Source organism: Phaenicophaeus curvirostris, chromosome 3 (genome assembly GCF_032191515.1).
Source record: "Phaenicophaeus curvirostris isolate KB17595 chromosome 3, BPBGC_Pcur_1.0, whole genome shotgun sequence".
NCBI lineage: Eukaryota > Metazoa > Chordata > Aves > Cuculiformes > Cuculidae > Phaenicophaeus > Phaenicophaeus curvirostris.
Genome location: NC_091394.1, coordinates 80973912 through 81046000, shown reverse-complemented (window position 1 = coordinate 81046000; position 72089 = coordinate 80973912). Strand labels below are relative to the sequence as shown.

At 38.8% G+C, this 72089-nt stretch overlaps 1 protein-coding gene across 1 annotated transcript; it reads left to right on the top strand.

Annotated features, from left to right (window-relative positions):
• Positions 1-49377: 49377 nt before the first annotated feature.
• KCNV1 (potassium voltage-gated channel modifier subfamily V member 1) lies at positions 49378-60008 on the top strand. Its single transcript, XM_069853136.1, has 3 exons — positions 49378-49946; positions 51720-52246; positions 58436-60008. The coding sequence occupies exons 1-3, from the start codon at positions 49465-49467 to the stop codon at positions 58945-58947; spliced, it is 1521 nt and encodes a 506-aa protein (XP_069709237.1). The 5' UTR covers positions 49378-49464; the 3' UTR covers positions 58948-60008.
• The last annotated feature ends 12081 nt before the right edge of the window (positions 60009-72089 follow it).

Sequence of the window (72089 nt, the reverse complement as noted above, 5' to 3'; positions counted from 1 at the left end):
AGTCAAACTCTTCAGTGATGGGTGTTGCAGAGCTTGTAGGTGCATTCAGGGCCTGACACCATTTCCTAGAATATGTGTCATAAGAGAAAGAAAAATTCAGCATGTAACAGTAGTCAGAAAACAGGTTGCAATATATTTTTGAAGTCTGAAAGACTTAAAAAACTGTACCTTTGAAATCATCTCTCTGATGTTTCACATATTGCCCTAATGAGGTTGCCCCCTAGATTGCTTCAATGAAATTGTGATACAATCATTAATATTCATAGGTGACATACAGTGAACACTTCAATAAATCACTTTTCTCCCTCTCTGCTCTGCCTGCCTAAGGACAGGCAGCCATCACCACTTTTTGGAGTACACTGCAAGTCAGACTGCCCTATGAGCAGTCTGCGTACATAGAAGTAGCTGTAACAAGCCAGCTAGATGTTCCTTCATGGGTGAAGTCAAGGAATATTAGAGCTTGTAATTCGGAGCTGCAAAGCACCTTGCAGCTGTCTTCATTCCAGGACAATCTTACATAATGATCAATTTTATGAGATGTTATTTTACATCACAATTATACTGAAAGGAGGATGGCCCTCTAATATCTTTGACTGAATGTAATTGTTCAAGTAAGATATGTAGAATCTACAACACAGCTGTAATGGCCAGAATGTTCTGCAGGGCACCCTTGACAAACAAAGCACTCAAAAATTTGAATTAAACTATTTCTGTGACCTAAATACCAAATCATGAGAGTGCCAAGTTACATTGCTGTATTCTCCCACATTTCCATAATGGAAAAGTGCAAAGAAAGGAAATGCGTCAGATCAGGCTCTCCTGACAGAGACTCAAACAAGTACGATGGACTAAACTCAGCAGTTTTAAAACTGATAGTAAGAAAACTGGAAACATACTCTAGGGAAATCCAATTTATTCTCATAGACATGACAAATTTAGGCTGAAGAGTTCTGTTAATGGAGGATAGCTACTTAAAAGTAGAAATCACTTAATTCCCATGAGGGGTAAAAAACACAATAAAAACTGCCTTTAGAAAAGAAAAGTCTAAGGAAGTACAGAATAAAATAGATCAGCTTAGAGTTATTTAAGAACACAGAGAATGTTGCAAGACTCTTTAGAAGCTAGTTCTTTCCAAAATTATATGTTGTACAGTTAAAATTTCCTTCTAAATTATTTAGGAAATGAGAGTGAGCTATCTCACCCTGCTGCAAAACCAAAAACTATCACTGATAGAAAAACAAAAGGACTCTTATCTGTAATAAGTTTCATTTTTCACAAGAAAATAGTCCTAAAAGCCAGAATTGTGGGCTTTGAAAATTCTTTTCCACTTAACCACCATACATACATCTTTCTCTAACCAGAGCGAAAAGAGAAACAATTCCACTCCTAGTTCAGGAAAATTTATCTTTAAAGTTATGGTCACAATGTTTCCAATAAAGTTAAGCCCCCCACCTTTTAAAGTGGAGGTTGCAGTTCAACCACTGAAAAGAGAAAAATTGAACATGAAAACAACTATCATTGCAAAGTGTTTTGAAGTATTCCAATGAAAACTGGTGATTATTTGATATAACAATATGCCTACAGTAAAACACTGTTTGCATGTCCGTAGAAATTAGTTTTCCCAGTTTCTGTACTGCTGCCTAGCCTACAGAAATGCACACTCCAGTAATTTGTGGCATATAGGTAGCCCTAAGGACACAACAAAAATTGTGAACAGAATACACATGAAGCAACTTAAATTTTTGCCATTTCCCTGACATACTGCCTCAGATTAAATCTATTCTAAAACTTACTTCTAACACAATTTTTTAAATATTTCTAAATAAAGCAGAGAGTTATAGAAAGGAGTTTCAATAGAGTTTCAATTTTTCAATACAAATTGTATTACAAATGTATTGTGCATTTTGGAGACTAAGTATTTTGTCGCCTATAAGTTTCTTCAGTGAACTCTGTATAAAAATATCCAACTCTTGGATAAATCTCAGATGTCTGTTCCTCAAGAAGAAGTGTGTTTTTGACTTTATGGAAATTTATTCTATGCTATTTCAAGGCTTCATGCTTATCAAGGGTACAAATGCAATTCTGCCACTCACATGGTAGGGGCCAACTGGGAAAAAAAACCTGACTCTAGGCATAGGCAAAACAGTTATGTAATTAAGTACAAGTCTGGAAGAAGTAATAAAATTATTTAATTGCCTTTTTTTTCTGCCAGAAGTGTTTTTCACTTGCCATTGCTGTAGTCAGAAAACAAAAGGAAGTCAGGGAGCACAGGATGGCAGCTAATGTGGGATGAGGTGATCTTTTATCAGCAGGGGAAGACACTATCTGTGTTCTCCTAATAGTATCAGCATACTGTCTGCAACAAGCTTATCTCCCTAAAGCCATCTTCTATTGATTATCCGAACGATCTTAAGTTTCATTACCTGTGATGGAACTGACAACACAGGGTCAGCTTGTTCCTCTGTGCTATAGCATTGCAAAACTCAGGTTTGCTTGTAACACTGAGGGCGTTTGATATGGTCCTGGAGGAAAACAGAGAAACAAAGCATCCATGTAATTTCAGCATCATTGTGCTAGGATATAGTGTCACCTGAGATGCCTCAGATTCAAGAAAACACAGACATATTGTCTTAAGCTTCAGACGTTCAGCACACGCATTAAATTAAATGCAAGTGTACCTGTGGCATTCATTAGGAGCACAAGCTTATTTCAAAAGCATTTCTATTTGAAAGTCCTTGTTACAAGACTAAACTTAAACACCTAAACCAAATAATCAAGTGCTGAAAATATTCACTACATTACTTTCTCATTTTAAGCATGAAGTCAGCTTCAAAAGGCACTTTATCAGCATTTTTGAAAGTCTGACTGTATATTTAAAGTATGCATGAAGGTGCTTACTCTTAGTTATCTGTCTACTTAAATGTTCGACTTAGAAAGAGAGAACAAGGCAGCTCCACATGTGTTTCCACCAGGGCCATAGGATGAGACACCAGAGCAGGTTTTTTTGGGAGTCCAAGCCCCCTTATCACCTTATGCAGCACATGTTGTATGCACACCTTTCATTCTTGTGCTGCTTCACTTCTTCCTGATGGTCTTCAACACATCTTGCCCTCTAATACCACATCTTCCCACAGTCTCATAGTCTTTTTGCTCCTGGCATTCCAATCAGAGCCTCAGTATTTGGTTACCTCCCTCACAGTTACTTCCGTTCCCCTCAATCTATAGCCTTATTGAACCCTGGTATTTTTTACTACCTAGTTTTTGAACTATTAGGTCACAAACCCAGACAATGAGGACTATTAGTCCATAAACCCAGATATAGCTAGTCCTATGATAATCCTAATCCATTTGTCCCTCCAGCCAATATATACATTAATCTAGAAAAGTTACATGAAAGACTTTTATCACACACAAAAATCTTCAAAATAATTTTGGTCAGAAGTATAAAGCATTGGTCACTCTTCTCATAGTAAACTCAATGCAAAAAACTACTTAAAGTTGTTCAATCTCTATGATAAAGTCATGGTAAGAATATTTTTTTTAGTTTTGAATAATCTTCCAGTGTACTTCTTCATGGTTCACTAACAAAACTAACAGAAAAACACAATATGAGTACCTTGCAGAATGCCCAACCTCCAACCCTACACCCTTAGCAAAGAGATACAGAAAATGAGGGGTCAGAGAAATTTCAAGAAATTATTCAAAACACAGACAGGAGCAGACCAGTTACCAATAAATGTGGGCAGTTTCTAACACTGATGATCATGAAAAAACAGTTAATCATCATTGTTTTAATAACTGCATTTTCTGCATTAGAGTATTATAGTTTCATTCATTCAAATGTTTTCCCTTGCCTAGATAAAACTATAATTGCTTCAAGATTTCTTGCCAGGTTATGTTTTTACTGGTGATTTTACTTGTTGTTGATGTCTTTCAGATTGTCAGAGTTGTAACTCAGAAGTCAAAACACAGTAGCAGAAACTGAATTCAGTATTTAAGGTGATATTTTACTAGTTTTCCCACTTCTTACACATCGGCTCTCCTATTAATACTTACTATTTTTTGCAAGACCATAGCAAAGCTGATTCATATTTAGCTGGCATTTCAATGTAAACCCTCACAGCTGCTATCTCACCATCTATTTCTCCTTCGTAAACTGAAAGTAAAAATAAAGTGGTAATTTCATCCTTCCTCTGAGCCAATCTATGCTACACAGCCTGTTTGTGGCATTGCAGAATCACGGATTACAATCCACTTACTCTCTACTTCATATATACATATACAGGGCTGTAATTAAAATTACAGTTTCATACTCTAGACATTTTCCTCCAGCATAGAATACTGGACCTACTGCCAGTTTTGGACACTGAAGTAGATAGGTAGGATGTAGGTGTGACCAAGTATGAAAAGTCTGGCAATCCTTCAAGCCTTCTTCAGGACAACTGAGCACATAGCTTTAGACAAGCAATAAAAATTAAGTATGATGGGACATTATATCAAAATATGTTTGCCTTATCTTTGACAGTCTGTCTACTTACAGTCTTCTTCATGGACTCAACAAATCCCACAGTCATTATCTTCTATTGAGTTTTTATTAAATATTTGTATTCTACAGTATGTGTAAAACTAGTTGTGTGGATAAGAATCTCAACATACATTAGAAGAACAAGCAAAGTAAGGAAACAAATCCATCCATGTTTCCCTGGTGAATAATATGAGTGAAAGAAAAAGCAACAGAAAAGACAGAGCAGTTTGGAAATACCTGGAGCTAAGTATAACTAAAATCTCCCTGGGATGCCTAATTCATAGAATATTCTACATAGACATTTCATATTTGGGTTCATCTCTGAACTGCCCTTTGAGAAACCTGTTTGTCAGATAGCTCACTGGGGAAGCTAAGCAGAAGCAGGAGTTCAGCATTGTGAATACCCGATGAGAAAGGAGCGATCAGAGTGACAAGCTGCTGTCAGCAATACAGGTGCCAAACCATTCTCAATCCTCTCTTAAATATCACTGGGTGCTTGTCTGAACTATGAACACAATCTTAACAGGCTAAACTGAACGAATAAGATCCCCCTGAATATTTAAGCCATGTAACATCAGAATCAAATGGGACACTGTAATTTTCCTGTAGCATGTACAAAATACAGATGCCAAAGGCCAAACTTTCACAATAAGTGTACACTTCAGAGCTCACCTTTATGTACATTTAATTGAACACTACTGCATGGTTAAATAATAGAATAGAATCATGGAATGGTTTGGGTTGGAAGGGACCTTAAAGATCATCTAGTTTCGATACTCCTGCCATGGGCAGGGACACGTCCAACTCAGCGTCAGGCAGAACTTGGTGAAGCCATGTTGGCTGCCATTAATCACTTCCATGTCCTCCATGTACTTTAGCAGGTCTTCTAGGAGGATCTGTTCCATGATCTTCCCCAGCACAGAGGTGAGGCTGACAGGTCAGTAGTTCCCAGGGTCATCTTTTCTACCCTATTTAAAATGGGCACAATGTTGTCTTTCTTCTAATCACTGGGGTCTTCTGACTGCCATGACCTTTCAAATATCATGGAGAGTGTCTTGGCAACCATATCAGTCAATTCCCTCAGGACTCTGGAATGCATCTCATCAGGTCGCAAAAAAATAAATAAAATTATTATTTTATCATGCATTGCCTGTGCAGTTCCCTCTTGCTCTTCAGTTTGACCACCAGGTCTCAACTCAGCTACACTGGTCTCTTCCCTTCCCTGTCTGATTTCCTGCATCCAGAGGCTGAGCTTTCTTGAACTTAAGGAAAGCATCCTTAAATATTTGTCAGCTCTGTTCTGCTACCTTATCCCTGAAGACTGTTTCCCATGGGGTCCTATTGATTAACTCCTTGAAGAGCTAGAAATCTGCTTTCCTTAAATGTAGGGTCCTGATAATACTCCTTTCCTCTGCCATATACCTCAGGACCTTGAACTCCACCAGTGCATGATCACTGCAGCCCAGGCTATCTCTGATCTTTATGTCACTGATGAGCTCACTTGCACTGGTGACCATCAGGTCCAGCACTGCATCCCCTTGGGTAGGGGTGTCTATTACCTGGGTTAAGAAATTACCTTCAATGCACTCTAGGAATCTCCTGGGTTGCCTAAATCTTCCTGTGCTACTTTTCTAGTGGGTTTCAGGGTGGTTGATGTCCCCTAGTAGGACAAGAGCTTGCAGATACTGTCTACACTGCTTCATGCAGCCTAAGAAGACATTTACAGTCCCAAGTGGTGAATGCCTGTTTCACTATGCAACAGTACATGAGGCCTGATAAATAATGCATCAATCAAGATCATGTCTGTGTTCTGGACACTTCAGCCAACTTGCATCTTTCTAAACTGGATCCTGTACCTGAGAACAAGCTTTATTTTTCTAAATATATCTGTCTTTCACATTGCCAAGACTCCCTCTAACTTCAGAAGTTCCTTGAAGGCAAATTCCAAATATGTGAGATTAATGGATCACAATTTCTTCTCTCTGAGAAAGAATTCTACCTTGTGTCACTTTAATATCAGTTGAGGTGAAATTTACATAGACTTCCCTGCCCCTAGATAAAAAGGGTAGAGGAAGTTATTGGCACTAGCTTAAATTATTAAGAACACCACGGAAAAAGAAAAAGGTTGAGTTAACTTGTGTGCGTGTATGTAACACGCAAGGTACAAGTGGCTTGTGAAACACAGCCACATAACTACCATTTTTTGATCAGTCTTTTCATACTTAATGTTCTTTATTATAGAGTTTGCACTTAAATCACATTCACTATCATCTCATGATGATGCACTCAGAAGAATAAACCCATTATTGAAGTTCTAATGTCACCCATTTGGCACGTATTTGTTATGAATGGAATTCATATAAAATTGCAGACAGGTAAAAATTCTGTGAAACATTAAGGGAATAAATAATGGGAAGAAGGGAGAGTGAGAAGGAAGTAGCAAATGTTTTCAATCAAACCATTATGAAATTGCTATACTGTGAGAGGCATGCTAATTTTAAAAAAAAAGGGGGAAAGCCTTAAAGAAAAGCATAGATCGACATTCTTTCTCTTCTTCTAAATACATGAATATTTTCTTTTACGAACTGAATGAACAAGGTGCACTTAAATCAATATTATTCTGACAAGAACTACAGAACACATCGATTTCTAAAGGTATTTATCAGTAGAAGTAGCTGCAAAAATCTTTTGAGACTACTGCCCAGACTATTTTATGCAAAATACCACTGTCTAGACTGCTTCATGCAGCCTAGGAAGACATTTAGTCCCAAGAGGTGAATGCCGGTTTCACTAACTATGCAACAGTATGTTAGGCATGATCCCCTTCAGGCTGCTGCTTTAGAGAATGAATCTGAGCTTGTTTAAGTTATACTGTTGGTAATAGTCTCGTGGAAATGAATAGAGTGGCAAGGAGTCTATTTAATCATAGCTTAGCATTAGACCAGGCCTAGTTTTTGCTGCTAGGATGAAAGGTGCCCACAAAACAAAGATAAAAGTACTGAGCTTTCTTGGCACGTGTACTGAGTTTTGTCTAAGAAGAAGAAAGGCATGATTCTGCATTGTTTCCACATTCTAGAAATACAGCGTAAAAAAGAAATGGTGGCTATGACAAAAAAATGCTTCACCAAGACAAAGCAGAGGACAGTTTCCTTCTTTCATCACCAAAAAAAGTCATTATACACTTGGGCCAGCCTTACTGTGGTCCATTTTCACCTAGAGCATAGGGGTTTGAATGAGATCTCCTCTGCGTAGGTAGACTGGAGATGTCTGAGTTCATCTGCTCTGCCTTCTGCCACACAAGAGTTGGCCTCTTTCACTTTCAGAGATTAATATCCCAGCTGTGTTGAGGTATGTGGGGAGTCCAGAGACCATACTCTAATGGTCACTGTCTCCCTTCCTGTGCAGGGCGGATCCTGGTCCGTCTGGAGATCATTGCTCTTACTGCATGCACAGACCTCAGCGTAGGACTCTATGCGAAAATCCACAGATGATAAATTAAACAAACTCAGTCAAATAGGAACACATAAGACAAAAGGAACAAAAGACCATAATAATTGTACACAATAGTGGAGATTTCAGTAAAACAGGGATGAAAGACCCTTCCACAAATCATCTGGTCCATCCCTCCAACCTGAGGCAGAAGCAGCTGTATGTATGTAACGCTGGGCAGACATTTGTCTGAACTATTCCTCAACCTCATCAATATGACAATTGCACAGATACTTCAGGTCTTGGCGCTCCATCACACTTATTGTCAGAGACATTTTCTTAATATCTCATCTGAATCCTCATTGCTACAGAGCTGATAATTCCTCCTTATTCTTCCACAGCAGAGAAGCAGACATGGAAAAGAGTTTTCTTATCTTCTTTGCCTGTTTCTATGGTTTTTTGTCCAACCCTTCTCAATCTTCTCAAGACCAGAAATTACAATTTGAGTTATTTCTCATCCTGAATACTTTCCATGTGATCACTTTCGTATAGTGATGTTTCATAGGTTCACAGATGCACAAGACCCAGAAATATCTAAGAATTCCATTTGATACCTTACCAATGCTGAGTAAAGAAGTGCTTGAATTGCCACCTCTTATAGGTCCTACTTCTGTTTATATGCTCTTGCTTCATGTTTAGGTATTTTGGCAATAGCTTGGAATAATTGAACCATCATCTGGTTGTTTATTGCAGACAGGCATTCCAACGAATACCTCGCAACTGATTTCTGCATTAGCACAGAACCTTATTCTTGTCTTTTACAAAATTATGAATAAAATAGTTTCTTCCCATTATGTTTAAATTGAGTGAATTTCACAGGAAACTCACAAAACTTTCAACATGCAGGTTGTATTAGAGCTTCATTTCACAGCTTTAACCAGAGTTTTAGCAATGCACAGTCTTCTGCAGATATTTTGCTGAAAGATTGGTTTGGCCTTAGTGGGTTCTTCCTCAGGTACTCTAATCTCCTGGCTACCTTATGTATATATTTATACATTTTGCCAGTGTTTCTATCTATATATAGTCTATCTGTAGCTACAGTATAGCTATATTTGCTAGAGATACTATATCTTAAACAACTAATCTCTATAAATGCCCTAATTTTTACCTAATTACATTGATTTATCTGTACTTCTACTGCTATTAGTCACCTATATCTCTGAATCTGGCACAACAAACTGTTTATTACTGAAATAACTGCTACCAGATTATCGGTGCACTAGTTTAGCTACAGCAGTATGAGTGTAGAAAGAAATGAATAATGGTATAGAGAGTGCTTAAGGACATACTCTTCTGATCATAAGTGATATCAATTAAGATATTTTTGCCCAGCTGTTTGCTACTTCTCTGTCACAATCCAACATTCCCATCTCCTGAAATCTATATCATGTTTGTGTGTGGCAGCAGCTTGGTTCTCTCAAAATACTGTACTGAGAAAACACATATAAACTAACCAGAAGTACATCACTTTACACAACTCCTCCACCCTCATCAACATCTGCCACTGTTCATCCTTGGAGTGTACTTATGCTGTATAGCAGAATATGGTGCAGAGATCCATTGGCAAGCAGTGAATGACTTGCTTCAAAATCAGGAGTTAATTGGATGTTGTCAGAATTATTCTTTGTTCAAGATAATAAACCCGCTGAGACATCAAACAGGAGATTAAGAAGAAGTCCTGATGGCAGGCTGCAGAGAGCAATAATTCTGTTGGGGCAGCAACAAGAATCTACACGCAATTCTTTCTTAATCTTGATCAACTCTAGAAAGAACAGTTCATCTCATTCCATTTTCTGCACCTTTCTAAAACATTAAAACATTCTAGTGTATCTAGAATAAAAACTTTCTATTATTTTCACAGGACTTTGTAATCTCCTTCTTATCTCTTTTGACTTATATTCTACTTATTAAATAAAAAAATAAACAAAGAAATGGCAAAAGCTTAATGATCTTGATCCATTTCAGGAGAAGTAAAAAATGTTCAGTAGTATTTGTTCAGGGGAATTGTTCTAGATCTTCCTTTTATGAGGCGCAATTAAAATGTAAATGTTCCTTTACAGTAAAATTACTACTTCATTTATGAATACACAAAATGGACTTTAAAGCTACAGGAGTTTATATCTATTCATAACATTTTAGTGCTGTTCTTACAAAAACAAGTACGAAAGTCTTATTCTCTCAATGTTCTTCTTTTCTCTTTCCCTTTCTCTATTAATTCCAGCAAATTTCAAGGTAATACTGAGAGTTAGTGCACAGCAATGTGCACTAATATATTAAATTATCCATTTCTATTCACTGGTAAAGCAGCTGAGCAATTTTTGTTTTTTTTTCCCAAACAACTGTACAATGTCTCATTAATAATTATGTTACTTGTAAGTTTCTCTATCTTTAAAACTGATAATATTACTGAAAACTATCCCTGTATGATTTAAAACTAACTTAAACTTTTTCAGCATAGGGAATGAATGGGAGGACTAATGAGTTTTATCACTGCCAGTTTAAAAGGCAAGAATATTTTAAAAAAATACATAGATTAAGAATGAACTAACTAGTGTATCTCGGAAAAAATTATACTTTGTCAGTGGACAATTATTGTCAAAATACTTTCCTATATAAATTGGATAGTTGTTGGCCCAGTGATCCATGTTCTAGAATGAAATATAAACTTATTGAAGAATTTTCATAGGATGTTAAAAGATATGTCTGCACAGTAGAATGAAATGCAGTCAAGAATTACCGGCTTAAGCCCTAGAAGCAGCATATCTGGATTCTTATATATTGTCCTTAAAGTAATTACCTTGCATCTCAGCAGAGATTATTTACTTGGGCATATGGTCAATCTGAGAGTGGCTTTTTATCTTCTGATTTTGAAGCAAGTCATTTGAGGATAGTTGGAAAACCTCTTAACATATTCCACAATGAAGCCAAAGTACACCTGAGGAATTAAGAGTGGCAAATAATGATGACAGAGCAGTCACACAGAGTGATCTGAATCTCTTTGTAGGGCAGGTCCCATTACTTTTTGTTAATGCAACAAAGCTCAAGATTATACAAGGAATGACTAAAATAAGTTATTATAAAGGTTACTGGCCTTGAGATGATTTATACATTACAGTGAATAAGTGAACTAATATGATCTACTGCCTTGCAGAAGCCAAAAAAGTAATTGAATCTTTGAATATGAACACAGTAGAATAATTGAAAAAGGAAAGGACATAATGTTTCATCTTCAGAAGAAGTAGCAATCATTGAGGAAAGTAGTATTGCACTTCTGTCCAACATATTTTTACAAAAAAGTGGGAAAATAGGAAAGATATAAAAAAAAAGAGAAAATGCATTACAAGTAAACAATCGTGTAGTTTGGTTTGTTTATTCTCTTTGATTTCAGCAAATAAGCATTTTTTTTTTTAGAAAATAAATACTATATATGACTGAATGCTAAGAAATTTAGATTAAGATCTTCTCTTTCTTTTGCAGGTAAGAGAAGTGGTTCAGTTCTCCTTTTTTTTTCCTGGAAACTTATTACAAGATCCTTTCCAGAAGTTATTCTTCCAGCCAGTACCATGCTATAGTGTCAGCAAAACAGTGAGGGAAAAAAATCTCTGTGGTAGGTGACACTAAAGGGATCAAACTAAGTGAAGTAATCATGTTTTCTGTCCTTAAAAATTCATTAATTCGTGAGAAAATCAGAATAAATGAGCTAGGAAACTTCATAGTTACATAATACGCTCACTTAAGGTTTATTCTGACTAATTCCAGTGCTGTGGGAAATAACTATGAAAAACTCCTAAGGATGATCGTGGTTCATGCATGCTACTCAATGCATTACTGAATGCATGACAACATATCTGGTTAGTTGTGTCACCCACATCCACTGCTGTGGTGCGCAGCATCCCTTACACAATTGCTGTAGTGCATTTGGAGAACAGGCTATGGCACAACACTTACTGTGTGCATCCCCTTGGATCATATAACATTTCAAACACCAGGGGAAAATGTTTCCTATGGATGTTATCAGTTTCTAAGTGAGTTCAGAAACTCATCTTTTGGAAAGTTAACATGCAGCCAGGTATCCTCCCACCTAAGGATGTCTTTCTCCCAAGGACATACTATCAGTAAAGACAGACGAGTTTTTGCTTTGGGGAGTGGGACACTGATGATGCCAGATGTGCTTTGCACCTGGTAGCCTACCAGAAGACTATGAAAACAAGGATGCTTCTAAGAGCCCAGGCTGCCTAAGAAGAGGTGAAGTGAGGGGATTGATCACACAGACTTCAATCTGATGGATTGAAGACATTTTACTGAGCTTAGCTGTTTCTTTATAAACCCTTTTTAGTTACATAACTGGGTGCCCATGAGGGTATCTACTGTGTATTATTGGCTAAAGGTAGCTGTCCATAAAGCTATTACTAACATATTATTGGCTAAACTACCGCACATGTTAAAAAAACAAGTTACACTAAAATTAACTATGCTGATAGTTCTCTTCCATTGTTTTCCTTTCAGTTGGTACTCGCTCCCACCGAACTAGCTCTTGTATTCCTTTCAGCTGGCCTTTGCTCATCAGCAGGCAGTCTTTTCTCCCCACCGAACTGGCCTTTGTTTATCTTTCAGTTCTCTGTTTCAAGGCCTTGTTAGAATTGCTCGGTATCAATCAGTCCCACAGCATTCAGGCCTTCTTCTCTGTAAAATGTTACAGAATCACAGAATAACCAGGTTGGAAGAGACCCACCGGATCATTGAGTCCAACCGTTCCTATCAAACACTAAACCATATCCCTCAGCACCTCGTCCACCCGTGCCTTAAACACCTCCAGGGAAGGTGACTCAACCACCTCCCTGGGCAGCCTGTTCCAGTTCCCAATGACCCTTTCTGTGAAGAATTTTTTCCTAATGTCCAGCCTAAACCTCCCCTGGTGGAGCTTGAGGCCATTCCCTCTTGTCCTGTCCCCTGTCACTTGGGAGAAGAGGCCAGCACCCTCCTCTCTACAACCTCCTTTCAGGTAGTTGTAGAGAGCAATGAGGTCTCCCCTCAGCCTCCTCTTCTCCAGGCTAAACAACCCCAGCTCTCTCAGCTGCTCCTCATAAGGCCTGTTCTCCAGCCCCTTCACCAGCTTTGTTGCTCTTCTCTGGACTCGCTCCACAGCCTCAACATCCTTCTTGTGGTGAGGGGCCCAGAACTGAACACAGTATTCGAGGAGCGGTCTCACCAGTGCCGAGTACAGAGGAAGGATAACCTCCCTGGACCTGCTGGTCACGCCGTTTCTGATACAAGCCAAGATGCCATTGGCCTTCTTGGCCACAGTAAAGAAAAGCAAAGCCAGATGAAAGATGCTGAAATCCAATGCTTAGAAGGAGGGAAGGGGCACCTCTGTTCAGCACACCTTGCCAAGAGAGCTAGCAGCCACAGAGCAGTGCTGTGGGAGTGGTAGTGATGATCAGTCAAGCTATCTCTCTCCCACTCTCTTTCCCGCAGGATGGGAATGTCTGTAAGTTAGCACCTCCTTACTCTTAACTCTTCAGGACTGAGGTTGGGACAAGGTTAGATGCTTTCAGAGCTGGGGCAAGAAGATGGGGGAGTCACAAAATTAAATTCATGAAAGGAAAAGAACCACTGATCTAAGTTGACAGTGTCCCAGGTATTCAGCACTGAGCCCTGACAAACACAGAGTACATGCTAACCACCACCATCTACACTAATTCAGAGCATATACACATACACACCATTTATGTAGACATAAAATTATGCAATGAAAGTGGTAGTGAATTATTACTTTAGCTAACCACTCATCAGCCTAAGCCCACATTACTTCAGATATTGTGGCAAAAGATTACCCTGGACATGTAAACTAACCTGCAATATATTCATGTGTTTTAAAAAAGCACCTTGGCAATAAAAAAACAGATTTCTTCACATCATCTTAGCATTGATTCTATATAGAAGCTACTTGCACTGAAATACACTTTTTCAGGCTTTTACTACGATTGTTTTCAATATATCTCTTTTGCTTTTAATTACTAATATAAAATCTAATAGGAGAGATTTCAATTTACAAGGCTGACATGCTAAGTCTATTAAAAGATTATACAGTACCTGTCATCTGAGCGTATTTTCTTACTTCTTGTAACACTTTCCATAAATTCAGTTTCTTTTCATACATTCATTCCTAGTCCCTCTCAAGCGACGAGAAAGCAAGAGATTCACATACTGGGAGTAAATAAATGTTTGTAGTCAACCTACTTTTGAAAAGCAGGGATTTAGGTCTATCAAATTGTGCTTGTCCATTCCATGGCCTAATACAGAACCCTTGGTTATTCCAACACAGCTCTGCGGATTCACTTGCAGAATACAGAAAGCAACTTATTTGTCTACAAGAAATAATATAGAACCATAGAATCATAGAATAACCAGGTTGGAAGAGGCATTCATATTTGTTTCCTACTGCAGTGTCCCATGGAATGGTACTGGACACAGCTGTAAGGAAGGAATGGGAAGTAGCAGTAGTTCTAGCAGCCAGTATTACTGGCCAGTATCACAATATATAAAACACATGTGGCAACACTTCAGCAAATTCCTTTGAGGAAATAAAACTGTACTTTATCTCTTTGCCTTGATCTGCATGGTATTTGGCCCTAAATTGTGAAACTTCCAAGTTTTTTTACTTAGGTTGCAGTTTTGGTATGTATTTATTTTTCCACTATGCCTGCTAAAAAGAAGCTCTGTCTTCACCTTGTCTTCGTCACCCTGTTCTGGTCTTCCTCCTCTTCGCACTAGGCTAGCACAAGCATTTATGAAGCCCTGCAGTAAACCAGCTCAAGCACTGGACCGTCTCAAAAATAACGAAGTATAACACTGTATTAGTATATGTAGCGAGAGAGTGAGAATAAATAGTTGGGGACATAAAGGAGATAAGAATAGGCCTCTATTTCCAGTGAATATGTTGATTTACATGCATGTCGAAGTACAGCCTCAGAAACTAATTACAGGTAATAATTTTTTCTTCCACCTCTGTATGAGAAAACTCATATTTTTCACTCTGTGTTAGTACAGATTTACAGCTTTACACCTCATGGAGTGCTTTACAATGCTTGCTGAACATAGCATATTTTTCATTTGTCTTTGAGAGATTTTTCCAAACACTTAAAGGAGAGTGAAAATTCTAATGAATAGAAGCATAGTCATGAAACATACTGAAGATAAGAATGGACACTCTTAGAGCTCATCTGGGTGACTTCTGGCCTCTGGAAATAATCTGTAGTTTGGAAGAGACAGTATTTACTTTCAGCTAAGCATACATCTTTTATTTAATGTTTGAAACCTACTGCATTCACATGGACTTTTAAAGCTGCACAAAGCACAATTTCTTATTTTTATCAACTGCTAGCAGAATAAATTGCATGCAAGTATCCAACATAGATATAATTTGTCCCTTAGTTCCATGCAGAAAGGGAAGATATCAGTTACACATGATTTTGTATAACATATTTCTAGTTGCAATATTTTTCTTTTTCAGTGTTTCTCTGTTCTTGTGCACACAACTATCAGGAGCTTAGTGTGGAGGATTAGTACAGGTCTTACACCTCACCTCTCCCATTCTACTTTCCTGAATCCAGTTACAGGGCAAAAATGAACAACTCTTTTCAAAACTATTTTTCTCTATAATACATTCCCTGCTTTAAGTTATTTCCCATTTTGTTGATATTTTTCAATTCTCTCTGGATTATTTTACATCCCCTTATGGGAGTTGAAGACAATATGTTCGAACTGATGTTTCATCCTCCAGCATTGTCCTTCAGTGAAACTACATCTCCCACAATGCCTAACAAGTGCAGGATAAGAACTATTCTGTTTGTTTACTGCCTAGAACTATATAAGCCATTATCCTGACCAATGTCTAGGGATGTTGCTGCTGTGCAAAATGTAATTAACAACATTATTAATGCACAATTATGTCAACATCCTCTTATCTATTAGAGAAAGTTTGTTTGCCTTGAGTCATTTATTGAGCTTTATGTAAGCATAATTAAATATAATAGTTAATTAAGGTACTGAAATGACCTTGTAATTAACTATATGTCTATCCTAAGACTTTCAGCATGAACAGAAAAATATAAATACAAAATTAAATATTTTGATAAAACTGATTATCATTAAAGACTCCTAAGAACATGATGTTCCATTAGTTTGATCAGTTTTATCTGTGAACTGGTTCATAGATTTCAGGAGGATACTCTGGAAGTTTCTTAAAAAATTAAGAGTGGCAAAACTGATCCCTTTGACATGATGCAAATTTATCAAAGGAGAAAATAACTCTTCAGCAAATAACAGTATATTGTGCATTTCTGCTAATTATGGATGAGTGTGGGTAGAAGGAAGCTCAGGGTCTCTTATTCAAGCCCCTGCAAGAAGGGCAAGCAATGAGATCAGTCTAGGTTCCTCCGGGTTTTATCCAGTCAGGTCTTGAAAACCTCCAAAGATGGACACTCCACTACCTCTCTGGTAACCTGTTCCATTAATTGACAGTTCTCATGAAGAAAAAGCATCTAATTCCCAGACAGAGCCTTTCCTGCATCAATGCACATCATTGTGTCTCCTCCTCCAACTAGGCAATGCTGTGAAAAGCTTGACCCCGTCTTCTTGATGGCCTCATTATAGGTTCTGATCAGCTGGTTTTAGGTCCCTCATAGCTGCCTATTCCCCAGCTGAACAAGTCCACTTCCCTCAGTGACTCCTACGGCCCTGACCAGTTTGGTAGCCCTCTGTTAAACTTGCTCCAGTTTATCAACATTTTTCTTGTATTTCGGTTAACCACACCTGGGTGCAGTACTCTAGATGTGATCTAAATGGTGCTAATGAGAAGGGAATACAGCGCAGGATGCTGTTGACTTTCTTCATTTCAGACTGGTTCCTGTTAAGCTTGCTGTCTCCCATCTACTTTTCTAGAGAATCGCTCCCAGTCCTTAGTCCTTCCTCTTGCCAAGGACTCTTATTATCCAGATGCAGGACTTTGCATGTATACTTGTTGAATTTCAAAATAGTTTTTATTGGCCCTATCCTCCAGCCTATCTAGGTCCCTACACTGAATGTATTGATTGATCCTCTAGTTTGGAATCATCTGCAAACTTGATGAGGGCATATTTCATCAACTTCTCCCAGTCACTGGTACATATTAAATAGGATGTGTCTCAGACAGACCCCTGTGGTACCCAACTTGTCAGTTCCCTGCAAGGTAGAGTCCAGATCACTAACTGCTACTCTCTGAGCCCAACCATCCAATCTGTTTTTGTGCAAATTAGTTATCCAGCCATGCAGACTGCAACATCTCAACTTAGATATGAGAGTATTGAGGGAGACAATGTTGAAATCCTTGATAAAGTCAACGAAAATCACATCCGCTGCTATGTCCTAATCTGAAAATCCAGGCATTTTGTCATTGAAACCAGTCAGGTCAGTCAGGCCTGATTTACAAGTGGTAAAACTCAGCTTACTATTCCAAACCATTTTACACATCACAGATTTTTGTACCCTCTCCAAAAAAAATTCTAACTATTAGCCACATCTTTTTTTATGGTGTTATTTTTACCCTTCTAGCACTTCTTGGACCCTAACATTGGCAGCTTCACTCTTCCTCAAGTAGACTGGGGCAAGAACAGGAGGGAATTTGAGGGGTATGGTGTTTCAGCAGCATCTTGAATCCTTTGTGGAAAACACTGTGTTGTTCATGGGAGTCAGAGGGTCCACTTGGAAGCTTATATTTTTTTTAATTTTCACAGCCTGCTGCCTCCTTACCCACTACTTTGAAAATTGCACAATAACCTCCTCCTGCCCCAAATACCATAAAGGTTGTTGTTAGTGACACATTGGCTAAGTAGTTCTTTCAGGCCTGTACAACACATCCATGATATTTCCAGAGGTTAAGCTCAAATACATTTGGCAATAAACACGTGACCACTAAACAATTACTGAAACAGGGTAAAATCAGTTGAGGTCATAACAAACCCAGAAAAGTCCTAAGACCCTGCACTGTCAAAACAAGTATTTTATTAGTAATGGAGAAAAAATCATATTCATTGGACTACCAAGTAAATAGTGGAAGGCTAGGCAGTAATGTATAGAAACTTCAGTAAAAATATATCATCTGGGCATCATATCAGGATTACACAATTCACTGGATAAGGATAGCACACAAAAACATGTTTCCATCAAAAACCTTTTAATCACATTATAAAATCCACTTTGTTGCCAGGACAAGTGACTACTTCAACTAATGAATAGGCAGCTGAATACACAAAAAGGCACAAAGTTTTGTTGCAGTAAGGGAAAAATGTTAATATCTTCCAAGACTGTTAAAATTGAAAGACTGAACTTAGAAATTTTAAAAAGGGGTTCTTTTAATCAGTATTTTTTCCAAATTGCTATTTAATCTCAAAACGTGACTATTATTGTTTAAACATGTTATAATAGCTAAAAGAAAGTGGGATAATTAAAAGGGAATAATGTCCACCTCCTAAATTTAAGTTAGTTTCTTCTGCCTATTCTACTTTTCAATATGGATGTACCTTTGTCATCTTTTGTTGTGGACAAATTCTGTATTAATGGACAAATTTTTTTCCCCTCTTCTCATCTTTGAAAATTGACTGACTGAAATTAGGCTGACAGCATGAAATGATATAATATTGTCATTACATTTCATAAAATTTTGCAATATGATAGTTCTCTTTGTCCTTACAAAAATAACAGCAGCAATGACAAAAACTTGCTCTTTGACTCTCAACTAATGTCTTCACTGGGTTCACTGCAAAGACTTTTCCATCTATCCATTCTCAGAGGCTCTTGCCTCTGGAAAGGGGATTAGACCTTTTTCAGACTGTGCTATACTAAATTCACCCAAGAAATTTGAATACTTCAAATTTCAGACCATGTGTTTTGATAGAAATGGTAAAGATATTTAATTTCTTTGGGTATTTTTTCTTGGTGTAAAGAAGCATCAATATAATCAATTAAGCATTAAAAAACCCCAGGCATATGCATGACTTACAATTATATCCAGACATCCAGGGGGAGTAATTTTATTTTTCTTTTTAATGTTTCCTGCTTTCTTAGGAAAAGTCAATGATGAAAGCAAATTGTACTGTCCTTGACCTACATACTGCAGTACTTAAGATTCATTGAAAGTTCAGGAGTTTTTTATACTATAGATCAGTAACAAAATCCTAGCCTCAAATTCAGGGAAGAAAACAGACCATCTTTGTGTAATTACACATTTATAATTACTGTGCTTTGGAGTTTTCTAAGTTGTGAATTTTACTTTAGAGTTTTATTGCTACCCTGTTTACATCTAATGGAGGTACTGTGCCATGTAATGGTTATTATGTCAAATGAGACATTAATTCCATAAATCACAGATATTTTTAACTTCCTTGTTTCCAATAAATTATACAATAAATTCAAAATATTTGTAACCTCAGACAAGAAAGATGCAAGCCAGTTCCTTAATTGAACAGGACTAAGTTGCTACTGAGATATAAACAATTCTGTTCTCTAATTTTCTAAGGTTAGTAATTTTATACTGCTAGGAAAATCCTGGCACAGTCTCATTTGAACAGTAAGATTTAACTAAAGAAATTAAAACTTTTTTAAGTTATAAGATAGATAAAATAGAAATTAATCTTAATTTTACAGTAAAGGCAAAAACCTATGCTTTGACTCATGTAGCTGTGCTGTGAACTTTGATATAAGACAGAATAGTCTCTAGCTGCTGCAGCTATCCTCTTCTAGAATGAGGATAAACCCATTTCAGAGTATCTCCTGTTTCTCTCTCTTCTGGCTTATGTATCTGTCAACTTTTACAGAAAGAAGCTTTTGTCTTACTCATATCTGTTCAATGCACTAGGGAATAACATCAATAACACTCTCTCAGTAATAATAATGTTCTTTTTAATTCTCTACCCTCTCTAAAATAAGGAGTACACTTAGCTGAAAACAGGATCTCTTTACTTTAGCAAAGTCATAATGTGCCTTCATTAGCAAAGTAATAATTATTAAAATGACTACTAAAAGACTTATTCTTAAGTCCATAGAATTGGAAGGTCAGAATATCAAGGTACTAACAAAAAAGAGATCTAGACTGAGTTAATAATTTAGATCCTAAAGTGGAATCCAGCTCCAGAGGAGGTGGTGAATCTTCCCGGGTGGGGTCTGGAAAAAACTACTCATCTAAGAATGGGACAAAATGAGGGAGAACACTCAAATATTAATTTTCTTCCAGTAACAGAAAATACTAAGCATAGGAGTTCTTCCTCCTCAAAGATTTCTTTCTTATCACGTGAAAGTGCCTTTATCCATTCAAGATCAATTTTCCTGTACTTTTCCCTGTCAGTTGCTGCCTAAAGCCAGAGCTGAAAAGAGCTCACTGAATTTGCTCCATGTGCCTTAGAGGGGCTTTGAATCAAGATCCATGGCAACAGACAGCAGCATGGAAACCCACAGTTTACATTGGAGTTGTTTTCACTCACTTTTTAATGTTCTTAATTAATTTTGTCTAATGATAACAAATTCACCCCACAGTTAGTCTTATACATTTGATGCCACTTCCCTACTAGCTACACAGAAATGTGAAGGAGAGTGCTTGGTCCCTGGCCTCATAGACCAGACTTTTGTGCTTCAGTCACTTTCTACAGGGCAGTTTATTTCATCAGCTATCATCAGAGACAGCTTTTGGACCAAGTCTTGATAGTATACTCAATGCTAACACTCAGGATTTCAAACAAGCAATTAAATTTTCTCCAGGCAGCGATACACTACACCCACCCCCAGTTCTATGATCCTTTAAACTCCTTGGTCCTGGATAGTGAGAACTGATCCCAAGTACGGCAGAGGTATTGTCAGTGCACTTATGTAAATACTACCGAGCATTTTTTAGAGAATTGAGGACAGGTTCCAAAACCTGAATTGCTTAAAGAAGCTTTTGTTTACTTTGTGAGTAGGTACCTATTTGCAACAGATTGCATCCCTGCCGCCTACAGGAGCTGAGGCAACTGCACATGAGATGTTTCACAATGGCGTGGTGACATTTAAAGTAGGCATGTAATGCCAGTTAGCAGTCTTTCAGGACATTGTTTTCTAAGCTGAAGAGTGTTTGAGATAGTTACATTCCTTTCCCTTAGTTATTCACATAAGAGAATGCATGTTGTTTTACTAACAGCGTGAGCAGTTTCCTTCAGTTTGATTATTGCAATTAGCCTGCACTTGTGCTCACTGGTATCTGCAGCAATTGCTGCTAGAAACTACCCTTTTTATTATTCTCACAGATTATTTTTTTACTTGAACTCTGAAAGAAAATGTAGCTGAATTAGAAGAGATCAGTCCAAACTCTCGGTAACGGTACAGACTACAATCGACCATCTATAGTGGTTTCATGTGGATTACAGTAAATTCCATCAGGATTTTCCTTTAATATAATGTAAAAAAACCTTGGAAAATGTAAAGTTTTAATGTAATAACTTACATTATTGCATCACTGTACAATAACACTTACTGAAAAATATTCTAGAGTCTGTTTAAAGACAAGGTTTAAGAATCACTGTTATGTAGATGTTAGTGGAGCTTATGCATGCTGGTGACCTCAACAAGCTGCAGGCTTAGTTATGTCGTGATTTGATGCAATGTCAGTAGTACAAAGAAACTTAAATATATTACCACATAGTGTGTAAATCTGTATATTAAAATCCAAAAATTATGGCTACCTAAATTACATATCTCTGTTCAGTATCATTGTTTCTGGACGCCACACACTGTAGACAATGTCAGAAGCATCAAGTCATTTTAGCCAACTTCCTCATTTTTCTTGAGGAATTCATTTGCCTTTTCTTGAAAGAATGTCCTTTCTAGTCATGAAGCATCAATCCTCAGTACTCAAGACTTCTGACTATAGTTTACACAATTCTTTGCACTGAAGAGATTGTGCAAATACACACGGGAACAAAATACAAATGGAAGAAAAATACATGGTTTATTTATGGTGATATGTTTGTAGTGATAGGTTTGCTTGAACTATTCTTGACAGTGCATGGATTCTAGTAGTACTGTTTGCCACTGAGAAGATTACACATACAAAACGTATTAGTCAAAAATACATGCTCTTGAATAAGATGGATATTAAGAGCACATGAAATAATGTTTAGATTTAATGTTCAAGAACTGATATTAATTTGTTATCGGAATACATTGACAATTATTTTTATGCAGTGCACTTAAACATCTGTGACCATCCAGAATAAATAGAAGTGGCCATTGTAATTAAAATAATTTAACTGTTGTCCAAGTGAAATTCACACTAAGACGTGAAAAGCATCAAGCAGAATTTTCCTTCCTAAAATAAAATTGATCTTCTTGACAGATGCCTGTGTTTCATAACAGCATTCATTATATAGCTATGGAAACTAACTGAAGAAGGCATTAAAGAAAGTGTTTAGTGGATATAATAGTTCAGATAATATATTTTGATAGGTAATTTCCTCTTATATTTCATAATATTCTTGATAAGGAGGAGAGAGCACATAAAGGAAAGAAGCAACATGCCCACATGCTTAAACACAAATTAAGTTAATCATCATAAAAAAAGAGTTAAAGTTTTCATTTGGAAAAAGCTTTTTAGCACAGAGGACAGAAGCAATGGGATGTATTGCTTAAGGATAACATGCAGTTCTTATAGCTGGATTTTAAGCATAAGTAAAAGCTACTTCTGTTGGGAATGCTCTAGGAATAGGTAATTTTCATTTTGCAGATGGAAACTATGGTTCCAGGTCATATTGAAGGCCCATTTTTCATTAATTTTTATGATGCAAAACACTTACAGTGATTGCAAGCCTCAGCTTTCTTGAATAGCAAGAGAAAAATTAGCGTAATGTATTCTAAGGCAAAGTATGCAGAGCTGTCCATGTACAAAGGCATGGTACTTGCCATATGTATTCTAGGTCAAAAACCCTCCAGATGATGAAACCTAGAGTATAACTTATCTGCAGAACAGATTAAAGATGTATTACACATAGTGCTTGCAGCATTGCTAAAGCTGTCTGACGCTGCACATTTGAAGACCATTCTTTTCAAAAGCTTTTAAACTAAATCAATATTTACCACTTAAGCCTTCCCATCTCACTTAGCTGTGGAAAGTAAGGCACCTAATTTATGACTGTCCTTTAGACTCCCTCTAAAGACAACAGAGGGAATTAAATGCTTCTGGAATATTACCTTGGTTTAAGATGATTTTTTAAGCTAGGTTGTTACCAGCAATTTCCACTGACTGCCAGGGCAGTCAACAGGAACAGATAAAACTAGGTTCCTCCAACAGCTGCAAATGCATGAGCAGAACCCCTCCCATAGACTGTGACTTATTTGTACTCTTTCATATGAAAACGTATATAGAATATTTACAAGGTATGTCTGAGACTATCTGAGTTGAAGGCTACTTTTAAGGCAGATGAGGAATTCTTCCCAGATTTTAAATTGGAGGAAAGTATCTGGGTTTGGATGCTTAAGGAGCCTAATGTCCTTTGCTAAGATCTGTTCTAAACAACATTTACCTAACACTTCTCTTTCTTGCCCCTTAAGAGGCACCATATGCACAGTGCTTCCTGATTAACTGTATCCTCACATTCAATCGGGCTAAAGAATTTTCCGTTTTGGGTGATTTCAGTTGTTACATAGAAACTTGTTAAATTAAGTGAGAAAATTTCTTTCAACTGCACTCAAAACTACTGACAGCTGAGACAGATTAAATGCTAAACTGAAGCTGAAATATCTAATCAATCAGAAAGTAGTTTTCTGTAAAGCTAGGAGAAAGCAGGAGAGGTGAGTACATTCTGTAACTACAACGTTATTTGTGTGCTTTTATAACACCCTTCTACCAATGATCTTGGAGAACCTCCTGACAAATTTCACAAAGCTTTTACAATACAAAAGAAGTGATGGAGTCAAAGAAAAATAATCCTTTCCTTTCTTCTTAATGCAGATTTCTTAAAATGTGGTACTTGTTATTTTCTAACCCAGAAACCTCAGAGACATGGAGAATGAATTATTTGGTAGAAATCAAACTCAGTTTTAACTGAAACTGGGCAAAAAACTTCAGTAAAGAGCAATCTTCTTGGAATATGTGTCACAGACCACCACTAGCAAAACAGAATTAATGTCAATGTCATCGGTGAAAGAACAAAAATTGAATTTCCTAAGGAGAAGTTAATAAAAAATGAGATCTCATCAACCCACATCCTGTTTAAGTTTGGATATATATATCTCCAAAATCCACTTATTAACTAGTCTGCATACTTTTCAGGACAATGTGTTCTTTACATATCTACCTTACTAAACACCTTTCTCAGTATCTTGGAATCCTTTAAGTCTATCTACCACACACAATCCAGCATTCATAAAGAGACCTGGGAAGACAGAGTCATAGAGCCATCAGGTTGGAAAAGACCTCTTGGATCATCGAGTCCAACCATTCCTATCAAACACTAATCCATGTCCCGGAGCACCTTGTCTACCCATCCTTTAAATACTTCCAGGGACGGTAACTCAACCACCTCCCTGGGCAGCTTGTCCCAGGGACCAATGACCTTTTCTGTGAATTTTTTTTCTGATATCCAGCCTGAACCTACACTGGCAGAGCTTGAAGCCACTCCCTCTTGTCCTGTCACCTGTCACTTGGGAGAAGAGGCTCCTTTTTACAACCTCCTTTCAGGTAGTTGTAGAGGCAATAAGGCCTCCTCTCAGCCTCCTCTTCTCCAGGCTAAACAACCCCAGCTCTCTCAGTCACTCCTTGTGAGACTTGTTCTCCAGCCCCCTCACCAGCTTTGTTGCTCTTCTTTGGACTCGCTCCACAGCCTCAACATCCTTCTTGTGGTGAGGGGCCCAGAACTGAACACAGGATTCAAGAAGCAGTCTCACCAGTGCTGAGTACAGAGGGAGAATAATCTCCCTGGACCTGCTGGTCACGCCGTTTCTGATATAAGCCAAGATGCCATTGGCCTTCTTGGCCACCTGGGCACACTGCTGGCTCATGTTCAGTCGGCTGTCAACCAACACCCCCAGGTCCTTCTCCTCCGGCCTGCTTTTCAGCCACTCTTTCCCTTGTTTGTAGCGCTGCACAGGGCTGTTGTGCCCCATGTGCAGATAAGAACATTCAACACAATCCAGGCTCTGGGCAAAAAACACAGAAGTTTCATCTAGTTTTCTGGAAATACACAGAAGTTTAGATTTGTCAGGACTACTGCTATTTCATTTGACATGGTGGTGATAGTCCCCTTACATATAATAATTTTCTGGTTAGGAAATTTATTCAGAAGAAAACCATTTTGTCAGTTCTTATCAGAGGAGCACTCAAAAGGCACCAGTTGGCTGGAAACAGACTTGAGTTTACCATTAATTATTGTCCAGTCCTGATTTATTTAGTTAGCTATTATTTTTCAGGGGGACAAAGATGAGATGGGCAGCACAGCCACCTTAACCTGGATAATTTAATTAGCTTGTAGACTGTTGTGGAAGAAACAGGAAGCCATATCATCATGCCCTTTCATTTCTCAGGAGAAAATTAAGTACACTGAATCCCAAATGGATGTAGGCATTTGGTACATAGTATTGGTTCCCTGTTTTCTCAGTGGATATAACAGAAACACATTCTAAGTAGAGTGGGTCATTTCAAGGAGTCATTCAAATTTTTTATACAGTCAATGGATAAAAAGAAATAGATAGAAAAAACCCAGCTAAATTAATCTAAGAGTTCCTTTCAAAGATCCTCCAGCATCAATCCCTTTCCTCTCCCATTTTAGCACAATGCTGTGTGCTAACATGACAATGCATGTCCAGTTTTGATTAACACACATTCATCCAATATACCAAAACCATCTATATGGGTTTTTTTCTGTAGGAAATGGTGAAAATGTACTCCATACTATTCTATAGCATTGTTTATCTTGTTTTGCCAAAGCGACCATGTATTCCAACATTTTAATCATCCCAAATGTGCCAATTATCTCAATCAGCTGGAAGTCATCCCCATCTCACCATATGCACACTGACATGTAGTGCCTTTAGAATCACTGGAGGAGGAATAAGAGGAAGCATGGGAAACTGAGGAGGAGATAGGATAAAAGCAGAGGCTCACATTTAATCAAGCTGTTGCAGTGTGCTTTTCTGGCCAAACTCCACACCTCTGACTGTCCTAACTTCTTATTCAATTTGATTCTTGATGGTTTTCTCTGTAACATGGCTCTGCTCTGCAATGGAGTTTTAAGGGACAACTCGCTGCCAAACTTCAAACTAGGCCAACCAGATTCGACAGTCAGTGTCAGGGCTGCAGGGTGGACAAAGGGGACCCAGGGCCTGGGCAAGGACTCAGGACAGACATGATTAGGACAGACTGTTCTGTGCTTCGAGGGACCTGTGGATGATGAAGAGAGTAGGGGATGAGGCAGGAAGGGAGGGCTCATGATCTGGAGAAAAGAAAAAGCACTTATTGCCATTGGTGGTAATGTTTATGTGAGTACTGTTGGTGTTTATGCAGATGCCAGGAATGGCCCTGCTTTCTATGCTGATCCCTGCAGCCAGATGTGTGCAGTGTGTGCATGTGTGCATGCACTTGCATGGTACCGGAGAACTTTCCTCAGTCTTAAAGTCCACCAGGTCTGGCCTCTTTTAACATCTTCTTTTGATTGTGGCTTCACTAATAGGGTTTTCTGCGATTCTCTTGCTTATAACTCAGTCTCTAGTTCTGTTAAGAACATTGGCAGTAGTTATACCACTGCAAATGTAAATATGTTACGTTGACAAGTATCAAGATTCCCACCTGTACACAAGAGAAAATTGCACCTTAGTTAAGTTTGATTGCATTAGGTCACCAATTTCAATTGCATTAACGTGGTTACACCAATAGGAGTTTCTTGGCAGTGAAGAATCAGTTACTTAAATTACTGAAAGATTGAATTTGTTTGTCTTTATCATATTAGCTCTGGCCATGTTTCACATTCTCAATGGTATGTAGTTTTGCTGAAGAGAGTCGCAGCAAAGGATGCATGATCTGAATACATACTTCCATCAGATTATTGTGTAGTAGTCTGGAAACCCATTTGAAATGTTAATTGTCTTGTCTTTTTAATGTGTTGTGCATGTCATGCATTAAATATCTGGCACAGCTTAACTAACAGATGTGGTTTTTAGGTTGCTCATTCTTTCATTTTATAACTAAGATTAGTTAGAATTATTAATCTTTTTGCAATGCATATTTATTTTTAGCAAAGGAAGAAAAACTATTTCATATAACTGAATGTACTTTAATTCTGGATTTCTCATCAGTTGTGAAAAAGGCCAGCTTCATTGTGCCCATACAAAAGAATATTGCTAGAATTTTCAGTACATTCACATGGGAACTGCAATTTCTATTAGGTCTACACAGGAAATAATACATACATATGAATCAGGAAGACATATCCAAATACAGCTTTTCCTTCTACTATTTGAAGATTTCCCACAGAATGTTTCTCCATATACATCTCTGAACATTGTACCTCATAATAGAATACAGGTTCTCTTTTGTAGGAAGATTACCTATTGAAGTAGATATTCATAATGTTGTACCTTAGTCCACACTGGAAAATTACAGGAGATGTTTTGTCAGTTTGATATCCAAACACAAGGCTCCTTTCTAAGAAGAGCAGAGGCAATCACAGTGCTTCCTGCAGCAACACAGACAGCACTGGGGAATAGCAGAGAGAAGGCAAGGCTTGTTACTTGTGTGCTACAACCCTTTTTTTCACTCTCAGCTGTCCTCTAGCAGCTGGATGGTCCCTTCATAGCTGTGTGGTCCAGTGCCCTGGCCAGCACTAAAACAAGGCAAAGTGGCTGAACACATTTCTGGGGCATTCCCGCCAGCCCTCAAAGGACCAGAATGAAAACAATTCCATATCAAATCGTTTCAGAAAAGGAATTTTGTTTACCTATCTTACTGAAATATGTTATGCTGATTTCATTAACGTTTACAGACTGCTTTAGTATCCTCCAAAAGCAGGCTGAATGGAGCTGTAAAGTATAATCATGATCATCACCATCATCGTTATTTGCATAAGATGAAGACCGAGAATTAAATGTGTATAAGTCCTGTTCTTTATGGATAAAATGTTGAACTATACATAGTGTCACCTTCATTTTACTTTTCTAACACTGCACATATTAGGCAGCAGGCTGAATTTTTACAGCACGTGTGCACAGTGCCACCCACTGTTCTACAGAAATTTTTCTCTGCTCTTCACTGTCTCTCTTATGCTGTATTTGCCTGGTATCTCCATTTCCTCTTCTTTATTTGCTCTACCACAGCTATATGTCACAAAATGGCAATTTATCTCCTGTGAGTGTTCACCTCACTTGAGCTATCTTTCTAGTGCTTGTTCATACACCTAAGCCAGTAATAAATGTTGAGGCTATTGTATCCATTCACTGATTCATGAACGGCTGTAGACTTTTTGTGGAACAGACCTTTCAAATGGCAGTAGCTGTCTGTGCTCTAAATATATAAAGTCTGTTTAAGTCTCTTTTTTTCTTACTGAAATCCCAAATCCTCCCTTCATCTGTGCAGAGGAAGCTGTAGGATGATGAAAAATGTTTCAGGTATATGGGAAATAATCAGCTCCACTAGGTGTGATCAAAATTTACTGCAGAAAACAGGAGCTTCTAACCTTGAATCTGACCCTTGCAGAGGAAGAAATTGCTACACAACTATACATCTATTCTTTTCCTCTAAAACACCTTGTATGCTAAACAATAGCTGTTCAGAGTTCAGCTTGCAGACACCCTACCTTGTTATCTCATTTTCTCTTCGTTTTAATGTATGACACCATAACACATCTCTCTTCCGTGGGGTAGAAGGCTGAATTGCAGTAATCTACAAATTAATTACTAGTTTGATGAGAACTACTGTTTGGTATCACTTTCATCTTCTTTGGACAGTATCAGAAAAATCTACCTATCTTCATGCACCAAACAAACAGAGATTCATTCATCATCTCGATTCTCTCCAGAGCAAGTCTGGCAAAAATCAACAACAAAAAAAATTTAAAGTAAAACAAAAACATCGCCCAACTCCCTCCTAAGTAGTTAGCTAAGGGTTATCTAGACATACACTTTGGTTTTCTCATTATTTGGCTCTCTCATTATAATTTATGTCTACACAGATAAATTACTCAATTAAGGGTCAACCTTCTAAACTGGAGACAAGGCATGAGTCAAAAGGAGCAAAGGAAATGATTGAATAATTAATTTCCATTTTCAAAAGTGTCCTTGGTGCCTAAGGTTGTGGAAGGCTAGAAAGAAACCAGTAAGTCCACTAAGACTCTATAACATGTCATAATTTTATGGAAACTATTTCTATATGCTGTAAAGAGGAGCATATGCTATATGCATATAAGTGGAGTCACTTTAAAATATAATCTCAGGTACCCTATATACTCTTGTGTGACAATTTCACCCAAAGCCCTTGATAGCTGCTAAAGAGAATTAAAATACTGTTAATGAAACTTGAGAAGTACAAAACCAGTGATGACTGAGGCTAAGATAGTTATGCATAAATTTTATTAGTCTGAGACTATTAAACACTATCAGCAACATAAGCATGCCAATAATAAGAATGAGGAATTCTCAAGATTTAAATAAAATAATAAACAAATAACTGGGAAGAAAATAGTCTGTCTCCAGAGTCCTCAGAACAGAGGAATGCAGACATAAGAAGACAGGACAATTCTTGCCTTAGTTTAAAATTACAGGCAGTGAAATCAGCTAATTTGTGCTTGGAGATATCCAGAATTAAGGAAAAAAAAATCTCAGGGAAACCACACAGATGAGGCTGTCTGAAGTTACTTCAATGTGTATCATTAATTCCACATATAATTAATCCCTTAAGTAACAGTAGCGCTGTTTGACTGGTTGTGCATTAAAAAAAAAAAATTGTTATTGTCCATAAGTATGGTTTTAATAACAGTAAACTTGGTTATGACTACCAACAATTTATTTGGTAAGGAAGGAAAATGTCTTTCACATATTCATAATTTTAAATGCATCCAGATAGATGTCTGAAAATGCAGATAAGGGCTTAATTGCATTTTCAGAAATACTCCTCACTAAAACCCACTGAATTCAAAAATCTCATTACTGGCATATATTACTTTTGCCATTCCAGGACATAAATTAAATGGGACAGACAACTATTGCACTAGTAACAGAGCAGTAGTTTAGACAAAAGGATTGTCCGTATCAGCATATGCCACATCAGCATAATATATCCATTACAGGTAATAATATGAGCACAGTACCATTGCCTCAGCAAGACAGCACCAGGTGCCATGCCTTGACAAGCTAAGGTAGGTCTAAAAAGTTGTGAAACTAGGAGACAGAATACGTAAGATTGCTCAAATTTGTAATTATGAAACATCACAAACAGTTCTGATACTATATTTTTTAGACACTGTAAATGAAGAAGCTAGGCTGAGAAGACAGCCAAAGAGAAGCAGTACTGTTCCTTGCAAGTTCTTAAGGAGATCAGTTTACTGCCATGTGTAACGACTTGCTTAAAACCATCATAGTAGTAGGTCTAGAAAGTAGTAAGTGTGACGACAATTTTGAAAAAGTCTTCTGGGAACTCCAGAGAAGTAAATCTGAAAATGCACCAGGCAAATTCTTAGAAAGGATAATAAACAATATAATTAAAAAGCTGATATATGGATAAAAACATTCTGAGGAAGACCCAACATAGCTTCTTAAACAGAAATCATTGGAGGAAGATCTATTTGGCATAATCTGCCAAGATTCCCAGAAAACACTCAACAGGGTATTTCACCAGAGCCAGTTACAGATGATGAACTGTCATGAAGTAGGAGGGAAGTCCTCACATGAATGAATATCTGCTTTAAAGCTTTAAAACAAATGTAAGACAGAAGTAAGAGTAAGATACTTCTTTTTCTCACTGGAAAGATGATAACAACAGGATCTTCCAGATATCTGTGTGAAGGTTTGTACTATTCAACGCACTCAATAATGATCTGGAAAATCGAACAAATAGTTAAGTGATATGGTTTTCTAATGCCACTAAGTTTTTCAGGGATCTAACAGTAACAGTCCAGTGGGTGGTGCTGGGGAAACAACAGAAGGACATTGTGACAGTAAGCAACAACACAGCATAATCAGTCTAGGTAAAATAAACTAATGCATATAGATAAAAACAATCTTACCTTCATATTTTCATTGTAGGATTGCTAATTACCTATCACTACTCAAGAAAACTACCCTGTGGTTTAGCAGCACTTACAAAAACCTGAACTCAGTAGAGGGTTAAAACTACACCAAATGTTAAAAAGTGTAAAAACAGATGTAGAAAATAAAATAGAATATATCATTATAAATCCAAGGTGCATCCATAATGTGAACAATTTGTGTTGTTTTCGTCCCTTTCCACTCTTCATTTTATAGCAAGTAGAGCAGAATCAGAGAAGACTGAAAAGGGCAATGAAGGGTGGAAAATGAGGTGTTCCAGTAGGTGTCATTAATCCAAAATCTAGGTTCTTAAAATTTCCATTGAAAGAGTGTTGATTCATAGAAGTGTTAAATGTCAACAAACACCTAAGTTTTAACCTGTAGTGGCACCCTGAGTACCAACAGATCTGCTCTTGGTCTGTCCAGAACTGCCTAACGGTACTTTAGTAAGCATATCAAGGTATAAAGGTTTCTTAGCTCCACCATGAGCCACAGTGATGCTTTTGCAGACTTTACACAGATACCAAATATGATGGTCACTCAGAAAGCACACGCGCTGGATAGGTTCTGAATTAAATGAAAAGGTATGGTATAACTTCCATACATCCCTATTGGATGCAGAAGGAACAACAGTGACAGGGGATGAGGAAAAGGCTAAGGTACTTAATGCCTTCTTTGCCTCAGTCTTTAATTGTAAAGAAAGTTGTTCTGTCTATGTACAAACCCAGGAGCTAGAGGAGCAAAATGAGGCTCCCATGATCCAAGAGGAGGTGGTCAGAGCCTTGCTAACCCCACTAGAAACCCACAAGTCTATGGGGCCAGATGGGATTCACCCTAGGGTATTGAAGGAGCTGGCGGATGTGCTGGCCAAACCCCTTTCCATCATCTTCCAACAGTCCTGGAAGACTGGGGAAGTCCCACTGGCCTGGAGGCTGGCTGATGTTGTGTCCATCTACAAGAAAGGTCGCAGGGAGGACCCAGGAAACTACAGGCCTGTCAGTCTGACCTCAGTGCCAGGGAAAGTCATGGAGCAGGTGATCTTGAGTGCTATCATGAAGCACATGCAAGAGAACCAGGTGATCAGGCCCAGCCAACATGGGTTCACAAAAGGCAGGTCTTGCCAAACTAACCTGATCACCTTCTATGACAAAGTGACTCGGCTGCTGGATGAGGGAAAGGCTGTGGATGTGGTCTTCCTGGACTTCAGTAAAGCCTTTGACACAGTTTCTCACAGCATTCTGCTTGAGAAACTGTCACCTCTGGCCTGGACAGGTGCACACTCTCCTGGGTGGGAAACTGGTTGGATGGCCGGGCCCAGAGAGTGGTGGGAAATGGTGTGAAATCCAGCTGGAGGCCAGTTACAAGTAGGGTTCCTCAGGGCTCAGTGCTGGGTCCAGCCCTGTTCAATGTCTTTATCAATGACCTGGATGAAGGCATCGAGTGCACCCTTAGAAAGTTTGCAGATGACACTAAGCTGAGTGGAAGTGTTGATCTGCTGGAGGGTAGGGAGGCTCTGCAAAGGGATCTGAACAGGCTGGACCACTGGGCAGATTCCAATGGCATGAGGTTTAACAAGGCCAAGTGCCGGGTCCTGCACTTGGGGCACAACAACCCTATGCAGTGCTACAGACTAGGAGAAGTCTGTCTAGAAAGCTGCCTGGAGGAGAGGGACCTGGGGGTGTTGGTTGACAGCGACTGAACATGAGCCAGCAGTGTGCCCAGGTGGCAAAGAAGGCCAATGGCATCTTGGCTTGTATCAGAAACGGCGTGACCAGCAGGTCGAGGGAGGTTATTCTCCCTCTGTACTTGGCACTGGTGAGACCGCTCCTCGAATCCTGTGTTCAGTTCTGGGCCCCTCACCACAAGAAGGATGTTGAGGCTCTGGATCGAGTCCAGAGAAGAGAAACAAAGCTGGTGAAGGGGCCGGAGAGCAGGTCTTATGAGGAGCGGCTGAGAGAGCTGGGGTTGTTTAGCCTGGAGAAGAGGAGGCTGAGGGGAGGCCTCATTGCTCTCTACAACTACCTGAAAGGACGTTGTAGAGAGGAGGGTGCTGGCCTCTTCTCCCAAGTGACAGGGGACAGGACAAGAGGGAATGGCCTCAAGCTCCGCCAGGGGAGGTTTAGGCTGGACATTAGGAAAAAATTCTTCACAGAAAGGGTCATTGGGAACTGGAACAGGCTGCCCAGGGAGGTGGTTGAGTCACCTTCCCTGGAGGTGTTTAAGGCACGGGTGGACGAGGTGCTAAGGGGCATGGTTTAGTGTTTGATAGGAATGGTTGGACTCGATGATCCGGTGGGTCTCTTCCAACCTGGTTATTCTATGATTCTGCCAGTAGAATCCACCTTCAACAGGCCATGAAGGGATATGAATGTTCATCAGTCACCTCTCAGAGGTGAATGTTTCAGTCCCTCACAAAGAAGATACTCTGTTCTCCCAAATTAACTAAATATAAGAAAGAATAATGTTAACATAGTTTTAAATACCAACCTGAGGCTACCAGCTCAGCACCATAGCTCCTAAGCTTTTCCATGTGTCTATCTTTTGGAAGTGGGAATAAGCCTCTAAATTACTCAGAAAATTCAATACAAACAGCAAAACGTAACAGCAGATGGCACTGTCATATCAAAGCTCATACAGATCTCATTTTCATATTTAATCAGATATTATTCATAGATAACGGAATAGAAAAGCGAGTGACAAGCAAATTTGCACAAAATAATTAAACATGATTTGCTAAATATTCTTCTTCATCTCTGATTAACCATTCGAGTCTTGAAATGTTCTAATATTGGATTTGAAGTATTACATTTGCTGATACATTTGCACCAATTTCTTTGGCTTGGTTCAGCCATCACAGCAGTTCTACATTCCCAGGAGAAATAACCTGGAGCATATGTAATTATTTCTTCTAAAAGTGCTCATCATCACACAGTTAATAAGAAAACAAAACTGCAATTTCCTTTACTTTCACATACAATACTATCTATGAAAACTGTAATGACAAAGGAAAAGCAGCTTTTATTATTTCTTAAAAGATGATTGAAAAGATTTATCAAATCACTGGAAATGATCAGATGCTTAATGAATGAAGAGCAGAATCAGTTTGGACATTTTGAAGCACCAATAGTTACACCTATAACAGCTCATATGTAGAAGTGTCAGCTATAACCACCTCTAGAGAAGTCCCAAAACATATGATCCCTGTTTATATCTATGAGATACTTTTTAGTGCTTCTGCCATTTACATTTGTAATGCAAGCTGATATGTGTTTTTTCAAGCCCCTTATTCCCACACTGAGGCTAAATTTCTGAAGCACAAACACTTTACAAGTCACTGGGCCATGCAATGAATAAGTAACTACAGCTCCTTACTATGAAGCCTAAGTCAAATATCAGAAAAGCAACTGTCTGTTTAACTGCCAGTTCCACTCTGCCATGCAAAATCTTTAAATTTCCACTGATCCCAAGGTGAACTTCAAATGCAGACTCTCTGCCTTCTCAGGGTAAGTGACTTAGACTATAGCCTTGAAGACAAAAACAGTCTGTCAGAGATGAAAGCTCTCCCTCTACAGAGCCCTCCTGGTCCCAAGGAAGATTTTCAAATAAAAAATATATTTCCAAATAAAAAGCACAAGATACCTGGATGAGAATGGAAGATGTGCTGGTCTATCTTTTATTGGACTGAACTAAGATAAGATCAGCTTCATTTTGTGTCAAATATTCATAAAGCATTAAACAGAGGCTATTATGTTAGCATGGGTTTGTAAATCTGACTGTGATTGTGACTCCCGACTTGTGCCGTCACGACAGAGAAGGGCACCACTCTAGCCTGCCCTCCACCCTGAGGCACCATGGAGCAGGGCACCAAACACCACATCCTCCACCATGAGTCACCCTGGAGCAGAGCACCACTCCAACAAGTCCTCCACTGTGAGGCACCATTCAAACACCACAGCAGGTGCCATCAGGCTGCTGAGAAGTCCCAGGCAAATTAAATGAAAAGGCACAACTGTGACTCTACGTACTGCGGTATTTTGTAAAATCTTAAAGGGTACTTGAAAATTTTCAAAGTAGAAAGCCCAAGGCAAGCCATCTCTTTCTCCTCTTTGAGACAATGCACTGACTGCCAGCTGGTGTGGTGACAGGGAAGCAGCTGAAGAAGCCTGATACAAACCTTCACCATATCTTACTCCTAACTTTTTCTGCAGTGAGGCCAGATATGGAGTAAACTACTAACATAAGATATTCAAACTCCAGGAGATCTTTTAAACAGCATGTCTTTGAATATTAAAAGGGTTTTGATTATAAACAAAAGATCATCACTTTCTTAACAAACATAAAACCAAAGACATTTATTTTACTTTGTGTTACAATTAAAAATGAGATTACTGTCTAACATCACAGTAGTTCTGGAGCCAAGACTTTACAGAAAGCAGGAAAATAATATGAGCTTTTAAATAGAATTTTAGAACTTGAAGTAGAGATTCATAATAAATGGATTATTATCTATAAAGCAAGTTAGAGGGAATCTTATCCCAGAGGAAAATTTGATATACAAACATTATCTTTAATAAAAATAAAATTCAATATTTTTCAATATTGAAACACCGTAACAGTCTTACTGAAATATTTGAATCTGGTAGAGTAAAAATATATATATGTTTATAACTGAAAAGCCAAGTTTGTGACTTATCTTGGCTTTTTGTATAACATCTCACAGATGCATTGCAGGGATCACATTGCAAAAGATTAGGTCATATCCAACCTCAATCTAGATTAGGAACCCTGTGCAGCAGCACATGTTGGTGATCAGAAGGCCAAGATATAGGGGAGCAGAGCTCTGCTCTGGGGAAGGTAGGGACTCTCATTTAGATGAAACAGGTGACAATCACCCATCAGGAATCTGTTATCATGATTCTGCTAGCAACCAGAAAATGGAATGAAGTGCAACAAACTGAAGTTGAGGTTGGCCCATATGACCTCCAGAGGCCTCTTCCAACCTCATTTGTCCTGTGATTCTATCATTCCAAGTCTTGTTTAATCAAGGTTTGCTAAATGAAATTAAAAGATACTAGTGGCCTGTTTATGAGCAGCAGGTAAACTTTGGTGCCCTTTTCAAGTGGTTCAGTTAGATCAATTTCCCTAGACTCTCTCTGTAGTTAATGTGTTATCGTTATCACTGTCTACTGTAAGAAATCTAGAGAGACACTCCTCAAGCCAGCTGTGAGGATGTAAAGTTATGATGCAGAATTTCTTAGCAATTGCCTCCATTTCTGGGCTGTTCAGCATCCCATAAACATCCCATAAGCATTCCATAAGCATCTCATATTAATATGCTGGTTGCAGAGAAGCAGTACAGGCAAAACTCTTCTTGTTTTTAACATACGGAATGTACATGCCATTAGGGGTACACATGTTGATACACAAATGGTGCACAAACAGAATATGTCCTTGTTGGATCTCCAAGGGGAAGGCCAAATCTAACTTAATGCTGCTGAGATCTGTAGCTCACAGCTGCAGATCCTTGTTCTTAATTTCCTTTTAGTGAGGGTCAACTCTCTTTCTAGTGCCTTCAAAATTTATTTTGTACCAAACCTCCTCTTAGAAGTAGGAAGTAAAAGACTACGTAGGAAATCCAGGAAAACAAGCTTTCTAACCTAAGTGCTTCAGTCTGTAAAGCTAGGTCCCTTAAAAGCCACTTCACATGGTTTCAAGAGTTTGATGCTTAGGATATGTTCTGAGCTATTCTGCTGTCATACAAGATTAAATCAGAGTGAAAGAAAATCAATTGCTCAATTTAAATTAAAACTAAGTTAAATTCGACCCCATGCTGGTTTAAATTCTTCAAAGGGCATATAAACTGTTTGAGTGGAACAGCAGAAACAATTATTTCCTATCAGCAAGACCTTTCCTTCAAGATTAGCAAGCCATATTCCCAGATGCATAAAAGCAACGCCTCAAGCCAAAGAAGCTTATTCTAATTTATTCCAACTTGTTCTGATATACTCAAACCAAGAATCTGGGCTAGTATCTATATTTGCTCATATTACTTTATCTCCCAATTATTTTTCAGTGCACTGATTACAGCATAACTACCTAGTTAGGTGATGCATTTAACATATTTTTCTCTTGATGACTCTGGAAAACACAAAAATATTCTTTCTCTCTTCTGTGCTCCAAAATTTGTATTGCTGTGATGCTTTTGTACTCTGAGTCATGCCACAATGCTAAAACTGTTAAGCGGTGTAACAGATATTGTAACACGTGAAAGCAAGTCATTGGGCCTCTTTCTGATTTTGCATCCATCAGTGAATTTTATAAACTGCTTCAGTGAAATCAAGAGTCACCGAGGTCTTTAGAAGGAGAAACAGAAGATATATACAGGGGCAAAAAAAGAGCATTTGCTGTTAACTCTTTTGGAGTTCAGTATTTTAAGAATTCATTAATCATTCACTAGGTGGGGCTGATACTTCACAATCAAGAAGAAGGCTGAAAACAGCCAGAAATGGATTGCTTCAGTAAAAGTAATGTTTTCATTCGTGGGAAAATTTGGGGGTAAGGTGAAATTAATAATTAGCCTTAGATAACATTTTACAAGATTTTACTTTCTATATTTGAAATTTTACTCATATAATTTTAAAGTATTTCAATTTTTTTAATACAGATTTTTTAGGCTTTAACTTCTTTACATGCAGATGTTTACTGCTATTTTACATTCCTAAAGGCATCTGAGATATCTGCTTAGGATGAGCCAGCGGAATGCAAAACCTATTAAAGATCATGTTTCCCCAAGGAAGCAAGAGGAAGCCAAGAAGCAGAAGCATATTTGTACATGTAAGGTGGTACGAGATGCACACAAGCAAGTAACTTTATGGCAAGAAGCAACTGAGCTGAATATGATGTGTCAAGTGCAGGAAAACAACAAGGGAAAAATAATTTTAGAATGATCCTTCTGCAACCTATCCAGACCATAAACCCTTATCTTGACAATCTGAAAGCTGATTTCGAAACCAGGAAGGGCTAGAGACAAAATTAGTTATAAACCTCTTTTGTTCTTTTTGTTTCTCCCTGAAACAACTGAGATTATTTGCATGTTAAAGTTATGCATTTTTTTCTGGATGAGAAGTTTTACAGCATTCTTAGATGTAAGTCCTTTTCCCACTGAGTCAGAAGTTGAGAGTTATCAAGGGCAGCAGCATGATTCAGTCAAGTGGAAATCAAAACAGAGTGAAAAGGAAAAAAAAATATGGAGACAAAGCAGTAGCATAGGAAAGAGAAAGAGACAACATGGCCATGAGTCTTTCAGGCTTTCTACTATTCCATTTATGCAAAACCTAAGTACAGCACAAACAGGGTTACTGAAGAACTGATTTGGGTATTCAAACAGACTTTTTGGGTATTCAAACAAACTCTTTCTGGATTCTATAATAATTCTTGTTTAGATATCGGCATGATTTTAGTCTTTTATGGTTACTCGTGGTTATTTATGGTTTTAGTGACTTTTAAAGTTATTACTGCTATAACATACATTATTGCTAATGGTTTGTGTTACAGTAGCGTCTAGAAGAGATTCAACTGTATTTGCTACCAGGCAAGCTGAGAACAAGGTTTCACTTTCAATGCCCTAAATATAAGCCTTAGTTCAAGGCACAGAAGAGAAGGACCAAGAGAAGGAGGGTGAGCTTCCTCTCTACAGCAGTGGCAGGTGCTTACAGAACCAATGTCTGGGCCCTGTTCAAAGTCTTTTGAAATCAAAAGAAAATCACTCATAGATTTAAATGGGCAGTTAACCAACGTATACGTATACAACTGCCAGTCAGTGTCCATGAAAAGTTTAGAATTGTATTTTAAATTAATTATAAACAGGCTAACAAATTTCACATCAAGATAAAGCTCTGTGATAGTAATATATTTCCTTCCAACTCCATCCCCCAAAGATTCTCTAACACTCCACATGCTTTAAAACCCTAAAAGTCAAGATCAAGTGAAGAATTAGTCAGTGTTGCAAAATTCTGTGGAATCCAAAACCTGAGCTTTAAGCCATTTAGAACTATCATCTGTTAACTGATTATTAGAACTACCTGAAGAGACTTCCTGAAGTCTTATAGATTATGAATTTTCTCTTATCTGCAAATGTTAAATTTGATTGATGTTATACCAAGCGTCCTGCAACCTGAAGAAAGAAATCAGCAGACCTATCATGACCCCTAGAAAATTCTGTCTGACAACAATGAAAGTTTTACAAAAAACTGAGACATTAAACAGACTTCTTCCAACAAGCTCATACACATAAACACATATCTACTGATGTCTATAAAAACATTGCCTGCTGGAGTTTTAATAAGTAAATACCAAAGATATTGACACTGAAGCAACTGTAATTGAAATTCTGTATATGACAGGAATCAATCCTAATGTCTATAGTTTTATAGATGTTTGAGGTTATTACTTTCCTACATTTGCTTATATGCCATTATTTCCTCTTCCTACATGCATTCAATCAAATCAAGAAAAAAGTTACCAATGCTGTGTTGGACTTATCTGTGAAATGATTTATTCCTCACAGTAAAGCTTATAATAAAAAGGGGGAGGTATTAGCTATTAAACATAAATTATTGTGATTGTTTATTACTGTTAAGATGTAATAAGATGTGACAAAATTCTTCATAATCCATTCTTCTCTTACAAAACAAAAAAGTCATGAAACATCGTTAGTTCCTATGCCTAATGCCAGATATGCATGTCATAGTATATGAAACCAGTGAACTGTTTCAGTAAGTGCTCAAGTCATGCTGTTGATCTAGCTGAAAACCTTGAAAAATTTATTATGGCTAGTAAAGGAGGCGCTATTTATGCAAATTTAACAGGCTGAAATTAAACAAGAACTGTTTCTGTCTATGGAAGTTTTCTCAGAATTACATTCCCAAAGATCTCCAGAGGACAAGGACTCCTCACCTTGCACAAATAAACTCTAGTGTATGAGATATGAATTCAACAAAGTCACTTTCCCTTCTGTGTAACCAGAGGTAGTGATTAATGTTTCCCCCAAGAAGTTCAGTACTTTATCATGCAGTCCTATATGACCCAGATGTCTCCAAACATTCAGTCACTTGGAAGCATAAGGTGTCCTAGGGTAGTACAGCTTGTTTGTACATTGCAACAACTGATGTTCTTCATTTAATCATAATGTTATCTATTTCACAGTGTTGTTGTGAGGATTAACCAAACACTGCATTTCTAAAATGATTTGTGACATCCAGAACAAATCATGTTATTTCGAAAATGCAAAGAATTTCCATAGTTATCAAAATAAGTGTGTGATGCACTGGTAATAAATGCTTGCATTGATAAGCAAGAACTAATAATTATACTGAGTTAAGTAGTAATTTTTTTTTTTTCATTTTTACAGAAGTGTAAAAAAATACAAAAATGTAAAAATTTCAGGTCAGATTCATCTGGGAAACCATGAACATCTTCAATGTTGATAATTATCTTAGCTGTTGTTTAGCCTTCCCTTGCCATCAGGTGAAACAAATGGATCTGTGTAAGATGTGATTCATCTAAGGTTTATAAAACAATTAATGAATTACTTCTTTGAAACTCCTTTTTCTCTTCTTTGACTGAAAAGACTAAAAGTGACTGATACAGCAAAAAAAGTCTGCTTTTCATAGGCAGACAGTTGGTCCTTTATGCAGTCACATACATGGGAAGTCGATTTAAACATAATAGCCACTTAAGAACAAAAATTCTTCTTACAAATTAATTATTCATTAATTATAGAGGATACATGTGAGATTAACCAATATACCCAAATTAACTTTTTAAATGTAAAGGCTCTTGTGCTACTTTGAATAAATGAAAAGTTGGTTACCAGTCACCTTACATACCATGCCAAGAACAGTTTTTTTGCATTATTAACTCAAGGAAATTATTCAATACATAAAAAGTAAATTGCAGGATTGTGAGGTAAAGAAATCCCACTTAAAGCCAGCAGAGAACAGCAGCAGAGCTGAAGATGCCTGAACACGTTTCTCTTTTGCACTTCATGAAATGAAAAAGTTATTTCCATGGCAATGTTTTTTTCTGTCTGAAGACACGCCTGTTCTGTTTCTCCTGTTTGTTATAGGATGCTTAGCTGTAATGTGTGTTCAGTGCTGTAGGTGGAGTTGTTAAGTACACAGACAGATGGACTGGATCTTCATGTTTTACTGCAGGTATATGTTATTACAGTAAGCAATTTTTGTGAACAACTCAAGGTTTTAAAGTTGCCACAGGTATCTGCAAAGTTGTTATTTGCTGATGTTATACAAATTCTTAGCAATGATTAGATCAGTCTAAAATAATTATTTTCCATACTAACTTGCTCAGATATTGCTGCTGATTTATATGTGTAGTACTTCTAATAGGCTGCAATTGATCATCTCACTTTTAAAGAATATATTCTTTTGGGCTGCTATACTTTTTATCCTCTTATAAGTGGGAAAAATAAAGGTAAAACTGAAGCTTACAAAAAGGGGCCATTTTGGTTTCCAGTATGCCACCAGAAGATCATGATGTGTTGCATAACACAATGAACACTGACAAATTCATGACCAAATTTCTTTTAAAAATATGAACTTTATTGCCACAGAGATGTTTAAAGTTTAAAACAGCGTTATCTTCCATTTCTGCTAAGATGTGCTATTGGGAAAATAAGTAATAACAGAAATCCCTCAAAGAGCCTTCAATTTGAGGATCATCAAAGATTCTTCACTTAAAGAAGGATGGACCACACAGTTCATGTAAAAATTGAAAGTTCTGTTTGTTTTCTTTTATACACTTTACTATGGTACTTTAATATATTTTAATATTATTTTTACTATCTATTATTTAATTAATATACTCAAAAATTATATGCAGAATTATTGAGATTGGAAGGCACCTCTAGGGGATATCTGCTCCAACCTCCCTTCTCAAGCAGGGCCATCGCCCAGGAACACATCAAGATGTTTTTTTCAATATCTCTAAAGGGGAGACTTCACAACCTCCCTAGGCAATCTATTCCAGTGCCTGGTCAGCCTCACAGTACAACAATGTTTCCTGATGTTCAGGCAGAACATCCTGTGTTCCAGTTTGTGCCCATTGCCTCTGGTTCTGTCTCTATTATTCTATGGTTCTATGATTCTATGAAAAGAGCCTGGGTCCATCTTGTTTACATCCTTAGAAAAGACAAAGTCCCTGACTATATAATTTTTCTGTCTGGAACTCTTTCCTTCCCTGCTACTCAACTACCTACAACTACTTAAAGAGAAGCGGGACAGCAAAGTTCATAAAGTAAAAGATATGCCTAATTCTTCACAAGATCTTTCTGCTTAGGATGTCTCTGAATTCACCTCCATATAGATGTCTCTCCACAAAAGGTAGCTTACACAAGTGTTTTTTCTCGATATAAGGGAACAATGAAGAGTCATCAAAAAGTCAATGCTGTGTAAAAAAAAATTGCAACAGCTATACAAATTCTTTTATGTTCTGAAAGGATAAGTCAGTATTACTTGTTTAATATACTTGGCTTTACTAATCGAGTATGATGTTGCAGCAGCACATCGTGTTATTATGCACAGTCTTCAGTGTTCCTTCCTGTGGTAGGTTGACTCAGATGGTAGCTAAGCCCTCCTCCAAATACTCATTCATTTCTTAGTGGTGGGATGGGGAGAAAATAGGAAGGGAAAGAGCTAGAAAAACTTACAGGTTGAGATAAAGATAATTTCATAAGAAATAATTTCAAAAGAAACAAAAAAAACCATTTGATGCAAAGTCAATCACTCACCACCTCTCACAGGCAGACAGATGCCCAGCCAGCCTCCAAGCAATGACTACATTCAAAAGACTTCCCCCTACAGTTTTACCATGGAGCACAACGTCATATGGTATGGAGTATCTCAGTTTGGATCAGCTGTCCCAGCTGTATCCCTTCCCAGCCATATCCCTTCCCAGCCTCTTGCTCACTCCCTAGCCTACTCTTCAGAGGTCAGATTGGGGAAAGAGAGAAGGTCTTGACACTGTGTAAGCACTGCCTAGCATTTGCTAAAACATCGGTGCGTACCAACATCATTCTGGTCACAAATTTGAACCACAGCATCATATGGGCTGCTTTGAAGAAAATTAACTCCATCCCAGCCAGGCCCACTGCACCTTCCTTAATGTATAAACAAATAGTTCATCTTGAGATAATATGCTGAGATATTCTTGATATTAATGATGCCAAGTTTTATATAGGAACGAAGCAACACTCCATGGAGAAGAGCAGCAAGCACTGATATTGGTTTGAAGTTCCTGTGGGACCCAGAACATGGTCCAGCCAGGTTCCTGCACTGTTGACTAGAGACCAGCAACCCAGAGTGCACTAAAGTAAATACTTGCAAGTCAGTTTAGATACAGCAAAAGAAATAACTCAAGTAATAAGGTGTGAGTGGTCATGAAATAGAGCAAAAGTTTCTGTGGTAAATAAGCACAGGAGAAACTAGTGAAGAAACACAAACAGTAAAAAGTATTCACTGGAACAAACTGCAGGAAAAAATACAAAATGGATTTAAAAGCTGCAAAGTTCACCTGAATTGCTAGCAGAAAGAAACTGACATTTGCGAAATTAAAATATTTCATCTAAAGGATAAGTATTTTAAATTTACTTAAGGAGAAGACCAAACACTTCGCCAGTTGGCTGACTGAGCAGTGAGCTTAGCTGCTGAATAAAAAAAGTAATCCTGGGTGGGAGCAGTAGAGGAAACAGTACATAGATTGCTGCATGCATTTATGTCCAAAAATTTAGTCACTTTTCATGAGGAGTGAAAAGGTGTTTCTGTAGAGAAGTTCATCCTTCCTCTGATAATGTGGATTTAAATCTCAGATTGATTGATTTAAATCTCATCCTATGCTGAATGACTTCACTTTCTTCTGAACAAGGCATTACTTTGGACACTATGCTATTAGAGCTTTCCTTCAGAGTAACAAAACATATCCCTATCTAAAGAGAAATATTCTTCCTCTTGATATTTGTACGTAATCTTCCTTGGCATTGGGGGGTTGTACCTGTTTAGTGATATGAGAATGGAGTAGTAGCTCCTAAAAAATGTAGGCCAGCAGTCAGGTCTGATTGCATATTTTATTCGTCTCTGAGAACTTTGCAGCATTCGGCATAATGCAGCTAAAAATAAAATTTGAAAATTCTTATTAATCCCCTTCACCAGTCTATTAAAATGAAAATAGCATCCAGCCTAGCATTGCACACTGTTTACTAAACTCAGTTTTGTGTATTAAAGCCCATTCCCAATAAAATTTCAGCAGAAAATATCATCAATTTGCTTTCCTTTAAAGTTGGTGATGTAATGTTAGCCCTTACTTGGAAAATAAAACTGCTCATATGTGTAGGTTGCTCTACAGAACTACCTCCCCAGCTACTCTTTTTTTACATCCTACCACATTGTAAAAGGCAAGAAAATAAATAGGGTCTGAAAGTGGGTAGTGTTCAAAGATACTGAAAACAGCTTTCTTAACATAGCCCTGATTCCATACTCTCTTAAACTGTTTTCACACAATGTGGACCAAACTGTGTGTCGTCTTCTGATCTGTCTGTTCTATGCAGCTAGCTCAAAGAAAGTGAGATCTGGCTGGTTTCGGCTGGACCATTTCCACAAGAAAAGCTGAATATCCCTGGAGGGCATAAAGCTGTTCTAATAAGCTTTTATTTCACTTGCCAAAAGAAACAGCAAAGAATTGCCTACAGAATTTCTAGATTACATCTTTTCTCACCTGCAAGAGTGAGGTTAGAGCAGCTCCCAGACTATATGAAAGAAAGACTGGCTTCAGATTACTCGATTGTAAAGGAAGCACAACTACTCCTGAAAAGCACTGCTTCATACTAAGATTCAGCAGAGGATCTAGCAAGTACCACTGTCATTTTAAGGAAAGTGACTCTTATCTATGTCAAGGAAATTGAGTTTATTATATGGATTATGTCTAGTGTTGAATACAGTGGAGCTCAGTGCTCAATGGCTTGCACCATGTCCAAAATTTACAAGAGACAAATACTGGAACTGCCAACATCCAGTAATTTTAACCTTTGAGATGATGTATTACTCCCAAAGTTTGGATGCATATAAAAAACTTAAAAGATATATTAATGAAACTGACCTCTTCCACAGAAACTACTGTATGGCAGATATTAGCAAAGTCATGAATGGTAGCACCATTCATGACTTTGCTAATATCTGCCATACATGAGCAGGACCCCATTATTCAGCAGTCACGATCCCAGAACAAAGGAAGGTTTAGCAATACTGTATGGTATTTTTCATCTTGTGCACAGTTAAATTGTGGAGAACCTTGCATGAATTGTTATTGACACTGAAACAGAAATGAGTTAAAAAAATGAATTTACAGCATCATAAAAGACCATTAAACATATTAGCAAAATCTGGCTTGTCAAGTCCTGGTGCTGCTGGAAACTATGAGGATAACCTGGAGAAAGTTTTCCCTAAATATGTCCTATTCATCACACTATTTGCCTTGCCTTTTCCCTCTATTCTATGACACAAGGTCCAGGCCAGCCAATCCAACTGTACATTCCAAATGCAGACCAATATATGAGATCAAAATGCTTAAAAAATTTGGAAATATAATGTGTTAGAAATCCTGGCAACTTACAATCAGTTCATTGTGAAGCACTACTCCTGTGAGAAGACAACCATGGTTACTGTAAAAGACAATTTAGGGGACCTGTAGATCTTGGATTTTTCCTGCAATCACAATATTCCAGCTGGAAAAAAAGTGACTACACAATTGCCAGAAAATTGTAGCTTTCAACATGACTACAGAAGATCAAGAAAACATATTATAAAAGAGGGTTTTGTAACAGCTGGCTTTCTGCTGAAGCAAATTTTTCAACTCCCACAACAGACATACGGGGTTGCAACTCATATTTCAACACTCCAAAAAAAATTTTTTTGTGCTGTCTCCTGAAATAATGAGATCTGTTTTTTTTTCAATCAGTGGTATCATACCAAGGAAATATCAGCTGGGGCACTAGTAAAGACAGTAGTTGAGACAGATGTCACTACCATTCAGATGTAACAGGTATTCCTGACACGACAAAGCAGTACTGTACAACCCCTTTGGTCTGAACCATTTCTCTGAACCATGCATATGTGGTTCTACCCAACATTACAAACCCCATGATCCAAACTACTATAGAAATGTCCATGGTTTACTTCAGCAGCAGCACTTCATTGGCAGAGTGAGTAAGACCATATGACTCTCTCTGTACTGCTATATTAGGTTTTGCCACTACTCCAGTGGCATAAGAATATGGTCACCTAAGCAGTTTTGCCAAGGGAATGATAAAATTGCAAAATCCATTACTTAAGTTCCTCATGTACAAATGTGCAGGAACGACAAATGGCTCATCTTTAAGAGTTCCCCAGAAAATGAAAAATGAGCCAGCAGTCCCCGTTTCTTGTGTCTTGAGTGGCAGAAAAAAAAAAAATCCTCTACTTTTGAGCCTTTCTACTCATAACACATTTTTCTCATTACCTTGAAATGTTCCAGCTTTATTTTACTGGTGCATTTGAAAACAATTTTCTGAACAGTTTTCTAAAAGTTCCTTTTATAAAAAACTAAATTTACAACTAGTAGAGAGCCAGAACTCAGAAGTAAGATTCTATAACAAGCCCAGATCTCCTGCCTCATTGCAGTGATATGAATTGACATTATGGAAGTTACGGACACTACAGAAGTTTATTGGTGACATCACTTTCCTGCAGAGAAAAGTGTGTAGAGAATGCATATAAAGTGCACAAAATCAACGGAGATGTTAACCTTAACAACTGGCTTTCCTCTAGCACTTTGAAGAAAACACTCTTTGAAGTTCAAACACTTGACAATCAGACAAAAAATAACTTTGAAGGAACATAAATACACCTGTATACAGTCATTATTCCACAAAGGACACAGGTAAGCATTAAACTGAACATGGACTCTCTCAGTCTTATACTTGAAAATACACACCAGAGTATTTTCAGAACAAACTATATACGGTTTTGATGCTGTTATGAATTAGATACTCACTTTGACTAGACGAAACCAAAACTTTTAGTCAAGTTCTTAGAAACAACCATGGATCTGGACTAACAGAGGAAGCACCTGTCCTTTGAATCATGGTGATGGGAGGAAAGTGTTTCCAGATCTCCTTTCTAACAGAAAAAATTTGCCTTAGAAAGCCTCTTTAGCTAAGAGAAAGAATGACTACTCAAAAAAGGAGTCTAAAAAGAGGTTGAGTTTTATGACTGAACAATTATAGGTCTATTACACCCAATAAGGCATTTTGCTGTTCTAAGGCAATTATTATCTCATTGATGGTTTTAATGAATTGTTCTTACTCATGGTCTTAATGATATTTTTAATTATTACTTTTAGTTAAGTGCTAGCTTAAATGCTATCCATCAGAGAGACTGCACTCTTCAATGTCAATCCTGAATTAAAAATGGACTGTACTTCAAAGATGGCTGCATAACAGCAGCTGCTGATAGTTTTGATGGAAAATAATTCTCATATTTGTGATCATTTATTTAATTTTTTTTTCAATTTGATGTTTTAAACAACAACAGATTGAATGTCTATGCAAAAAAAAGTAATTATTTTTCTTTATTACACACTTAAAATACAGAATGATAGACCCAGAAGGGATCTCAGGATGTCATCTAACACTTCCAACCTGTCTCAGGAAAGGGAGCACCGCACCTCCTCTATTCCTGACAGATCCTTGTCCAGTCAATTATTTGATGGCCAGTGACAGAGACCAATACCCCAGGTGACCTCTTCCACTGCTTCATCAAAGCCTTCCTAATGGCTATCCAAAATGTCCCTCCTGTCATTCAACCCCATTACTTCTACACCTCTCCAATGGGGTGAAGAGAACAAAGCCTTCTATGCATCAGAAGGCTGTTACAGTTCCTGTTCCCCTCCACCATAGTTTTCCCATCCTGCCTTTTCTTCTTGAGCCATGACTTCTAAACCTCACCCTGGCCGTCTTTCCAATCAGTGAATACATTTGCCAAGCGGCACCCGGAGCAGATTCCTACGCCAGCAAGTGCTGAGCAGAGAGATTGCTGCAGGTATTCCAATACTTCAATATGGCAAATGTTGAGCTAACGCTCATGTGAAATAGAGATTATTACCGGTATCCAAACTATGAATCATTACAAGACCTGTGTTAAACAAATATGAGAAAGGTACATAACGGGAGGCAGTTGCACTCAACAAGTGATGGGGGATCAAAAGACAGAAGTACAACACGCAAAGCTAGTGCACGACTCACAAAGTCACGTTCTGCATGCTACCCAACTCCCCTCCCGCCAGGCTCCTCCGCCACACAGGCAGTCGCCTGCCCTACAAGGAGTCAGAGGCTTCAGAAAACAGAAATCTGCAAAAGCAAATATTTAAAATTTGTCGGAAATAACTGTTTCATAGCAGAAGAGGAAAAGTAGTGAGGGGGAACCTAACTCTCACACTGTTTTGCTGAAGAGATCCAAAGTCAGCACGGGAAGATGCCAAAGATAATCCAGAGTATTTTAGAAGATGGGCTGAGTGCATCTAAGTTAAAATAAGCCTCTTCCACGTACATCTAGTGGCCCTTACAAACACCGTTTTGCTTGAGTGACTTCAGACTCGTGGTTGTGGGAGTAGCATAAGCGGCTACACGTTATCTATTTAGGAACAGGTTGGGGGTTTACGCACATTAAGGGGAGGGAGGCGGAGGGGAGGGGGGCGCTTCTAAGCCGTCCTGTGAACTCTCTCGTAAGAAGTTTGCGGGTCGGGTGTGTCCCCGGAGCCCGGCCCGGCTCCAGCGGGGGGACCGCGGGGCGGCCCCGGCTCCCGTGCGGCGCGGGCGGTGCCGGGCGCTCCCCGCTCCAGCGCCGCTCCGGCTGCTCGCAGGTGCCCCGCCCGACCCCCGCCTCGGATGGGGGCGGCCCTCGGACGGTCGCCAGAGCCAAGTGACACGCTTCTGGTCTGGCCCGGCTGTCCCCCTCCTCCTCCCCCCCCCCCCCCCCAACTCCGGCGGGGCAGTCTGCTCAGCGGCTTTGTTGTGTTTTCGATCCGGGAGAGTGTGGGCTGCTGCTGGCAGCTACAGGATGAAGTCGCCTCCCTGCTGCATGTCTCTTTCTTCCCAAGCGTCCCTGGAGGAACCAGAGAGTAGCACGTCCCTGGGCTCCCTGGACTCCAGTGTTTTCTCGAGTGAGGAGGAGCAGGGCCCCCTGCTCCAGAAGGTCATTCCCTCCTTGGACCGCTTCACCATCAATGTAGGAGGCAGCCGCTTTGTGATGTCCCAGCAAACTTTATCGTGCTACCCCGACACCCGCCTCGGCAAACTGGCCGTCGTGGTCTCTGCTGCCCGGGATGTGGCCTCTGGACTCCTTGAGCTTTGTGATGATGCCAACCTCGTGGAGAACGAGTATTTCTTCGATCGGAGCTCGCAGGCGTTTCACTATATCCTGAATTATTACCAGACCGGGAGGCTGCACGTGATGGAGCAGCTCTGTGCGCTCTCCTTCCTGCAGGAGATCCAGTACTGGGGTCTGGACGAGCTCAGCATCGATTCCTGCTGCAGAGATCGGTGAGTTGTGGGAAGGGATGGAGCACGAGATGATGGGCTGGGTGAGGTGGGCATTGACTTGCGTGCGGGAACGCTCAGGTGAGAGATCCAGGAGCAGGGGTAGGTGAGGGAGCAGAGCACTGGGAGAAGTATGCTGAAAGCTGGCTGAGTGCAGCCCTGAATCCCGCTCTAGGTGAGGATGAGTGTAAGGAAATGGGAGGAGATGTGTCCTGTCAGGTCACTGTCGACCTTCGCTGAGGATCAGGTTGGCAGCGGGAGTTAGAGTGAGACCTTAACGGGACCAGGGTCTGGGTTGTCTTGTACCAGCTGTGGACTGGCCCTGGAAGCTCAAAATGTTTACAAGGAACAATGCCAGAGGTGAAACAGGTTGTGAAAGGAGACTTGTACTTTCAGTCTTCCAGTTTGGGATCATGCTAGTTAGAGGGATCGAGTGTGGAGTCAGGCATGCTGCTGGGAGACTCTGGAGCCTCCTCACCCCACGCTTTCTGTTTTGCAGGATTTCCAGATCCAAGCTGAAGAGGCAGAAGGGGGTGGTCACCTGTCAGGCTGAGTGTGGGTGGCATGGCTCCAGGAGGAGCCGATGGGAAGCATGGCACATGGATGTAGCAGCTTACAGGGAGGGGGCAGCAGCAGCAGGAACATGGCTCACTGGAGACAGATAGTAACTGACAGTTTAGGAATGAGGTGGGTTTTGACTGAACCCCCCCAGGGCATTTCTGTTAATATTATTTGCAGCTAATTTGATTATTTTTCCACCATTTTTAGTGTTATTGGTTTGTTTGTTGCTACTGAAGAAATGAATTCTCAAAAGAGCATAACTGCTATTTATCTAAAGGTGTAATGTTATGATTATTCGAAAGAAACAAACAAGCAACCCCATGCTGAAGTTATCCTACCCTGATGTGGTCTAGTTGTACAGCTGAAAGAGTTGGATACTAGTTTGCATCCCTTTCTTGCTTCTCTGATAGGCATAACTGAAAGTTCCTACTTCTTTGGTGGTACAAGAAGCTACTGACCTCCTTGGCACATGCAGGAGTAACTGTACACCAAAGGCAAAATTGTGTAGCCCCTTTGTATAAGGCTTGAGATTTGCAGCAGTCAAGAAATGCAGACAGGAAGGGGGTTTTTGTGTACTTTAGGAATATTTTTGTTCTGTGAAATTGTTCTATAAATACATTCTTGCTCTAACAAAACACTCAGCTATGCATTTACAATCTGTAAGTTTTACTCAGCACAGATTCTTATGCATTTTGTTGTGTGAGAACCATATGTTTAAAGAAAGAAAGATAACTTGTCATCTTAGTGTGTATTGATCAGAACTTGATCCATAAACTGCCTGGCTTCTATTACGCCTACCCCTTTAGTACTGCAGATACAAACCAATGTAATAAAAATGTAATACGATCAGTCAAATTGAGGACAATTTAGAAACAGAGGGTCTTGTTGTGCCAGCATTAATTACAAGAATGCATTCTAGTTGTACAGCAGATCCTGTTGTTGTCAGTATGATCCATATAAATAACATGCTATCAGAATAAAATTACTCTGCACGTACAAACTGTCACTGATGTGAAATGGGGGAACAGAAGTATCAGGTCAGTGGAAACATTCTACAGGTCTCAATTAATAAAATCTTCAATCATATGCTTGGCATCAGGGATTTCTGAGCTCACATAAAGTATGTTTTAACATGTATTTGTATGTGTGGTAGAGGATAAGAAAAACATATGCGTGTTGGTATTAAAAATCTCTTTGTTGGGGGTTCCTGGGCAGGTACTTTAGGAGGAAGGAGCTGAGTGAAGCCTTAGACATCAAGAAAGATGCAGAAGAACTGGATGCCCAAGATGAAGAAGAAGACTTTTCTGGTAGCCTTTGTCCCAGTGTCAGACAGAAACTTTGGGAAGTTTTGGAAAAGCCTGGCTCCTCTGCAGCAGCCAGGACTTTTGGCACTCTGTCCATGGCTTTTGTCGTGGTGTCCATCGCCAACATGGCTTTGATTTCAGTAGAACTAAGCTGGCTGGCACCACCACTACTGGATGCCCTAGAGTACCTGTGCATTGCATGGTTCACGGTGGAGTTCGTTCTGAGGTTCCTGTGTGCTCGGGATCGGTGTCGCTTCCTAAGGAGTGTGGCAAACATCATAGACCTCCTTGCTATTTTGCCTTTCTACATTACCCTGCTAGTGGAGAGTCTGTGTGGTGGGGAGAGCTCCCAAGAACTGGAAAATGTGGGGCGCATTGTCCAAGTGCTGAGACTGCTCAGAGCCCTGCGGATGCTGAAGCTGGGAAGACATTCAACAGGTACTTTCAGCCATGGCAGTGGTACTTCTCATTGTTGCTGCCTGCAACACTTGTCCCTGGGCACAGTTCTCCATTTTGTGTGCATTTCTGCCTAACCTTTTTAATCCAATCTGTTAGCAGTAATGGCTTGTGAAAATCTTACATTTGGACATTGATAATTGAGTGGCAAGGGCCTTCTCTGACAAATTTTTTCTCTTCATAAAGCCAGTGTATATTGTTTGCATAGAGCATTTACAAAAATAGGCCCCTAAGTTGTATGCTGTAAATTAGGAACCAGTCACTATGTCATAAATTTTCAAACATATATTTGAGTTGATTTTATTGGGGATGAAGCAAGGGAAGAAGCAGAAGATTATTGACCTATGCTTTTTGAGTTATCAAAGGCCCACTAATGGCAACTTACAATTATCTGTCACAACTTTTTTTTGTTAAAAAGTACATGCAAAGAAATGTACCACGATTTTCTCTACATCCCAGATCCCGAGAACAGCCGCAGTAGAGAATGTTTCAGGAAAACTGTTGAAATTGAATCTTACCAGGTGCTGGGCTGAGGGTTTCTCTGGCCCTGTTGAACACCCTGGTATCTGTGTGATATGTGGAGTACAGCTGGGTGCCACTTATTGAGTTGGACCTAGGTGCAGCACGAAACAACAGTGTCAGGCTCAGTCAGCAGTCACCCACTGATGTGGGGCTCTTCATGTCCAAGCACTCTTGACAAGTCAGCACATGATGAAGAGCAAGCAGGGGTAGGGTGGAAGGTGAAATGCATTTCTAAAAACATTTTTGTTCACTCTGAGTGCTGAAAGGAAGGCACAAAAGGTAACGTTTTCCAGTGGGAATCAGGGGAGGCTGGAAATGATTGGAAGGTGTTCAGTTTCCCTTTGCATTTCCCTCATTTTTATTGCCACTTCATGACATGTGCATGCCTGGTTATATGAAAGAATAAAAGCTGTACTCCCACCACACCCTCTCTATGCCATGGTGTTGTCCAGTGCTTGACATTTTGAAAGTTAATTATGTTCCCTCTTAAATCAGTGCTGACTATGGTGTTGAATTTGACAGGAGAAATGTTCAGCCAACACATGGAGCTATGAAAAATTAGATCGTAAAAGTAAATTATTGTCTCTGTCCTGCAATATTAGCCTGTTCTGAAGACAATGATGATCATTCTTACGTGGCACTCAACATATCCTTCCAGGATTTCCTGCCATAAAGCAGGAATGGATTTATGCCTCTCCATTTTTTTCAAGTCATCTCCAACTCTTTGTGAACTGGCCGCAATTCAGCAGGCATTACAGTATGCTCACAGCAGCATCGATTTTCATTCCCACTGAAGGGCGGTGAACCTGCCTACTAATGGCAGGGTACTTCAGTGCTACTGAGTATAACCACAGTGGTTTGGGATGTATCTTAATCTTACTCGCCTACCCTAGATTATGCCTCTACTGATGCATAACAGTCCCTTAGAAAGCAGTCAAAAGGAAGCTTGTAACAATTCAGTCAATGAGTTTGGTTTGCTTCATTACAACTTTTGCAGGTTTTTTTTTTCTTTTTGCAAGAAAGACTGCTACCCACTTTCAATGGTAGTTATAATGTGTATGCCTTCCTCTCTAATTGTATTTTGAAAATAAGAAAAAGACTAGAATTCATCAAGGCACTTTTGTTCTGAATAACAAAATAGTGACTCAAAAGCATGTTGATTCTAGTTATAAAGTTTCCAGTTTATTGTGTTTTACAGAATGCATGGAACTCAGTTCTGTGGTTCTTTCTGTCACAGATGTTTCATGTTTGTAAAATAACTGTTAACTTCAGGTATATTAACTTTCAGGGATGGTCTAAACTTTTGTGTCTATTTATTCTTAAATTCATTTGAATATTACCACAGTTTATATCACAATATTTAGTACCATTAATGTTGAGATTAGCAATTCCATCTTTCTACTGGAACCAAGGCGCCAGTCTTAACACACAAGAGATGACGTATATTATCTAAGTCATCCAGAACAGTGTTACCCTCACTGTGCTTGCATCTTTGGTACTTCAGAGTTGCTGCCCACTTACGCCCAAAACACTAAATGCAATTTGTATGATTTAAATGTAGAAAGTCACTGTTTTGATCCTCTGTCAAAGGAGATGTTGCTCGTATGATGAAACATAAACCTAATAAATCAGAACAGAAACATACACTAGCAGATCTGAAGCTTTGTTTCTGATCGCTGGAGGTACATAGCAGAAGAAAGTTTTATTAATGTGGTTCTAAACACATCCTTAACTCCTAATATAAAACAAACCCCAAAAGTACCATATACAGATGCCATCTTTCTTGCATATACCTAGACAGACCTGATAAATTTCAGTTTCAGAGGTGGCTCTCACAACTATTATGCTTTCTTGCCTTAGATCTAGTAGCTTAGAGCTACCTGCCAGTGAAGCTTCTTTCTGACTCCTCCACTCTCAGACAACACAAATGTATGTGAACTTCTAATCTGTTTTGTGTGGCAAGAAGCGTGTGAGATCAGAAGGAAAATAAAAAGGAGAAAAATTGTGGCTGCAGGCCTTTTTCAACAAGTAGGATGATTACAATCACAGGAGAACATCTCTCTTACTGGGCAGACCTGTAGCAAAGCTGGGATCAGCACAATAGCCTGGTTCTGCTGTCAGGTGCAGACATGAATTAGGAAAACACCTACACATTCTTTTCTTCAATTTAAACAAATGGCAACTACCTTTTTCTTGTGGGGAAGGAACAGAAAAAGAAATGAAAGAATCATTTCTGCCCCTTTGAAAGCTGAACTTGGCTAATAGGAGGGATGTGATGCCTGGAAACACCTGGACTAGACTGGCATGAATGTGTAATTATGTGAAGTGGTATACTGCATCAAAAACCACTGACAAATCAGTAGTACCTCTCTCCAGAATATGTGTAGTTAGAGGGTGAGATTACTCTTCTGAGAGATCAAAAGTATGGATTTGAGTGGCTTCAGTTATGGGTGAGAACTAAACCTGTATTTCTTACATTCTCAGATGCTCATCAGTTGTTGGCTTCCTTTTGGGACTGTTTTGTGTGAACCCTTGCTGGTCCTGTACTTAAACAGATTGACTTCTTGAGGAGATGTAGGATGCGAGCATCTTTCTTGTGATGGCAAAGGGCATATGTTCGAGAGTAGGCTATAGTGTATGTCAGGATGGGATGCCTCTGAAGACATGAAAAAGCAGAACTTCATCTTAGTGCCAGAAATTTAGAATGATTTAAACATAGCATGTAAACTGAAACTCCAGAACATCACCTTGTATTTTGAAGTCCCTTTCAGCAACAGAAAGTCAGAACTTGACCTGCATGGCAGAAATCATAGAATCATAGAACAACCAGGTTGGACGAGACCCACCAGATCATCGAGTCCAACCATTCCTATCAAACACTAAACCATGCCCCTTAGCACCTTGTCCACCTGTGCCTTAAAGACCTCTCCTTCCTCCTGCTGGCCCCAAGGCTGGGGCTGCTCGCCTGCCGCATGCCAGCTCTAACAGCACCTCAGCACGAGTAACCACGCTGCTCCTAACAAGGAGGCGTCATGGGAAGTCGTAAGACTTGTTGAAGTGTCTGTGCTACAGCAGCTCTAGTTTGCTTGTATGCTAGGGCTCAGAAACATTTTTAAAACTCCCCATATAATATAGCAGAATATATTATTCTTTTTATCAGCTTATTTCATCAGCTGATTCCCACTTAGACTCAACTGTGAACTCCAGTAAGTTGCCTAATAGAATCATCTAAAAATATCTTCTTACTTCCTCTGAAGACATGAAGAGGTGAAGAACCTTTGTTTCACTGATAATTCATTTTAAAGATTATGTATCCCCACTGAATTAATGTGAGTACTTTTTGTTTCATTTCAAGGTCCAGACACTTTGTTGTAGTTTCTGGGTTTTTTCTGGGGTTGTTTTTTAGTTTTTTGGGGGTTTTTTTGGCTTTGATTTCAAAGGGTTCTTTAGTTATCACTTTCCTTTATGATAACCAAGATAAGTCTTCAGTACCTGTTCTTCAGCTTGAGCTCTGTTCTTCCAGATGCCGAATAATTTCTGTTACAGTCTTCTGCCCCTTCTGCAGTTTTTCAATACTTTTGTTTTAGATGAGGGTAATAGAACTAAGAATGCTAAAAGAAAAATCAGACTATCCTGTTCCTCCTTATTTTGAGCTGTTTATGCACGAGTTGTGGTGGGTTTTAGCTGTAGTATTCTCCGGATCCATTATAAGGGGCAGACACTGGCTTTTACAGTGCTCATTCATACTTTGAAAACAGGTGTTACAGAGGTAATTTTAAATTGGAATTCCTTCTTCTTAGGTTACCTGAAAGGACTTATTCTTCTACCTTGTTCAGTAGGAAGTTTTATAGGGCAATTGATGATAGCAACTTCCATGAAAGTTCAGAGTTTGATCTGGATCTTTGCAATTGTCTCACACAGCTTTTACACTGCTTATCTTAGTGTGTTTTCAAAATGTGGAGGCAGACTTATTAACAGTGAAAAGATCACACTGATGTATTGTATTCCCCTCGTGTTGCTGATTTAAACTATATAATTGCAATAAACATTTTAACCAACAGATCATCATTACAGTAATATAAAACCTGGATATGGGCAAGTCCTTAACTGGAGTTGGTAGAAGAAAACATTGAAAAAAGGAAATACTGCATACAAACATTAGTTTGTACTTTCAGTGTTTGCTGTACATAAACAAAAGCTTTAAACCCCATTAGATCTGAAGGGAAAAAGAAGTAGCCAAAAGCAAGAAGGAATTTTAACATATTGTAGTTTGAGACTGAGGAAAGAAAAGCAAATTGAATTCCTTGTTACCCTAATGAGCAGATGAAGTCTGCAAGCAGAGGCAGAGCTCCAATAAGCTATTTCGCAAACACTGGTTTAGTTAGAAGTGTACCCTGTGAAGGGTAACTCATAACCATTGTGGTTTTCTCATTTATTAAAGAAAGCATAGCACATGTGTAAAGAACAGTATTAAAAAACAATCCAAAATCATTTGGGATTCAAAAGATAATTTTCAGTCTCCTATGTCTCTCAGCTGAGTTGGTACCCTGTTATCTTCCTTCTTTGTTTATGTGTGCAACATTTATCCATTGCACTATTATTGGATTTACTTTACTGCTAGCTTTGTCAGGCATTCTAGCCTTGAGGCAGCAGCTTTAAAGGCAACGTGGGGGGTTATGGAGAGCGGTCAACTGAACATATACTTCCTGTGCAGCTCACAGGCAATAGGACTGATGCAGTACAGCAGTGAATTAACAGAATTCCATGTTTGCATTGGCAAGTTTTGCTGTCTCCAGTTTTGGCACAAATGCAGCTGCTGCTGGAATACTGTATTTATTTTGATGTCTTAGATTTCAGGGGGAAAGAGAGGTAGAAGAGAGACTGTGAGAATTACTGAAAATGATCATTAGCAAAGAAAAATTTAGTGAGTAACTGAATTGGACTCTGAGATCGCACCTGAGAACACAAATTTAGCAGCTGAGGCTTGCTTGGTCTAAGAGGAAAACAGAAAAATGGCTGGAAAAGAGGAGCTTAATACATTCAAACTGAAATTAGGGAGCAGATGTTTTTATTGTGTTCTTACCTGGTTATTTAGATAACATTAAAAACTCTGCTGGATCTTCTCTTATAGTCTATTACTAAATCGGTTTTGGTTAGTTGTAAATTATGTGTGTGTAATTCAAACAATAAGTAATGAGAATTTCTGTGCTCTATGTTAAGAAAATGGAAATGATAGAATCCCTAGGTTGGGAAAGACCTTTGAGATCATCAAAAGTACCTACCTAGCATAAAATCATATCCCTAAGCACCTCATCTACCCATCTTTCAAATACCTCCAGGGAATGGTGACTCTATCACCTCTCTGGGCAGCCTGTTCCAGTGCTTGATAACCTTTTCATGAAGAAGTTCTTTCTAACGTCCAGTCTGAACCTCCCCTGGTGCCACTTGAGGTTCAGTGGTTCAGTCTAGCATTTTAATCTATTCTTTTAAATCACATTTTATCAGTAGTGTTGAGAGAAGCACCTCTTTTTCTTTAGGCATGTTTACTAGCAGTCAAAGAAAAAAATAAATTTCAAATAAGAGATGTTTTGCAAAGTTATGATGGCAGCTATGTGAATAAGCCTACTGACAGCACTTCTTGTCTTTCAGGACTGCGGTCTCTTGGGATGACTATCGCACAGTGTTACGAGGAGGTTGGCCTTCTGCTGCTTTTCCTCTCTGTAGGAATCTCTATATTTTCCACTGTGGAGTACTTTGTTGAGCAAGGCGTGCCAGGCACAACTTTTACAAGCGTACCTGGTGCTTGGTGGTGGGCAACAACTTCCATGACAACTGTTGGTTATGGTGACATTAGACCAGACACTACCATTGGTAAGGTAGTGGCCTTTATGTGTATATTATCAGGAATACTGGTTTTGGCTTTGCCAATCGCTATAATAAATGACCGTTTTTCTGCCTGTTACTTTACACTGAAGATAAAAGAAGCTGCTCTTCGGCAGCGTGAAGCTTTAAAGAAACTCATGAAAAACTCATCCAGCGACTCAAATATCAATGTTAATTTGCGAGACATATATGCACGCAGTGTCATGGACATGTTACGATTAAAAAGTAGAGAGCGAGCAAGCACAAGGAGCAGTGGAGCAGACGATTTTTGGTTTTGACTTTAAGTTATGCAGCCTTGTATAGCAGATTGACTACTTCAAAAATGTAGTATTGAGCATCTCTTTTTTTAATTAGTATATTTGTTTCTGCAGCTGGAGTTTTACTTACTTGGATAAAGATAACCATTGTATGTGAAAGGCAGAATTCATAATATGGAGTGTCTCAAGGGGTTCTCAAACCTACTTTTGGAACTGGATTGTGGTGGATGAGAGGGTAAATAATGGGGTGCATCAAAGTGAAACAGTGATGCAAACATTTGTCTATGAATCTTATGTTCTTGCTAATGTATAATAATAAAGTTTTAGCCAAAATTGCCATGATGTTTGGAATTTTAAGGAACCATAATATTTGGTTTTGCATTGGAAGAAAATTGTTAAAGACATTAAGAAAATGTGAAAAGGGAAGACAAGTGGGGTGAAACGTTGAATAAATTTATGATGACATTTCCATAACGATCTTAATCTTGACCCCCTTCACTATCCCTATCTTTTACTTCATTTGCATGAAAAAGAGGATCCTAGACCCCGGGGGGAGAATTTCCTCATCTGAAGAGAAACAAAGGGCTACCAGCTGCATGATGGGGATCGGGAGACAGGTGAGAATATTAAGCAGATGCAAGATCTGCAGCAAAGTATAAAATAGTCATGAAATGGGTGCCAGAATTTGGAGTGCTTTCTAAAAATTGTTCTGGAAGTTGCAACCTTTGCATAATAGACGTAATTTACAAACTTGGTTTGAACTATGCCTTCTCCTTCTGTTTTTGATTCCGATAGCTCATCTGTGTTCCTAAGCAGTATTTGCACTCGGGTAAATTCACTAGTGGGTATCAGAAGAAACAAAAACAAAAGTGGTAAAAGATGACAAGATACTCATTTCTCTATCTCCCTTTAAAACCAGCAGGTATTTCTAGTGAGTATGATGCTTTTAAAAATTAATAATCTTCACTGACCCTTTATTAGAAAAATCCATCATCAAAATCTTTTGTTCCAAACGAAAAATGAGCACTTGTTAGACAGGATGCTTAGTTTAACACATTAATCCAGGTGCAAAACTAAATTAATCTAAGGTATTTTTGGTCAAGTTTCTAGCTACACTCCATTGCAGTGGTCCAATATAATTTTTGGCCAACAAAGGTTTTTTTTTTTTATTGTAATTTCATTCTTCTCATCTATGATATTCCCACAGCATGCATATAACTCAATTAGCAGCTTAAATTAAAAAATATTTCATGTTTCATTTGGGCAATGTAAGTGCAAACATCATTTACATTGGGCATTAATTCAACGTGCACTAAAAAGAAACATCTGTTAACCATGGATTATTAAATTTTACAAGATGTTTATGTATAGACAAGGCTTAAACTGCCTTTGAGGATATATGAATGGGTGAAGTAGCTTGCTTTTAGTAAACATTGAATAATGTTTTGAAACAGCACTGTGTTTTCCTCCCATTCCTTATACATGGTGGTCTAAACATAATACAGCAATCCAAATTTTCAAAGGCCCCAAACTTGTTCCCAAACTAAGTAGCATTTCAGCATGAAATTACTTCTGATTTGTCAGCATTTGGTTTTGGAACCAATGCAGCACATGCAACTGGCACCAGCATCAGAAGTAAGACAAGGGAAAATGCTAGAGACCAGAAGTGTGTCTTGCTCCACCAGAAATTGTCTAGGTGTGACAATTCATAGTTCAGTCTCGGGCTCTGTGTTACATAGATATCACTGTAATCACAGTGTTTCCCTCTGCCCAAATACTCTATGAACACATCGCAAAATTCCTGATGATGTCCAGGAGACAAAATTAATTCTGCAGGGGAAGGTTTGATGCAGCCCACTCTGGGTTATTATTTCATAGCTCCTCAGAGCAGGAAGTCTCTCAGGCTGCACAAATTGTACAGGCTGTTTCTCATTCAAAAGTCATTCTAATTATAGAGAATTAGGAAGAAGCTTTCATTGTGGGAAGGCTGTTTTGTAATGTCTTTTGTGCTTTTTTGTACAGCATCTGATCTCTGTTTGAGAAAGGAAATGCAGTTAGATAGCTGATTGATTCTCTTTAGGGAAAGGCTGCTTTTATTGTATCCTGTGCTTTTTATGAAGGACTCAAAACAATGAGAGAAATGTTCTAGAATATATCAGTTGATTCACTTCTTTCACCAGCTCTGGAGATAAAGCTTCATATAAATGCCCATGGGGAAACATGGCTGAGACTTTATCCAGTAGCTGCTTTGGCTTCTATTTTCAGACCTCCTGATTTTGAATTCAAAGTTTCCCATGAAGTGTTTGTCAATCATATTGTTTATGCAGCAAGGTGATCTATCACATTATGTGCTGAGACTAGCAATGCAGATGAAGGCCAGTTCTGCTTTCAGCTAGTACAGGCAGAAGAACCAGAGTATTAATATTGAACATAAATAGTTCAGGGCATTACAACTCTAAAACATGCACTTACTACCACAGATTTGGAAAATAGTTCAGTCATCACTAAGACACCAAATTAAGGATGTTACTGTGCTGTCTCTAGCATATCACACTGAAGACAAGAAACATGTTGTCCTCACATCTGTTCTGCCTTTTCCATCCCACAGCATACTTAGCAGAAAGAATCACGTGTCATCAATAACATCAGCTAAAAATGCAGCGTTTTAGCTTAAACACCCAATACTTGGAGAAAATGGCATAAAAGGGTGTATCTGCAGCACTTAGAGCAACCTTGATTCCCTAGTACAGGAAGCAATAATAGTGAAAATGCAGTGGCAGAAACTACAGTGCAGACTGACAAGCTGAAAAATCTTGTTTGTGGATGCTTACACGCAGCTTTTAGTTGGGGACAGTGTGGTCCAACCCATCAGAACTTTTTAAACATCACTAAAGTTGTTCTTTGTCACTCTTACTTTGATGAAAGCCAACAGCCTCCCAGGGTGCATCAGGCAGAATATTACCAGCAGGTCACAGGAGGTGGTCCTGCTCCTCTGCTTAGCCTTGGTGAGACATGTGGATGATGTCTCCCATGCTGGCCTCCCCAGTACAAGAAAGACAAGGATACTGCTGGAGATAGTTCAGCAAATTATTGGAGTGACACGTTGCAGAGATCACCACATTGGGAAATCCCTGTGTCCAAAAGAGGTCAGTCTGCTGTTAGTTGCAGAGGGATTTATCACTTCTGGGGGTAAGTTATAGAAAGGTATTTAGAAATTTGTGTTTGGTAATATTTTACAAGTGTACATGTTATGATCTATCTGTTGTATAAATGATATTGATCCTGAATGCATAGTTCACTGTTCGGATAGTGTTAGCCACTTCAGTCTTGATTTTATATCAACAGTGTGATTCGACCAATTTCCTCCCCAAGACAGGACTTTTTCTGGCCAACTCTGAGCTTATGGGATTGCTGTGTGGTAAATCTCATTGAGCACAAAAAGGAAAGGAGAAAGTTATGAGATCTTTTAAGAGGTAATGCCCATTTATTTTTGTTTTCTGATATAAAAAAGTATTCTCATCTTGTTAACATTATCCACAGTATTATCTTCTCAATGTGCATTGAAGTATACAGGCATACACACAGCTCTTCTAAAACATATTCTGTTGAGATGCCCACCATCTAAACTGAACAGCTGTTGCTGACAACTCCAGTTCTCACTTGTCTGTGTCCTTATCATATAGCATCACTGCAGAAAGGGTAGGGTGGTGCAGGCTATAGTCACACCTCTGATTACAGACAAGGGCTCTGGGCTCTTGAAAACTTCATTCACTAAAGAGAAGTGCTGGAGTCAATAATCTCTCTAGGACTGAGATGCATTTTTCAATTATACTGTCTTGTCAATTAGGTTTTTTGAGAGTTTTACTAAGTCCTGTAATTATTACACCTTTGCCTTTTATTTAAACACAAATACTGGAAAACATATACAGCATTAAATGAAAGCAAATCTGAGATGTACTCACAATTTGGTAAGAGTTTGATGAGGTGCTTCAGTGTAATGTAAATAGAGAGCTTGACCTGATGAGCTGGCAGTAATTAAAGTCCTTCCTTAAAAAAAATGGATTTTCATGAAAGACCAGGTTGAAGAATTCAGTTATACTTTATTTGTTGTTGGGTTTTTAATATATATGAAATAGAAAATTTTCTGACAAAATCTTGACCCTGATGTACAGGACTGGTGCTTCTTCTAGAGGATAGCACTGTCAGCAGGATGGACAGCAGAGCCCATTTTGCATGTGCCTCTCACAAAAGTGCTTAAAATCACGAGCATACATACCCCTTTTCACAGAGAACCAGGAGGGAAATTTGGTGCAGGTGGATATTGCAGAATGGGGTACTGTTATCTATTTTACTTATTCTAAGATTCTGCTCCGTAGATATCAGTGACCCCTTCAGCTAGATGAGGCATAGGAATGGATCCCACCTAACATCACAACAGTGAGCTCAATACGAGCCCATATAAACGTCAGTTGCTCCCACTGTATCTCAGACCCTCAGAAGTTGCCTGAGATGGATTTGTAACATCCCAAAGAGTGAGGAACCCAGAACAGTCTGAAATTAGGTTGGGCCTTTTAAAAAGTCCACAGTTGTGTTCATCTAATTGAAATGATGTACAAATACCTATTACGATGTGAGAAAACCATGCCTTTGTAACAGCTTCTGAAAATAAAGTCATCCTTCTTATCAAGCAAAGCAAGACTCCTACAAAAGTGAGATTTTCTCTAGTTGTATCTAATTTTGAACACCTTTTAATAAAACTAAAAGTGCTTAAAAGTCATGTAGTACTACTGCACAGTCCTGTAAGCTGATACGCATTTTTTTAATCTGTGCAGCATAGATCCTGGGAAATGGCTGAAGTACATATGACTCTTCACTACCTAATGCATGAACCACTTTCTCAGGAGAACTTGGAAGAGAATTCATAATGGCCTCTTGCAATTGCCATAAAAAACAAGCACAGTGAATTCACTGGTCGTAAACACATTTTTTCAACACAATTGCAAAAGGCAGTTGGCTTTAAAATAATTAAAAAACATCTAATGATGTCACTTCTTACAGCTGGCCCTGTATTACAGATTTCTGAATTGTAACTCTCAGCCTGAGGTATGAAATATAATATGGAATTTGATCATGTTGAATTATAGAAAAATATTCCAAGATGAACATGTCTGCTTAAGAACTGCTGTCCAGTGATGCAACTCTTAGCTTTTTTGTCCTAAACTAGGAACATCATTATGGCTTTTAGAACATATCAGAAACTACCACAGTTACAGACACCAAGGGATGCCTCCATAGCTTTTGCAATGAGCGTTAGATGCTGCATTTATAAAAGCTGTTACTACTGAAGCCCTAACCAGAAAGATTAAGTCATTATTAATGCCAAGTATATGAGAATAAAAATCATGAAGGTAGAAGATGAAAATTAATTTAAATTTAAATTAATTTTAATTTAAAATAAGTTGACATTCTTCAGATGAGGTTGACCAGTGATGTTTTGTGACTGACGTAAGCAAGAAAGAACACATAGTTCAATGTAATTTTCAGCTCATTAATTGACATGCATCATAGGTCCACACCACAAGTTAGGTCACATACTAGTAATTCATACCTCATCCTACCCATTCAGCCCTGTATATCAGACAGATCTCTGCCCTGAACCACGCATATACATGTGGCTTCATATTTGCATTGTTCTGTGTTAGATCAACACAAAACCCCACTTTTTGTAAGAAGTGAACTTAAAGGAATAAGACCTGGCTTGACCTATTTCCAGTTCCTGCTATTTGTTATTTCTGCTGTCAGTCTTCCTGTAACCCTCCCATCTTCTCTTCCTGGCAGGAATTGCTGAATAACAGATGGAAGAATTGCCAATCACAGCCTTACAGTCTGAAAATGTAGACAAACCTACCCACAAACCTGTATTCTGTGTTCTTGTATTAGAAAACCAAGTCAGAAGAAACAAGTGTGATGATTCTGTCACAGCTACAAGGACAGCATTGATTAGGAACAATTTTCCAAACTATTGGAAGCTATCTGCTTACAGTTGGTTAAGACTGACCTGTCATGTAACACATCTATTTATATCATAAGGAAACCAGACTTCCATAACAAATAAAGAAGAAATAAATACTGAGAAAGTATCTATCTTCCAAGTTTAGAAAATTGATATAATTGGTACTGCAAACATGCCCAGGGGGCAAGATCCCATTGTACAAGTGTTGTACTAAATGAAAACACATCTCTTTCCTAAAGACCCTTCCATCTATATGTGTAGGACAAACCAAATCCTATATTCAATTTGACATTGTAAAGGCACAAAGCTTGTCCATAAATCTTACATATGGATTTGTTGTAGGAACATTACAACATGCTCCCCATGGCAAATCTACTGATGTAACAGAATTACACCGGAATGAATGTGTCCCATTTTCAAGCCAAAGCTGTTTAGAAGAGGCTTTGTTGTGTGAAAACTGGATATGTGGTAGGGCCACAAAAGGGACCAAAGCGAGCATCTGAATTATGGCCTCTGTTATGCAGACTGTCTCCTTCCATATGGAGATTAATCCAGTTTGCTTGTGCCAAGCATTACAGTAGAAATACTGGCAGTCTGAGCTAACAAAATGTCACTGGCCATCATTATAATACCAAGGCTGAATTGCTGCAAATGCTCCCATTAGCTGTCCAGCAGGAGTCTTCACTAGAGCAGATGTGAAAAAAAAAAAAAAAAAGAAAAAGAAAAGGGAAAGCTCTTACTCTCACCTGTCACCAGGATTTCAGTCTGGTAGAGAGCTAGTGGGTTTCACTATCAATTATTTAATGTTCTTAGAGTTGAACACTATAGTAAGAAAAATATTCAGTGCAAAAATTATGGGTGTTATTTATGCGGTACCTTTCTGTATCAAGACCCTCACTTTCTGATGACAATTCAGTACTTAAATCATCATTGCTTACATTCCCTATCACATGCATCATCAAAAATTGCAGACTTATCTCCACTTGGTGGATCCAGACAGGTTTATGGTATGCTTCTGTTCACGTTATCTTTTCAGTTTCTCAAGATCAAGTGTGCTATTCTTGCTTGAATTTTTTCATAAACCTCAGATCAGAGCTACATTTGCCAGAGAGGCATGGTCCTTTAGATGAGTCAGGTTAGAATTATGTAGTCTGTGGTGCAGGCCCTAGTAACTCTGGTAATGACAGAATACAGTACAGCAGGCCAACTGCACCTAGGAGAATGTAATCAATGCCACTGAACTTGCACAGGTTAAAAACATTCCAGAATCTGAATGTGTTGAGTGATAAAACATTATTTGCACATTCTGTTCTAGCCAGTGCAATATATATTTTTTCCAGACAGTTTCATTTCCTCACCTCACTTTCCTGTGTAGAGGTGTTCAATTAGCAAGGTAAAATATAATCTGCTAACAAAAGAGAAGTTTTATCAAAGGCAATTAGGAATCTAAGTAAAGCGGGCAAGGTGAAAATACATGACAGTTTGCTAGTTGTTAAATAATGCAAAAAAAAATCTTAAAATACTGATTTACAGTTCAAACTTTGGCAAAGAAATGCAGAAAAGTCATAAACGTGTAAAAGAGATAAAGCAAGTATGAGATCTAGTTTCAAATACTAAATATTGCCAACCAACTAGCATATGGCAACTCCCATGCAAATTACTAACTGTTTTGAAATACACCTCATCCTGTAATTGCGGCAAGAGTTAGACAATTATTGTGTAGGATTCTAGTTTACCAGATTAGGCTTGTAAACTCAAACACCTGAAATTTTTAGTAGATCTGGACAAGATCTGTCCCTGAGTGAGAGAAAAAGCACTGTGTCTGGGTGTACACTTTCATTTTGGAAACTGAATAGTTATTAATCTTTCACACTTTAAAAAAAATATTGTTTTTCCTTTTTGTAATAAAAAGATCTGAAGCATTTGTTTAAAATGCAAAACAGCTGAACACTCATAACCTTGCAGAAATAGGTTAATATTCTGCCAAGTTCACTTCCACCATTCTCACCCAAAGTACATAGAGTAGGCTCTTTTCCAGGGAATGGTTCCTAAAAAATCTTGGAGACATGGTAGAAGGAATATTTTAAGTTTCTTGCTGCATGCTTGACACAAACTTAACATTAGGGCAAAGGCTATATGGCATATTTTCTTCAGATGTTAGCATTGTATGAGGAGTCTTATGAGTCTTATGAGGAGCGACCGAGAGAGCTGGGGTTGTTTAGCCTGGAGAAGAGGAGGCTGAGGGGAGACCTCATTGCTCTCTACAGCTACCTGAAGGGAGGTTGTGGAGAGGAGGGAGCTGGCCTCTTCTCCCAAGTGACAGGGGACAGGACAAGAGGGAATGGCCTCAAGCTCCACCAGGGGAGGTTCAGGCTTGACATAAGGAAAAAATTCTCCACTGAGAGGGTCATTAGGCAATGGAATGGTCTGCCCAGGGAGGTGGTTGACTTGCCTTCCCTGGAGGTGTTTAAGGTGAGGGTGGATGAGGTACTGAGGGACATGGTTTAGAGACTGGTGGGAATGGTTGGACTCGATGATCCGGTGGGTCTCTTCCAACCTGGTGATTCTATGATTCTATGATTCTATCTGCAGCACGGTCCCAGCATCACGATAGGTGATGAGAGAAAAAAAATCTGAATAGTATTAGTGAACCAACTGGTTGTTTCTGACCTGAGCATAACACAATGCAAAATGGACGAAAAGGACAGGGAAACCATAAGAGTGGTAAATACTTTTCTCCATTGGTTTCATTCCTCATTTCCAGCAACCAGGATAAGGGCAGGGGCTGTAGCATATGAAATGTCTCCCATACTTATTCAAGCTATGTAAAAACTGACAGGCATATTCTTATCCTTCAAAGAAAGAGGCTAGCAACAGTCAGCACGGATGTGCAGAATGGCTTTGGAGCAGTACTTGACTGCTGCAAGTGGCCTAAATCAATGAGGTGCAATAACTAGCAGGATGCGTAGCAGGGAGGCTTATATCCTTCTTACCAGTTCCAGGGAAGTTTCATAGCTGACACACACACTCGAGACTGCAAGTCATTCCTGGGCTGTTGGGGAAGGTGTCATGACTGAAGGACCTCAGTTCCTGACTCAACAAAGCTCATTGATCCTCACTTAATGGGGCTTCTGGAGTCACACCACTCATTGATCCTCACTTAATGGGGCTTCTGGAGTCACACCAAAGACTGGCTCAAGAAGAGGGTCTGTAGACCTGTAACTTCTACATGGCCCTCTCACGGGGCATCTCAGGGCTGCTCAGGGGGCCCAGCAGTGGAGAGGAAACTCTCCAGTTCCCACTTGTGCAACTGCAGGGCAAGAGTAGCTTGTCACTGACCATCTAATTGAGCTGGCTTTTCCCCTCCCCTTCCCTTCCCTTCCCTTCCCTTCCCTTCCCTTCCCTTCCCTTCCCTTCCCTTCCCTTCCCTTCCCTTCCCTTCCCTTCCCTTCCCTTCCCTTCCCTTCCCTTCCCTTCCCTTCCCTTCCCCCTTCCCTTCCCCCTTCCCTTCCCCCTTCCCTTCCCCCTTCCCTTCCCCCTTCCCTTCCCCCTTCCCTTCCCCCTTCCCTTCCCCCTTCCCTTCCCCCTTCCCCCCTTCCCCCTTCCCTTCCCCCTTCCCCCTTCCCTTCCCCCTTCCCTTCCCCCTTCCCTTCCCCCTTCCCCCTTCCCTTCCCCCTTCCCTTCCCCCTTCCCTTCTCCCTTCCCCCATCCACCTTTCCCCTTTCTGTACCTTGGAAACACTTTCTCTCCTCTGCAGAGAAAGGCAATACTGGAGACTTTGTCTAGGTCTATTCCTATTTTTCTGGGGGGCTGTGTGCTCAGAAAACTATAGAGGATTTTGTAAACAAGCAATTAAAGGCTGCCTGTAAACCCATTCTGCTGCCAGAAGGATTCAGTCTCAATTGCAGTATTCATATGATGCTACCACTGCAGCAACCAAGCCTATAAACAATGCTAGTGGTCATGCTTAACACATCAGTACTTGCTTTAGAGATTTGAAACAAAACCCTTGTTAGACTATTTATTTCCTGCCATTGCAGGCTCACTGATGGAAATGCTGCTTCAAGAGCTTTGCTCTGAAGTGTGAGTACATTAGTCTTTGTCTGACATAAGGTCTGAGATGAAGGTTAAGCTACAATGCTCCACCAGGTCATCTGGGCTGCTTCTCATTTACATTTCATTGTTATGATTTGACATGTTGCTCATGCGTTATCAACACATATCTGCCAGTAAGATGACAACACATTTATTAATGCATGTGGGTCTTGGTCCTTCTGAAGAAAGATGAAACTACCATTTAATTCAGGTACTTACAAACTGGTATCACTCTTTTGAGTTCCCCATGAAAGGTATCCAGGGAATTTTGTAAACCCCATTTTATAATGCCATACAGAAATATTTAACTCATCTGCACCCTGAAGGCTAGATAAATATAGAGAGGTGATATTTGTAGAGCAACATTAGTAAATCAAAAATAATATGCCCGACCTGTGCACAATAACATAGAACAAAGAGTCAGTTTGGCTTTGTCTACTGCTGGACACTGATATGCCTGAGTCAGCTACATAGTAGTGATGAAAAAGGTGCAAAAAGTTGAGGGTTTAATCTGCCTGCTTAAAATTCACAGCTGAACTCCCAATGTGGATGAGCTATACCTAACCTTAGATAAGCATAGTGTATAAAATCTTACCTTTAAACATGTCAGCTTAATGATGCTTTGCAGTCATTTAATTTAGAAAAGGCTGTCTAAAATAGAATCATCTATTATTCTCCATTGGCTGAAGAGACCTTTAGAGTTACTAGCTCCGCTTTAGACACATCTTAGAACTCAAACTCATGGAGTGATGAATCATTCCTCTTGAGCCCTTTTTGGTGCTAGCAAGTTTATTGACTAAGCGTTCAGCCTAGAGATTTCAGAAAAGTTATTCCCTATGGATCCAGATAGCACTGCTTTGAATCAATCAAATCAGGCTACAGCTGCAGAGATATCCATGACTTAGGTGATGGTTCTTTCTGGGAAGAGTTATTGAAGAGGAAATAGTAATCAAAATTATTTTCTCTTTCTTTTGCTCAGTTTTGCCTAAACTTCGGTGGAATGAATCTGGCTATAATTATTTTTTATGTATTAGAGAACATCTTCATAACTCTAGTTCCATGTAGCTCATGTCCTCCAGATAGACATATTCATGGGATAATTTAGAAATCTGAAAGGCTTAAAGAATGAAAACAATTCAACAATGCAAACTTTGAAACCACCATGTCACCTCTGGACTGTTTAAGGACTAATGTTTAAATATTTATGAACTTATTTTTTCAGTCTTGCTTGTCTTCTATGACCATATCACACATGAGTTAATCTGAAAGAGTTTGTGAAACTTGATATTTTTAAAAGTTTTAGCTCTATTTCATCTATCTATTCAGAAAAGGAGTTATACATTTGCTATGTTATATCTTCCTCTCATAGTAGGGGAACAATACCACGTGCTTTGAATGATCGGCTACAAAACCTGAATCACAATTACTGAATCACTGAAGTGAACATTTCACAAATAGTCTTGAGTCTGAAACTTATTTATGCAAAGCTATTTCACAACTTCTTGTGAATAACAAATAACTGAGAAAGAGAAAAACTCAGGTTTTTAATTGCAAATCAAATGCAGGGATGCTTTAAAACTGAACATTAATTCTACTAACCAGTTTGAGCAACCACATGAATATATTGTGGGCTCCCTTCCAGCAGTGAAAAAGATACTTACATTTGAACTTATTTTTCTTAATGATTTACACGTTAAGCATGTTATTTTAAACACCTGTAAAAGACAGATCATACATGCCTGATGTTCATTTTACTTGTATGACTATTTAATGTAGCAGGTTTAAGCAGCATCTGTTACAGCTATTTCTTAGTAAAGGCTATCAACTCAATAACAAAGAGAGAGATTAATTTTAAATTATCTTTCATGTTTTATGTGTTTGTTCCACAAACATTATTACTCTTTCTGATCTGAACAGTAAGCAAATGTGACGTTCACACAATGACTTTTAAAAAATTGTCGTTCTTAAATGAACAAAGGATGTGAATAGGAAAAGGAAGGATATATAGAAATGCATGAAATAGTTAATGTGTATTTTTTAGAGACTGCTAACATAATTCCATTCCAGATGGCAGTGAGAGCACAAATCTGTTCTGTTCTGTGAGGATACGGGTGTTATAATAGGCTCCAATGGATAAGATTTATTTTTTAGTGGTTTTTTTTCACAGAACACTTTAACCATTTCAGTCAACTGCTCTTCAGTTTTATATGCTCAGTATGAAGCATTCCTATAAGATATTGTGTGTCATTACTCTCAGAAAACACCATATCATGGAGAATCATCTACAAATGATTCCTTGCCATGGGCATTTCCTCTTAAAAATCAATAAGTTGATTAGTCTGCTCCATGGAGGACCTTCTTTTAAGATAGTCAGATTAGGAACCAGACTCTCTGAATTTCCATAGCCTTTTCCCTCATTTGACTCCTTCACTGGTGTTCTGCCTAAAAAGGGTTTTATGGCTATATCAGCACTCCAGTGTCTTCACACTTACCAAACCAAGAAAGCTTCTGGGTTACTTCTTCTTCACTCTGTGATGCTTCTCAGTCTCCCTGGCTGGTAGGATCTCTGAAGGCTTACAACTAGGACTTTGGTCTATCAATCTGCACCTAAACCCTTGGTACCAAAGTTCTAGGAAAATCATGAGACTAGTAGCTTCGGCTAGATGAGTGCCCTTCATTGGTGTTCAGTCAGTTCTTCCATGTTTCAATGAAAAACAAAATTAAAGGTGAAAACTTGAAGTTTTAATTTCAAGAGAGATACTGATTTTGACTCAGAAGTTCCAGCATTCTCCTCTGGGTATCTGCCTAGAGCTGCGCAGTCCCTTACTGATTCCTCAGCACCTGGCATTGTGCTGCTTTCAGTATCCAACAGTCAGTAGTTTCCTCCCAAACCTTCCTATGGATGCTATGTCCTAATTGATGTCATTCTTTTAGGAAAGCCCCTTTCAACACAGAACATGGTTTTCTTTGCCTTAGGATCTTAATGAAACATCATACAGTGGAATACATTGATACAGCGTTTGGACTACCAATTTCATTGTAAGAGCCAAGAATC

Excerpts from the sequence above, each read along its gene's own strand:
- KCNV1 (XM_069853136.1), top strand. The coding sequence starts at position 49,465 with ATGAAGTCGCCTCCCTGCTGCATGTCTCTTTCTTCCCAAGCGTCCCTG. Across the intron at positions 49,947-51,719 it reads GATTCCTGCTGCAGAGATCG|GTACTTTAGGAGGAAGGAGC; the intron begins GTGAGTTGTGGG and ends GTTCCTGGGCAG. Across the intron at positions 52,247-58,435 it reads GCTGGGAAGACATTCAACAG|GACTGCGGTCTCTTGGGATG; the intron begins GTACTTTCAGCC and ends CTTGTCTTTCAG.